At 34.4% G+C, this 72,089-nt stretch overlaps 5 protein-coding genes and 1 non-coding gene across 6 annotated transcripts in view; 2 read left to right on the plus strand and 4 right to left on the minus strand.

Moving 5' to 3' along the window:
- Positions 1-5,721: 5,721 nt before the first annotated feature.
- LOC124832069 (Lactoylglutathione lyase / glyoxalase I family protein) lies at positions 5,722-6,986 on the minus strand. The gene is made up of 2 exons (XM_047306189.2): positions 6,618-6,986; positions 5,722-6,187 (listed from the first exon to the last, which is right to left on the minus strand). The coding sequence occupies exons 1-2, from the start codon at positions 6,887-6,889 to the stop codon at positions 5,968-5,970; spliced, it is 492 nt and encodes a 163-aa protein (XP_047162145.1). The 5' UTR covers positions 6,890-6,986; the 3' UTR covers positions 5,722-5,967.
- Positions 6,987-28,076: 21,090 nt separating this feature from the next.
- Positions 28,077-28,149, plus strand: TRNAK-UUU (transfer RNA lysine (anticodon UUU)). The gene has a single exon. It is a non-coding gene; the product is annotated as a tRNA-Lys (tRNA).
- Positions 28,150-28,234: 85 nt separating this feature from the next.
- Positions 28,235-35,121, minus strand: LOC124833345 (Actin binding Calponin homology (CH) domain-containing protein). Its single transcript, XM_047307806.2, has 14 exons — positions 34,748-35,121; positions 34,417-34,587; positions 33,549-33,790; positions 33,291-33,462; positions 32,816-32,854; positions 32,549-32,617; positions 32,354-32,470; positions 31,715-31,926; positions 30,854-31,009; positions 30,368-30,567; positions 30,042-30,199; positions 29,471-29,567; positions 28,828-28,919; positions 28,235-28,522 (listed from the first exon to the last, which is right to left on the minus strand). Exons 1-14 carry the CDS (start codon positions 34,832-34,834, stop codon positions 28,334-28,336), a joined length of 2,001 nt encoding a protein of 666 aa, XP_047163762.2. The 5' UTR covers positions 34,835-35,121; the 3' UTR covers positions 28,235-28,333.
- A 16,719-nt stretch (positions 35,122-51,840) lies between these two features.
- Positions 51,841-52,992, minus strand: LOC148197530 (uncharacterized). Its single transcript, XM_088115971.1, has one exon. It carries the CDS (start codon positions 52,990-52,992, stop codon positions 51,841-51,843), a length of 1,152 nt encoding a protein of 383 aa, XP_087972097.1.
- A 233-nt stretch (positions 52,993-53,225) lies between these two features.
- On the minus strand, positions 53,226-55,910 carry LOC148197531 (uncharacterized). The gene is made up of 5 exons (XM_088114961.1): positions 55,326-55,910; positions 55,009-55,234; positions 54,487-54,934; positions 54,013-54,370; positions 53,226-53,930 (listed from the first exon to the last, which is right to left on the minus strand). The coding sequence occupies exons 1-5, from the start codon at positions 55,908-55,910 to the stop codon at positions 53,226-53,228; spliced, it is 2,322 nt and encodes a 773-aa protein (XP_087971087.1).
- Positions 55,911-68,996: 13,086 nt separating this feature from the next.
- LOC124833347 (Sodium Bile acid symporter family) overlaps positions 68,997-72,089 on the plus strand; it is a 3,503-nt gene continuing 410 nt past the window's right edge. Inside the window, exons 1-5 of the mRNA XM_047307807.2 lie at positions 68,997-69,519; positions 70,573-70,668; positions 70,770-71,076; positions 71,159-71,406; positions 72,023-72,089. The exon at positions 72,023-72,089 is cut by the window's right edge and continues 410 nt beyond it. Coding sequence (XP_047163763.1) covers positions 69,182-69,519; positions 70,573-70,668; positions 70,770-71,076; positions 71,159-71,406; positions 72,023-72,089 — 1,056 coding nt within the window. The 5' untranslated portion in view covers positions 68,997-69,181. The remainder of the gene's footprint in view (positions 69,520-70,572; positions 70,669-70,769; positions 71,077-71,158; positions 71,407-72,022) is intronic.

Here is a 72,089-nt window from a genome sequence, read left to right on the forward strand (position 1 = left end):
ATTTATAAACTAATCTATTATATATTTATAATGGAATAACAATAACAACGTAATAGTAATTTAATATATATTTCGTAAACAAATGTAATTATTATAAAAAATATAATATTAATAAGTTTTTTCAAAATAATAAAACAATAAAAATAATACAAATCTGAATTAGAATAAGAAGAAACAATTAAAATCAAATAGTATAGCTGAAATAATAATAATAAAATAGAATTTACAAGGTTTTAATAAATATAATTTATACTTGTACTTATTTTAAGTTTTACACTTTCGAATATTAAAAAAATTAGGTTAAACCCATTCGGAGGTCCGGGTTTTTCCAGTTTGATTCCCGTCTTATAGGTTTTGCCAATTTGGTCCTTGATATTGAAAAATTGATTGAAAACGGCCCCTGCCGTTAAATCCAGATAACGGGGTTTAGTTTTGGATGCCCTGCGCGGTTGACGTGGCCTTTTTTGAGACGTGGCTTGAACTGTATACATGTTATTTAATTCCAGGGACCCTATGATGTGGCTTATTTTAAAACAAACATTTTTAAAATTGGGGTTTTTCTGAAACATTTAAAAATTAGGGTTCATTGAAATTTGAATTGGGATAAAAATTGGGAAGAGGAAATCTGAAGTGGAGTGTATTGAAAGCACACGCGAAGTCCTTAGTGGAGAGGGAATTTGGTAAATTAGGGCATTGAAGGTTGCTATCTAGAGGTTGGACGTGAATCGCGAAGTCCTTCAATGTGTATTGGCAGCGGTTGGTGTGGATTTTCGTGGAAGGTTAGTCTCTATACTATATATAGATATGACTTTAATATTCGGTGCTTTTTGTTGATATCTAACCATGCTTTTTTTTTGAATGTGGGGTTGGGGTTGCCCGAAAATAGATTGTATGCATATTGCGGTTGTGGTCCCGCATGTCCCCATAGTTAAAGTTGCTTGTCTGCTGTCATTATCAATTGATGAATGTTTTAATATTTGGTGTTTCTTGTCGTTTTACATTTATTTATAGTGTAGAATATTCTTTATTGTGTTGTCTGTGATGGAGGATGATATAGAGGTTGTTAGTCACCATGGGGGGAAGTTGGTGAACGAAGGGTGCCTCGAGTATGAAAGGGAAAGTGATACTATGTATTTTGACCCTGACTTGTGGAGTTACTTTGTTGTAGTGAGTGTAGTAAAAGGGCTTGGGTATGATGGATTTAAAGATTTGTGGTTTTCTGTTGGATGTGGTCCTATATTAGATGATAAGCTAGAACCCTTGTGTGATGACGTAGGAACCATGTATATGGTCAATTTAGCTAGGTTAAATGGTCAGGTTCATTTATATGTTGTCCACACTGTGTCTGAACCTGAAGTCATTGACATGATTGAATATAATGTTGATGAAGGAGGTGAGGAAGTTGCACCTGAGATGCATTAGGGTGGTGAGTGTGCAGTATTGGATGAAAGGACAGAAGAAGATGATGGTGGTGTAACTTCACAGTTTGGTGAGGCCACATATGATGGGGTAGATGGTCATGGTGAGAGAATAGAAGTTGATGTTGGTGAGGGTCAGAGAATAGAAGAATAGAAGTTGATGCTGATGAGGTTGACATAATACAAGATGATGTTGGTGAGGGTGAGAGAATACAAGTTCATGTTGGTGAGGTTGACAGAATGGAAGTTCATGTTGGTGAGGGTGACAGAATACAAATTGATGTTGGTGAGGGTGACAGAATACAAATTGATGTTGGTGAGGGTGAGAGAATAGAAGTCGATGAAGGACATGATGTTGAGGGTAAGAGAATAGAAGATGATGAATCACATGATGATAAGACACAAGCAAATGATGTTGAGGAGACAATAGAAGTTCATGAAACACATCATCAGAGTACAGAAGCAAATGACGTTGAGGAGATAATAGTAGTTGATGAAGCACATGATGAGAGGACATAAGTGAATGATCTTGAGGGTGAGACAGTGGAAGTTGATGAAGCACATGATGAGAGGACAGTGGTAAATGATGGTGAGGGTAATAGAACAGAAGTAGAAGAGTTGGAGGACATAGAAGTAGAAGTCCGTGAATGGAGTACATCAGATGATAATGGTGAGGTAAATAGTATGGATGGGTTAGTAGACATAAATATCCAGTGTGACCTCAGAGAAAGTGACAATTATGGTAATGTGGAGGTTTCTGGCAGTGGTCTTCCTCAGTCAGATTTGGAAGAAGATGATATTAGTGATACAAGTTTATTCAATGATGAATGGGAATATGAGGAGTTAACTTCTCCTGACATCAGTGTTGAAGAAAGTGATGTTCAAGAGGGATATGGGAATTTTATTACATTCACTATGCCAAAAAATATGGTTGATTTCAACTAGGAGGTGGGAACATATTTTGGGCACATAAAAGACATCTTGGATGCAATAATAACAATGTTGGAGGAAATCAGACTTTACATCATGAAAAGATGGACCACTAATAGGTCAAGGGTAAAGTCATTTAAGTCATCAATTTGTCCAAAAATACTCAGTAGACTACAACAGGAGGCACTACTAACAAAGTACTGGATTCTCAGGTATAATATTCTTTATTTCTTTCTTTATTTGTAAAGTAGTTGTATGAACATTGTAATTACTAATGCTGTCTAATGTTGACAGTTGGTCTGCACAAAAGCTATTTGAAGTCAGACATGTGTCTCAAAGTGGGGATAAGTATGTGGTCAACATAGATGAATATTCATGCTCCTGAAGAAAATGGAGCATTAGTGGAATACCTTATGTTCATGCATTGGCAGCAATGAGGTTTCTCAACCTAGATGGAGAGGATTACATACCTGTATGCTTTCTCACTTCAACGTATGAAGAAATGTACTCTTCTATTATCTATCCTATTAATGGAAACAACCTGTGGGAGGTAACCGAATATCCAAATGTCATGCCTCCATCAAGCAGAAAGTTGCATGGTCGTCCTAAGAAGAAAATGAGGTTAGAGCAGTGGGAGTTGAAGAAAAACAGCACCAGCATGAGCAAAGGTGGATTGGTAAAGAGATGTAGCAAGTGTAGGGAAGTAGGTCACAACAGAACAAGCTGTCCCAAGACAAACCAAGAACCTGTTGTGCAGGCACAAAGAGAAGAACCCACTTCACTAGCAGAGGCTGAAGCACATGGAGAACAACCACATGGAGAAGAACCACACCAGAGTTGAACAATGTTTTAAGTTTATTAAAGCAAATGTAATAGATAGATTTTAGTTTGATGTAATACATTACAACACTCTTTTATGAACAATGTTTTATCTTTCAGTATTCTATATATTGGTATTTGTATCAACAGTTAATGTTATAATTGTATTACAGAGTTATTATGGGATATGTGATATGTTCTGGTTGTTATTATGGGATATCAATGGCAAGTGATGTGCACATTTTATGCAGAATTGATTGGAAAATTTTATTTCTTACAAATGAGATATGTCAAACCTCAATAAACTACATCAGATATGTTACATTGGTTCATTATAGGCTTATGTGACATGTGATTTCATTAATCATTACAAATTAAATTAATCATTAATCATTACAAATTTGGCTGAAGAATAATGTTCACTGCAAATCTTCATTTCATTAATCATTGATCTGCAACCAATACGTCTTCATTACAGTAACAAAAAGAACCACATTGCAACTAATACATCTTCATTACATTGAACAAAAATACATTAAACTGACCTTCATTACACCTACAACAACAAACAGATTAGGATGCCCTTCCCATCAACATTGCAAGTACAATCATGTTCATTACACATATAATACTAACAAGGCCAACCAAAAATTTTGTCCACCTTTCAAGACCCATCACGGCTTTCTACACAACAACTATCTTCTTATCACTTTCAGTTTCAAAACTCTTCAGCAACCTCTCATCATTTGCTTCCAACACCTCACAGCTAACACTTTCGTCAATTCCCAATCATTGCACCATCTGAAGTAGTTGCATCCAACATTTTCACTTCCAACCTTATACCTAGGGCAACCCCAGAATTGTTTGCCTCGATTCTTATTGGTTTTCACAGTCCTCAACACAGACTTATCTCCGCAATGGCAAATCAGTGATGCATCCTTCCTGTTCCAACCTCCATCTCCACGCGAGCTGACGGAGCTGAGTTGCTTTCGACAGTCGCTGCAACTGCAAGATGAAAACGAATGCCCCGTAGACATTCTTGCGTCTTGTGTTTTCTCACTTCCCTCTTTCGAACCTTGATCTGCTTTCCAAACTTCAACAGCAACCAACCCTAATTAACAACAATGTTTTAGAAAATGAGTGATGTCAGCTTTTAAAAGAGAAAAACCCCAATTTTAAAAATGTTTGTTTTAAAAAAAACCACGTCATAGGGTCCCTAGAATTAAATAACCACGTATAATACTCAGTTCAAGCCACGTCTCAAAAAAAGGTCACGTCAACCGCATAGGGCATCCAAAACTAAACCCCGTTATATGAATTTAACGGTAGGAGTCGTTTTCAATCAATTTTTCAATATCAAAGACCAAATTGAAAAAACCTATAAGACGAGAATAAAACTGAAAAAACCCCACATAAATAGAACCTCCGAATGGGTTTAACAAAAAAAATTATAAAATTTCTTTATAGAAGTAAAAACCCATATCGATTTCTAGCTGGTAGAGTATACCGATACTAAATTATTTTATGTTGTGAATTTAGGATCCGACCCTAAATTATACAAATAGTAAAAATAAATACATTCATTGAGTCTACTATAAAATAATTTTACTTAGGTTTATTGTAAAAGAGAAAAATCTATTTCAACGAGCTTCTCCTCTCATATTTTATATTTAAAATTCTGGATATTTAGTTAGATTAACTTTTATTTTGCTAAACTAAAAACAAAGAAACTAACTAAGGATTCTATTTTGCTAAACTAAAAACAAAGAAACTAACTAACTTTTATTTTGCTAAACTAACAAAGAAACATATAAATAGTTTTGAAATTTTATCAAAAGAATTATTATCCTTTCACAAAATAGCAGTGACTCACAAAAATTTAAACATAAAGCCTTTAATGGAGAGTGGGACCATATAACAAAAAGAAATTTAAACTGATCTTATTAATCATTCTAGAAGACACTCATAATTAATCTTAACTTCTTACTATTTTGCCTATCAATTTCAAAACTAATCTTCAATAGAAAAGCTTGGACTGAATTCAAATATTGTTTAACTTCTTATCATTACTATAGTTTTGATTTAGTCCCAAAACAAAGGGAAGTTTCATGATAAAAACTCTGTTTCAAAGTATACCGTGTATAAAAATTACATCAAATCCAATTAAATATTAGATTATGCCCAATATAAGCATGAAAACAAAACAAAAATAAATTTAATATTTCTTAAACAAACAGAGGATTTAAAAGCATAATAAAATACATAAATAAAAGAAAATATATTGAAAAACTTCATCATTAACAATTACATCAATTCAGCCCGTTTCCCATTAAATAGAAAATCAAACTCAGTTACAAAATTGTTATTAAAATAAATTGCATAAAACATAAAATTAAGATGTGGCTGTAAAATCAAACGTTATGATATTCATATGTGAACCAACATGCAAAATTTTAATAGAGTTTAAGAGAATTAATGGCTATAGCTAGACAAAATATTTTAACATCATCATATTGACTATAGAAGAAATTAACTAAGAAAACACATCAACATATACTAAAGGAAACTGAAACAAGATCAATAAGCCAATTACTTTTTTATGGGTCAGCTTTGATCATTAACATTAACAAGAAATTACCAGAGTTTCAAAATACTCCTTATAGAGTCCCAACCATTAGATTAATAACTCACTCAAATCCTAAAGACATTCTCTAGACAAGCTGATCATTACCCTAATAACTGCTACAACTAAAACAAACTGAAAATCCCAACTGTCAGAAACAAACTGATCTAACACACATTAAGCTTCCACGTCAACACTTTTCTTCCCAGGAGAGCACAAGAGCCAGACAAAACCATAAGGGTCCTTAACCTTCCCCACGCGCCCACCGCAGCACGCGCCTTCAATTTCGGCCACTTCCTCCTCCACAACAGCCCCAGCACTCACCGCTTTAGCTACGGCCCCCTGAACGTCCTCGGTCTCCAAACACAAAACGACACCGTTTCCTCCCGCCTTCAAGCTGACAACGAAATCAAATGAAACTTCCTTCAGTCATTGAAATATATTATGAACTAACGAGTGAAGACCACGTTTGCAAAAGAAAACGAAAGTTACTGGAACTAATACCACAAAACAATAGATAAGACACTAGAGAACAAAACGCAAACAATGGATGAACAAAACAGACAAAAAGGAAATCACGATTCTCGAAAAATATAATTCCTATTAAATATAGATCGAGTGCATACAAGCCAAAAATTAATTTAAAATAGGGACCAATGCACGGACGAATAAAATACAAACACCAAACTTAAATTAACACAAATAAAAGTCATACGATCAAAAAACAGTACCAACAACTAGAACATCAGAAGCAAAAACACCAAAACATGTTCAATATTGATAGATCTATGAAATATAAGCTATGAACATAAACAGAGAAAACTAACGGGGAAGCAGAGTCATCGACGAGGTCAGCGACGATAATGGTGGAGCCAGCAATTTTGAGCTCAGCCGAGAGTATGAGAGGAAGCTCGTGGTCAGCTTTGCGCTTGGGGTTGAGCGCACGAGCAACTTCCTCTGCACCAAACGCAGCCTTGTAGAAGGAAACAGCGTCGTTTGCTTTAGGAGCTTCGACCAGAAGCTGCGGCTTCACGGCAAGGAAAGACACCGCAGCAGCGGCATTCTCCGTCACGCCATTCTGTGCGTCTTGCTGAGCCATTGGGACAAAGAATAAAGGGAGAAGAAGAGGGAAAACCCTAACCCTAAGAAAGAGAAAGAAGAGCTACTGCAGAAGAAAATGAGATGAGCGTGAAAGAAAAAGTTGGGGTGGGGCAGTCTTTATAAAGAAGCGGGGAGCCGAAACGTTTGGGGGCAAAATGGGAATTTGTGAAAACATGAGAGTTGGGTGCATTACTTTACCAATTTTTATTTTAAAAAAAGAAAGGGTTTAGTTTACGGATAAAGGAGAACCTGAGATTGCCCCTAGTTGTGGGTTTAATTTACGAAGCGACGGCATTATGAGGCCAACGGTCTTTTCAACTACATGTAGGTGAGTCCAACGCGCTTTCTTCACGCGCCATTTTGATGATGTGTAAGAAAATGTGAAAAAAGCGTATTTGATATTTTAAAAGAGCAGTAACTCACCTCCTTCTCCCTACACCTTTCATTTTACACTTTTATTCTCCGTTTACTTGATGATTTTTCAACCATCACCAATCTTTCTAACATTTAGCAACCTTAACTGATATAAATCCTAAATATTATTATAATTATACATACATCCCTGACTTTCATTTTTCACTCCTTCAGTTCTTCCGTGAGTGCATTGTTATATTATTTTCTTCAATTCTTCATTTAACATTAAAATCTAACAAAAAAAATCAAATTTTACAAACAAAACAAAAAATTCTCAAAATAAAATATACTTAATAACAAAATAACACAATTCAGGACCCGTAGAGACCCACACAATCCAGGACCCCGTAGAGACCCTAAATCAAAAAATATAGCCGCAAATCAAACTATGGTTGGCCTTAGCCGCAGTTCGAACTGCGAAAAACCCAGATCCGGACTTCCAAGTGCGTTGGCGGCCATGCACCTCCAAAAACTAACCGCAAATCCATCTGCGGTTACTGTCTCACGCAGATCCAACTGCGGCACAACCATATTCACACTTCTAAGTGCGGCGGCCATTAACCACAGTTTCATATGCGATTTGGCCTACAAACTAACCACGACACCAACGATTGAAGAAACGAGGGACGAGAGCTAAGGCACCAACACGAAAAACAGTGAGTAAAAAACTGAACAGAGGGGAAGGAAGAGCACTCACAGAAAGAACCAGGGGTATAAAGTGAGATGCCGCTAAGGAAAAGTTTCAATTTTATGAGTGGATGAGTCAACATTTTTAGAAAATAAATGCTCACTGACACAATAGTAGAGTTATGGGTAGGAGTACAGTTGGAATTAAAACAAAATTAGGAGATGCAGGATGAACTTAGTGAGGTGCAGGAAAAATTACTCTTTTAAAAGTTTAAAATTACTTATTTGAATAATGAATTCAGGACCATGCCTATACCTAGAAGAATGGAATATCACAAAATACAAAATAAAATAACAAGATATGAAAAAGTTCTCCACTAAAATTTCTAAAACAGAAAAATAAAAAAGCATTTATAAATTAAGATTGTATTTACCTAAATTATATATGTATAAACATGTGTTTTTATAAAAAAAGATGTTAAACTATAAAATAAATTTAACTCAAACTCAAATCTGAAATAATTGAATATATTAACATCACCTGTGTAAAAGTAAAAGTATTCCTCCGAATTCAATTACTGTGTGGTAATAGTATAATTATAGAAAAAAATTAATTATAGAAAAAAAATTATATATGTATATATATTAAAAAAATTATTCAACGCTTAATTTATACATAAATATAATAAAATTGATAAATTTATAATATATATTATAATATGATAAAGGCTTAATACCTTTTTTTGTCTCTAAAAAAAGAGGAAGAATGTTCAGAATCATCCTACCATTTTTAAAATGTTCAAAACGGTTCTAAATTTTGAAAAAACTGGTCAACTTAATCCTTTTTGGTTACGGCGTCAAATTTTTAACGATGTAGCTGTCACCCTAGACAAAAGTTAATGACATGTATAGCCTATCTAACTGCGTGGCAACCCTAATTCCTAAACCCTAGCCTCCTTGTGCCGCTAGCACCATGGGCAACCGTAGGCCGCTGTCAGCCACCCTGCCGTCTTGCCGCAACCTCGCTGTCAGTAATCATGCAATTGAATGAGTTAAACAAAGCATGCATAGAGCGTAGAGGAAAAACCCTAACAATTAATGAAGTAAAGCATTTATAATATAAATCAATTCAATACATGAGAGTTTCAAAGGATTACATAGTTTCCCCAACAACAATGGAGGTTTAGTTCACCATAGACATGGTGAAACTAGATGAAAATATGGAAAAGAATGAAAGATAAAACCCTAAAAGTTGAAGATCGGAGCTTCCGCATCCAAAATTCGTCTCCAAGGGGTGAAAGGAGTGTTTCTGCGTCTCTTTCTGTCAAAAGATACAGTCTCTAGGTCGTCCAAAACCTTAAATAGTTTATAAAAAAAATAGAAAACAGGTCCAAGCCCACGTTGTCGGCGCTCAGCGCCCCAAAAGGGCGCCCAACAGTAGTTGCAGTACTCAAATGACGCTCAGAGGTGGCGCTCAAGCGTGAGACAGTGGTTGTAGTACCAAACTGACGCTCAATGGTGGCGCTCAAGCGTTAAATAGTGGTTGCAGCACCAAATTGACGCTCAGCGGTGGCGCTCAGGCGTGAAATAGTGGTTGCAGCACCAGCTTGTCCATTTTGACCTTGACCCATGCTTGGGTGAGGTTTCCACCCTTGCTTAAAGTTTCCTTGGCGGTATTGGAATTGATTGGCCACATAATTGACATCTTCTTGGGCCTCCACTAGAAAAGCACATTGACCATTGATATGATCACCACCACATAATTCACAGAGTTGTTGCTGATCCTGTGAAACATTCTTCAGCTCCTTTGGCAACTGAGCGAGTGTCTTTGTCAAATTCCCCAACTATTGAGTTATAATTTTATTTTGTGCAAGCAAGCCATCTTGAGATTATAATTGTAGAACTCCCTTCTTTTGAGGTGGAACTCCTCTTTCACTATGCATCTCGTTATCACTAGTAGCCATGTTGTCAATCAATTCAAAAGCTTCCTCTAGAGTCTTACACTTAATATTACCTCCAGTTGAGGCATCTAGCATCAATTTGGTTTGTGAACCAAGACCTCCAAGGAAAAGAATGACTACTGTTGCTTCATCAAAGCCATGTGTGGGCGTCTTCCTCAGCAAACTCTTGTATCTATCCCACGCTTGACCTAACATCTCCTCCATGCCTTGTTTGAAAGAAGAAATTTCTTGCTTACCCTTGTTGATTTTTTACTGTGGGAAGTACTTGTTCAAAAACTTTGAAACCACAACTTCCCATTCAGTAAAGCTATCCTCCGGGAAAGAATTCAACCATAGTTTAGCATTGCCTCCCAATGAGAAAGGAAACAAACTAAGCTTTATAGCATCATCCAACACACCATTGATCTTCACAGTGTTGCAAATCTCGTTGAATGTGGTCAGATGTTCATATGGAAATTTATGAGACAATCCATTAAATTGGTTGGGCTTCACCAACTGTATCAACGCCGGTTTCACCTCCATGCTTGTATCATTGACCCTCTGCCTAGCAATGTTGTTAAAGTGATGAGGGCCAACAACAGTGGTGTAATCCGCCAGAGTGCGTCTGCCATTATTTTCTTCAGCCATCCCTTCAGTACTCTGGTCAGATCTTTGTGGTGAGGGTTGTAAAAGTGTCTCCAGAGAAGGAAATAATTCTCTAGATGTTCGGACTCTCCTTCTCCGTCTACTCTCGTCCGATCCTTCAAGAAGAGGTTCCGATGTTTTCTTGCTTCTAGTTCAAATTATACCCTGCATACACATGAAAACAAAACCCTTAAAAGCACTTTTAAAACAAAACAAAACAAAAATACACTAAAAATAAAAATCAAGTCAAAGTTAATTAATAATCACATGAATAGAATAGTTAAACCACGAGTCCCAGCAATAGCGTCAAAAACTTGTTAACACTCCGACGAGTGTACCGAATCGAATCAAGTAATAATAAATGGTAAGACCAAGTATCGTTTCCCAAGAGACTCACGGCCTAGACATTCATGTGGGTTCTTGATTAATTAAGACTTGTAAACAAGATCATGGTGTTTATAATGCAAAAAATAAATATGAATGCAAATGTTGATCAATTGACTTGAAGAATGCACACGTGATTGGTGTATAAAATATTGAATGATTATGTTGTTGGGGTTTCCGATTTATCCTATCCAGTCACATCTATTTATGAATTCATCTTCTTCATTAATGTTAATGCCACTTTCTAATTTACCTTAAACTCGATGTCTCGGTGAAGAAAGCCTACTCTTAATTACTAGATCACAATGTATTGTATCCCCAACAATTAATTATGCATTACATTCGCACAGAAGCTTAAAGGCAACCAACCCTCCTATCCCTATGTCTAGGTAATATTGCTTTTGGGAGAATTTCCCCAGTTCTAGATTTTCCCATATGTTTCCATATCGACAACATCAGTAATCATGCAATTGAATGAGTTAAACAAAGCATGCATAGAGCGTAGAGGAAAAACCCTAACAATTAATGAAGTAAAGCATTTATAATATAAATCAATTCAATACATGAGAGTTTCAAAGGATTACATCGTTTTCCCAACAACAATGGAGGTTTAGTTCACCATAGACATGGTGAAACTAGATGAAAATATGGAAAAGAATGAAAGATAAAACCCTAAAAGTTGAAGATCGGAGCTTCCACATCCAAAATCCGCCTCCGAGAGATAAAAGGAGTGTTTCTACGCCTCTTTATATCAAAAGATACAGTCTCTAGGTCGTCCAAAACCTTAAATAGTTCATAAAAATAACAGAAAACATGTCCAAGCCCACGTCGTCGGCGCTCAGCGCCCAAAAGGGTGCCCAGCGGTGGTTGCGGCACTAAACTGACGCTCAGCGGTGGCGCTCAGCCGTGAGACAGAAGAACTTGGCACTCAACGGTGGCACTCGATGTGAGACAGAAGAAATGGGCGCTTAACGCCCCAAAATGACGCGCAGCGCTATCTGCGATTCTTCTATGTGCTACTTTTCTAGCCTTTCCTGACTCCAACTCCTTGCTAATTCAACTTCTTCATCCAATTATCTTAATTATTGTCAAAACAAGGAAAACCAAGCATAAAACCAATAATACGACCTTCAACTCTCTTATTCTCACAACTTTAGCAAAAGCATAATTTCAAGCTAGTTTCTAAGTCATAAAGGGTGTTTGTAATATCAAAATTAAGTATAAAAATAACGGTATTTACACCGTTATGACTTGGGCACCCCTTAGGGGGGCTTGAGTGCCAGAAGTGCACCGCACACCGCTTGGGCGCCCCTTTTGGGCGCTTAAGCACCAGAAAGTATCGTTCGACGCCCAGGCACCTCACTTAGGGCACTTGAGCGCCAACAACATGGGCCAAACCTTATTTCTGTTTTGATTTGACTCTATTTAAAGGACCCAGACGCCCTAATTTTTGTATCTTTGGCAGAGGGAGCACAACAACACACTTTTTCACCCTCTAGAGGCAGATTTGGATGCGGGAGCTTCCATCTTCTACTTTTAGGGTTTTTCTATCACATTCTTCTCCATTGTTCATCTAGTTTCACCATGTCTATGGTGAACTAAACTCTATTTGTTGTTGCGGAATGATGTAACCTTGTGAACTGTCATGTATTTGAATTGATTATTAATAATATATGCTTTTTCATTAATTGTTAGAGTAATTGATCTGTGATTATTGCATGCTTTGTTTAACTTATTCATAGCGTGGTGTATGAATTGCATGAGTGCTGGGAGGTTCCTTACAATTCAGGTTCTTGTTGAATTACTCCCAAGAGTAATATTTCTCAGGGATGGGGGTATGAGTCTTGGTCGTCTTAAGCTCTTGATATTCATAATTAATTACTAGGAATGCTAGGAATTGTATGAACTGGTAATTAAGGACATGCTTATTTCGCCGAGGGATCGGGTTTATGTGATTTAGTGAGTGACGTTAACATTAATGCATGAAGAAGAATTCTTATATACATGAGAGTGAACTTGGTGAAATCTAACCCCAACAACATACTCATCTCATATTAAAAACAACATCCGTTCATCACTGTGCTATTCTGTTGTTGATCAAACTACATTCATATTTAATTTTATGTCTTTGCATCTGAAACCAATGATCTCATTTTCTTTAAGTCTTAATTAATCGAGTTATCACACGACTGTCTAGTGCCGAGAGTCTCTTGGAACATGATACTTGGTCTTACCATTTTATATTACTTGTGCGATTTGGTACACTTGTCGATCCATCAACAGTATGCATGTATGGTATAGGAGAATGGTTCAAGTTTGGGGTTGTTGGGTTGTTAAAAGTAAAAAAAAAAAAGCATTGAGCAAAGTAAATAAAGCAAGAGAAAACAAAAGAAGAGAAGGGTAAGTTTAATGCATAAAAGTTGGGATTAAGTTGAGAAAGTGGTTTCTCAAGTGAAAAGTGGAAAGAAAGATTAATGCTAAATTATGAAGTAATTGTTCACTCTCTTAACTCAAGGTGCTTGGTTGTATCCAGAAAAACCAGTTTTCTTCTTAGTCTAGCCACAATACAAGCCTTAAAAAATCCTTATGATGATAACTTGCTTGTAAATGTGTTTCATGTGTTTTAATGAAAGGCAAAGTTGAATTGTGTGACATTATGATGGTAGAGTGAAAGAAACACCTCACTATACACCTTTGAGCTTGAGTGAAACACTTTCTTTGGTGAGGAATGGTTCCATGCACTATAGGATAATATTTTGCTTAGTTGTTGATCACTCATAAGGCTTTTGCATCTGTTGTGTATTCTGTGTTATGTGAGCACCATAGTTGAAGCTTGATTGACTAAGACTTCATTATATCTTGAGTGATCTTTCTATGATGGGCAGACATGAGTGATTTACTTATCCTAAAAGAGAATGTTCTTGGTGTGCTAAACCATTGTATCATGACTATGTTGTTTAGGCTAAGTTACATATTGCTTGAGGACAAGCAAAGTTTCAAGTTTGGAGTTGTGATAACGGTTGAATTTACAGTTATTTGTGATGCTATTTTGATACTAAATTAACCCTTTTTTACTTTGAAGCTTGCTCAAACTCTTGTTTTTAGTTGCATTTGATGAATAAGAGAATAGAGGTTATACTTAATGATTTTTATCACTAATTCCCTCAATTTTCTAGGATATTGGTATATTTTGGAAGAAGAGCAAAAGTATCAAGGAAGTGGAACTCAAGAGGGACATTAAAGACACTAGAGAAGAAAAGCCAGTTGCACCGTAGAATGCCTGGTTGGCCTTTTCTAGGCCCTCAACGCTTGGTTGCCCTCTTCAGGGGCGTTGGGGGCAGGAACCTCTTAGTCACGCCTGGGCGCCCTTCTAGGGGCGCTGATCAGCGCCAGTACTCTCGCATGGGCGCCTGGTTGCCCCCATTTGGGGCGCTGGGCGCCACTCCTCTCGCAAGAACACCTACTTGCCCCTATCCAAGACGCTCAACGCTAGCTACATTTCATACAGCTCACCTGGGTTCCCCTACTTAGGGCGCTGAGCGCCAGCGACGTAGGCTCATTATCAATATTTGCTCTATTTAAAGGTTTCTACACATTGGGGTTCACATCTTTGGATGGCTGAAGCAAGGGAACACTATTTTCGACCCTTTAGAGGGAAATATGGCATGTGAGAGCTTTCCTTCTCACTTTTTAGGGTTTCCATTCATTCATTCTTCCATTGTAAGCCAAGGTTCTCCATGACAATGGAGAACTAAACTCATTTATTGTTGAGGATGATGTAACCTCTAAACTTTCATGTATTTGAATATGATTTAAACATTTTATGCTTCTTTCATTGAATGTTAGTGATTTTCTCCTATTATTAATGCTTGTTATGTTTTGGTCATTCATGACTTGATGTTTGATTTATTTGAGTATTGCAAAATATCTTATGAATCATGATCTGGAGGATTTCACCCAAAGGGAATATTCTCTAGGGATAGGGATAGGACGTTTGGTTATCTTAAGCTTCTTTTCTTAATGTGGAATTGATTATTAGAGATTCAAGGAATTGAGGTCTAATAATTAAGACTAGGCTTTTTACGCCGAGGGATCGGGTTCTAACTAATTTCGTAAGTGACGTTAACATTCCAATAAAAAAGATGAATTCTAATATGCATGAAAGTGAAGTAGATGAAATCTAACCCAACAACATCATCATCTCATATTATCAACTTCATCCATTCATTTTTGTGTCAAGACTCAATGGATCAATTTGCATTCTGATGGACAAATTTATGAACACCAAATTATGATGTCACAAACTTGTTTTTCAATCGGCAAGTGTGACCGAATCGTTCAAGTAATAAACTTGGTAAGACCAAGTATCGTTCTTCCCAAAGGACTCATGGCCTAGTTTAGTTGTGTGGGTTACTGATTAGTTAAGACTTAAAAGACGAAATATTTGGAGTTTAATATGCAAGACAGAAAATAAACATGTATGCATGAAGTTTTTGATCAATGGCAAAAAGCAAAAGATAAACACTTTCAATGAAATTTATGTATGAATATGTTGTTGGGGGTCAATTTCATCTTATCCACTCTCATATATTTTAGGAATTCAACATTCAAATCATCATTGTTAATGCCACTCTCTAAAGTACCTTTCTAGAAGGCTTCTCCTTAATCACGAGTTCATACAATTCCTAGCATTCCTAATGATCAGTTCATAAGTGCAGGAGCTTAACGACAACCAATATCATATTGGGAGAAATTCCCCGGATCTAGACTTCCCCGTACGTGCCCGTATCGACAAAACCAATAATCATGCATCGAATGAGTTAAACAATGCAAGCATTAAGCAAAGAGGAAAAACCCTAACTAATGATGAAAGAAAGCATAAGTCTTAATTAAAAGATGTAAAAACAGATTCCATATATGAGAGTTTCACAAGATTACATTGATTCCCCAACAACCATACAGAGTTTAGTTCACCATATTCATGGTGAACCTAGATGAATTACAATGAAAGAATGAAAGAATAAACCCTAAAAAGGTGAAGAGGAAGCCTCAGCATCCAAGATCCTCCTTCAAAGGGGTGGAAGAGAGAGTGTTTGCTTCGTTCCAGCCAGAGATGCCTAACCCTAGGAAACCCTAAAGCTTATATATCATTCGTAAATTACAAAAAGTCAAATCCAAGCCCATTAAAGTGCCGCTCAGCGGTAAAATACCGCTCAGCGGTGAGTACGTGACTTGTTTTCTCCCCTCAGCGGCCATTTTGCCCCTCAGCGGACCTCCCGCAAGCTCCTGAGTGCCGCTCAGCGGTAAACTGCCGCTGAGCGGTGACTTCGGCTTCTCCTTTTTGCACTTTTTGTTGTCTTTTCTGATTTCAATTCTCTCCTTCTTCACTTCTTTCACCAAATTCACCTTAAAACCTGCACAAAAACACTGAAATCAAGCATAAACCTGTCCAGCTCTCTTATTTCCAAAAATATAAAGAAAAATATGATTTCAAGCTAGTTTCTAAGTGTAAAGGTTGCTTTTAGTGTCAATTTTAATCATAAAAATAACAGTTTTTCAACTGTTATCACAACCCCAAACTTAAAACTTTGCTTGTCCTCAAGCAAATAAGATGTAACTCAATCTTCAACCAATTCATATGATGGTTTACTCATTCAAAAATCCTCTTTTTCAAGATAAGTAACAACTTCACTCAAACTTATGACCAAGAGTTTAATCAAGATGTGCACATGCTTTAGTGTTCACAAAGTCATTTAAATTCCAACAAATGCTATTATCATAAATGATCAATCAATTAAGCATGGATGTTCATGTGTTCATGTAATATTTCCTCACTAAGTCAAGTGTTTCACTCACACTCAAGTGTATAAGAGATGATCACTCATTCACTCTACTATCACAATGTCACATGAATCAAATTTGCCTTTCATTTTACCACAATAAAAAACATTCACAAGCATGCATCATCACAAGGACTTTTCTATGGCTTATAATGTGGCTGGGCTAACAAGAAAATTGGTTTTTCTGGATCACAAAATCCTTGAGTTAAGAGAATCATACAACACAATCATCTTATTCTTTCCCAACTTTCTTTTGCCTTTGCATTGAGCTTTGCTTCTTTTTCTTTTCTTTTCTTTTTCTATGCATATTCTTACTTTTTAGCTCTTAGCTCAATGCTTTTCATGTTTTCCCAACAACCCCAAACTTGAACATTTAACAATACCACACAAGATCTTCTACTTAACTCAAGGTAAAGATTTTCAATCAAGGGTTTTCAGTGTATATTCAAGGCTAAGGGTTCAAAAGGATTGAACACAAAGTGTTCTCTTTTAGTGGGCTAATTTTTACAAATTTGGCCAATAAAAAGGTTTCCAACAAACGGCCTTGATCATATGATGCAAAACAAGCAATTGATTCAATCATAGAAAACCTGGGCAAAATCATTCATGCTTTCAAAGTAATAACATTCAACAATAACAACTCTGGAGCTCAAAATCTCACATATAAGCTCATTCACATTTGACATACACATCCTGCTTAATTTCACAATCACAATCATGATATCATGCATTTGTTCACAAAGCTTGTGAATCACCTGTATAAGCATTTTAATGTGCACATCATCTCAACATCAATTAATCATAAGCATCATTCAGTATTACTTATCACACAATCACAGTTAATAGCAAACCATCACAAGAAACCAGGTTTCAAATAGAGTACATCAAACCCTAATCTAAAAACAGAAACAAATAAGTTCAGAAAACTTAAACCACAAAACATAAGCACATGATAGCATTCATCAGTAAATGCTATCTCAGCTCCTCATCAATCTGAGCTGTCCTCTGTATCTTCCTCTTCCTCCTCATCTTCATCATCTTCAAATGCATCATCCTCATCAGCTTCATCTTCTTCCATATCTCTAGCTGAAGCTTCAGCTGCTTCAGCTCCTCCTCCATGCACTGGTTCCTCTGGCCATGCTACCACATTATGGAATTCATCCATAGTCCACCTGTGGGCTGGAGGTGTATCATACATCCCCACAATCATCTCAGCAGTGGCCACCTGCCCTCTGTGAATGGACTGCAACTGAGCCCCTATAAGAGACATATACATGTCCCTCATCTGGAATGGCTCTGCTTCATGTGTCTCAGCAGATGTCTGGCTCTGTGCTGGCCCTCTCTCTCTACGAGCACGGCGTGGTGGAACTGGCTGAGCTGTATCATCACCTCCACAGTACTGTCTATAGTAGGCCTCATCAATAGCTTTTCTTGGCCTCTCAAAAGGTGGAGCAGAAGTGTCCACCCCAGCTATCTTGCAAAGGTGCGTGATCAAAGAAGGATGTCCTAGTGGTGCTTTGTTGTTTGAAGTATTGGCGCACACACTAATCTCATCAGCTATCACCTGCCCAATATTAACATTCAAGTTTCTGATAGCACAGTAGATGAAGAATGCCCTGCTGAGAGTAATATCTGACACATGTGAACATGGCTGAATGTTGGCATGAGAAAACGCCATCCAATACTTTGCAAGAGGAGTCAAATCTGTCCTCCTAATGTTAACCACTGAGCCAGATCGATTCCTTTGGAAGTGTCCTCCAGGTATACACAGTACTCTCTCCACATCCTCATAATCAGCACCTTCCTCCATGCAAAGAGCAAACTGGCACTGCTCACCAGCCCATACAGTGTCCAGAAAGTTATTAATTGAATCAGGATCATACCTGATAGCATGTCCTCTGACATAGCCCAAATAATTCTCAGCTGGATAATCACCAATCTTCTTTGCATTGGTGTAAAATTCCTTAACCACAGCTATGTTGGCAGGTGCAGGATAAGTGGCTAGCTTTCCCCAGTCATTCCCTAAAACTTGCTCTCCAAATTGAGGAGCAAGGTTAGGTATCATTCCAACCTTTCTCTCCATCAGCAGTCTCCTGTCCTGAACCACTTTAAAGTGCTTCTCATGTTTCCTAGAGAGGAACCTGCTAGATTGGGGTTGCTCTGGTTCCTTTTCCTTTCTCTTGGTTGCCATGGTTTTCAATCTTTTTCCTGATGAGGATGCCATTCCTACATTCAAAACACAAACAAAACCACAGAACATGATGTTAATCATTAGTAAAACACAAAACACAACTCCTTTCGAAGCTAAACCACCGCTGAGGGCCAGAATTCCCCCTCAGCGCCACCAGTACCACATTCCAGATCACACAAAACCAAAAAAATCAAATCTGGCAGAGTGCCGCTCAGCGGCAGTTTACCCCTCAGCGGTAACTCTGCAGATTTTTGAAAAACCTGTTTTAAAGCTTTCCTAACTCCACCCAAATGCAATTTTCAGTTTTCCAGTTCATAATCATGCAGTTTAATCGGTTCAAACATCAAATATATCATCAAATCATGCCAAGAAATCAAAACCCCTAAATCTTCATGCTTTAACCATCATATTCAAAATCAAAACCCTAGGATGAACAAAATGCATTTTACTTACTTGGGTGGAGATACTAGATGCAATGAGAATGCTTCCAAGCTAGAATGCTCTCTTCCAACCCCAAACTTTGATGGCACACTAGTGAAAAAGTGAGTGGAAGAGAAATTTTCTTAAGAGGGAAGAGTGAAAAGATGTGGAAAACCTTGGAGAAGGTATGTGGGTGTGTTTGTGCAAAGAAAAGTCTGAAAGTGTGAAAGAATGCGCAGCTTAGGGTTTAAAAATACCCTAATGGGCTCGGGTCCCGCTAAGGGGAACTAAAACCCTATTCTGCGAGAGTACCGCTCAGCGGTAAAGTACCGCTCAGCGGCACTTTTGTGATGTTTTCTTCTCCTTCTTTTCTTAACCTACGTGCCTCCTAGACATGCCCCTCACTGGCTCCCTGCAATTTAATGTTCAAAATGCTTATGCAAACCCTAACTAAAACAAACAAACAGAAATATTCAATCAACTGGGTTGCCTCCCAGGTAGCGCTTGTTTAACGTCACGAGCCTGACCCAAAATCCACCAACACCCATCAGTAGGTGTTACAGCCATTGTATCCTTCAGTAGATACTTAACCACCTAGCATCCTTCAGTAGATGCTATATCCAACAAAATAAATACAAAAATAATGTTCACAAATTAAAAATTACAAAACCAAATCAAAAGTTTTTAAATTCACTGGGTTGCCTCCCAGCAAGCACTCTTTTAATGTCATTAGCTTGACCCAATAAAGTTCAAGTTCCATCTTCTTTGTAGTTGATGTTGTCATTCCACCAACTCCTCAGCTGTTTCCTTTGAACTGTTTTGGTTCTTCTAGAATATGGAGACTCTATCTCTATCATCTCCTTCTCTTTAAAGCCCTTCACAACCCACAACTTGTTCTTGATTCTAACAGGTGTGCCAAGTTGGAGTCTTCTTTTCTTCCAGTCTCTAGGAATTTCTTCTCCTCTTCCAATCTCTTCTTCCTGGGGTACCTGAAACAACAAACAATGGTTACCTGAAACCTCAAGATTTTCTTCTTTACGGCTAGTCATGGGTGCATCTCGAAATGCAGCTTTATAACTAGCTTCTTCCTCCTTTGCTTGCATCTCATCTTTGAAGACATCTACCACCACTCTCTCCTCTCTATCCTGGAGCACCACTATCCCTTCATTTACATCTATGATAGCCCTGGCCGTTTTCATAAACGGTCTTCCAAGTATGATAGGTATCTTCTCGGTCTCCATCTTCATCACCACAAAGTCTGCCAAGAACTGAAGTTTGCCAACACAAACTATAATGTCCTCTACAATCCCACATGGCTCCTTTGAAGATCCATCGGCCATTACTATCTTAATCTTTGCAGGTTTCATTTTAACATTGCCGATTTGCTCCAGTAAAGAATAAGGTATCAAGTTAACACTTGAACCTAAATCAAGAAGAGCTTTCTTTACCTTTTTCTTCCCTATAGTACAAGGGATAGAAAAACTGCCTGGATCTGATGCTTTAGGAGGGAATGACTCTGTTTTAACAGTTATACACTCTTTTACCTCCTCATCTCTACGTCTCTTCTTTGTAGAGATTTCTTCATCAGATTTTGTGTAAACTGCAATTTTCTGTAAAATCTGTTCCCAAGGTGCTTTATTATCCACCATTCTGAATAATTCTGTGAAGTCCATTTGTTTCTCTTGATTTATTGGAAAAGGAAAATTGTTTTTGCTCTCTATTTCTCTTCTTTCTTCTGTTTCTCCTTCTTCTAACTCAATTATCTCTTCATTCACACTCTTTACCACTTTGCACTCTTCTCTAGGGTTAACCTCAGTATTAGCCCCAAAATTTCTATTTGGCCTTTCTTCCAATTGCTTGGTAATCTGACCCATTTGAATCTCCAAATTCTTTATAGCAGCTTCAGTGCTCTTTTGAGAAGATTCGGTTTTCTGTATGAATTTCTGAAGAGTTTCTTCCAACCTTGTTGATTTTTCATTAAGCATAGATAACTGTTGCCAAAAGGTTGGTTGCTGCTGCTGCTTATTATATTGATTTGCTTGCCCAGTTTGTCCTTGACCAATGCTTGGATGTGGTTTCCACCCTTGATTGTAATTCCCTTGACGGTATGGAAATTGATTAGCCATGAAATTAACATCCTCCAAGGCTTCCACTGGAAAAGCACATTGACCATTGATATGATCACCTCCACATAATTCGCACAACTGGGTTTGTACCTGTGCAGCAGTTTTCAACTCTTTAGGTAATTGTGCAAGAGTTTTAGTCAGAGTCTCCAGCTGTTGAGTTAGAATTTTATTTTGAGCTAGCAAGGCATCATGTGTCTGTAATTGGAGAACCCCTTTTTGTTGCATAGGAGCTCCTCTTTCACTGTTGAGCTCATTATCACTAGTAGCCATGTTGTCAATGATTTCTATAGCTTCCTCTGGAGTTTTCCATTTAATATTGCCTCCTGCTGAGGCATCAAGCATCATCTTGGTTTGTGAACCAAGCCCTCCAAGGAAAGTTAAGACTACTTCCTGTTCTTCAAAGCCATGCGTGGGTGTTTTTGTTAGCAGACTTTTGTATCTATCCCATGCATGCCCCAGTGATTCTTCCATGCCCTGCTTAAATGAAGATATCTCTTGCTTGCCTTTTGTCACCTTTGATTGTGGAAAGTACTTGTTCAAAAACTTTGTTACCACTGCTTCCCACTCTGTGAAACTTCCTTCTGGAAAAGAGTTCAATCAAAGCTTAGCATTGCCTCCCAATGAGAAAGGAAACAAACTAAGTTTGATTGCTTCGTCTGGCACCCCATTGATTTTCACTGTGTTGCAAATTTCATTAAATGTAGTAAGGTGCTCATATGGGCTTTCATGAGATAACCCATTAAATTGATTACTCTTCACCAGTTGGATCAGTGCTGGTTTGACCTCCATATTGGCTGCATTGACTCTAGGTCTAGCTATGCTGTTAAAGTGTTGAGGTCCAGCTATATTGGTGTAATCAGCAAGAGTTCTTCTGATATTATTATTCTCCATATTTTCTGTGCTATTGTCAGAACCTTGTGGTGATGGTTGCAACAGAGTTTCCGGAGGAGGGAAAAGTTCTCTAGATGTTCTGATTCTTCTCCTCCGTCTACTGTCTTCTAATCCTTCAAGCAGAGGTTCTGTTGTTTTCTTGCTCCTAGTTCGAATTGCCTCCTGCATACACAAGAACACAAAACCCTAGAAAAGATTTGGTTAGCACAAAAAAATATAAAAGAAGATATAAGATTCAGAAAATAAAGACAGAAAACAGAAAAACAGAAAACAGAAAAATAAAATAAAATAAAATAAATTCAAAATTTAAAAATAAAATAAAAAAAAATAAGTCAAAGATAATCAATAATCACACAAATTAACCAGTTAAACCACGAGTCCCCGGCAACGGCGCCAAAAACTTGATGGACAAATTTATGAACACCAAATTATGATGTCACAAACTTGTTTTTCAATCGGCAAGTGTGACTGAATCGTTCAAGTAATAAACTTGGTAAGACCAAGTATCGTTCTTCCCAAAGGACTCACGGCCTAGTTTAGTTGTGTGGGTTACTGATTAGTTAAGACTTAAAAGACGAAATATTTGGAGTTTAATATGCAAGACAGAAAATAAACATGTATGCATGAAGTTTTTGATCAATGGCAAAAAGCAAAAGATAAACACTTTCAATGAAATTTATGTATGAATATGTTGTTGGGGGTCAATTTCATCTTATCCACTCTCATATATTTTAGGAATTCAACATTCAAATCATCATTGTTAATGTCACTCTCTAAAGTACCTTTCTAGAAGGCTTCTCCCTAATCACGAGTTCATACAATTCCTAGCATTCCTAATGATCAGTTCATAAGTGCAGGAGCTTAACGACAACCAATATCATATTGGGAGAAATTCCCCGGATCTAGACTTCCCCGTACGTGCCCGTATCGACAAAACCAATAATCATGCATCGAATGAGTTAAACAATGCAAGCATTAAGCAAAGAGGAAAAACCCTAACTAATGATGAAAGAAAGCATAAGTCTTAATTAAAAGATGTAAAAACAGATTCCATATATGAGAGTTTCACAAGATTACATTGATTCCCCAACAACCATACAGAGTTTAGTTCACCATATTCATGGTGAACCTAGATGAATTACAATGAAAGAATGAAAGAATAAACCCTAAAAAGGTGAAGAGGAAGCCTCAGCATCCAAGATCCTCCTTCAAAGGGGTGGAAGAGAGAGTGTTTGCTTCGTTCCAGCCAGAGATGCCTAACCCTAGGAAACCCTAAAGCTTATATATCATTCGTAAATTACAAAAAGTCAAATCCAAGCCCATTAAAGTGTCGCTCAGCGGTAAAATACCGCTCAGCGGTGAGTACGTGACTTGTTTTCTCCCCTCAGCGGCCATTTTGCCCCTCAGCGGACCTCCCGCAAGCTCCTGAGTGCCGCTCAGCGGTAAACTGCCGCTGAGCGGTGACTTCGGCTTCTCCTTTTTGCACTTTTTGTTGTCTTTTCTGATTTCAATTCTCTCCTTCTTCACTTCTTTCACCAAATTCACCTTAAAACCTGCACAAAAACACTGAAATCAAGCATAAACCTGTCCAGCTCTCTTATTTCCAAAAATATAAAGAAAAGTATGATTTCAAGCTAGTTTCTAAGTGTAAAGGTTGCTTTTAGTGTCAATTTTAATCATAAAAATAACAGTTTTTCAACTGTTATCACATTCATATTTAATTTTGTTGCATTTGTATTTAAACACCAACAAAATATCTTTTAAGTCTTAATTAATTAAGGTATTACACAATTGTTAAGTAACATGAGTCTCTTGAGAAACGATATTTGGTCTTACCATTTTATATTACTTGATACGATTTGGTACACTTGCCAATCAGTTAACATGTGCAAAAACCCCAACCAGAACCACGAAGGAGAATAGGAAAGAAGTCCTTGCCAAACCGCGAAACCCTAGGTCTGCTATTTCCCTCCACGATGATGCCATCAACAGGGTTTCTTGCACGATGGAGATTTCTGAGGTTAAAACCTCGCGAAGGCGTCGCCGCTACAATAATCACCGCACCACGAGAAAGGTGTTGGTTCCTTACCTGTAAAACCCCTAACCAGAACCACGAAGGAGAAGAGGAAAGAAGTCCTTGCCAGACCGCGAAACCCTAGGCCTGCTATTTCCCTCCACGACGATGCCATCAACAGGGTTTCTCACACGGCGGAGATTTCTGAGGTCGAAACCTCGCGGAGGCGCCACCGCTATAACAATCACGCACCGCGAGAAAGGTGTTGGCTCCTTACCTGCAAAACCCCCCAACCAGAACCACGAAGGAGAAGAGGAAATAAGTCCTTGCCACGCGGTAAAACGAAAGGGAAGAAAGCTTCCCTTTTGCGTGAGCTCCACAAAGGCATCCCAAAGTTGGTCTACCCAAAGAGAAAGACCAAAAATTGGGAAAGAGGTGTGGGCTTTGAGAGAGAGTTGCCAGATATGAAGTCTAATTAGGGTTCTTCAATCTGAATTTCAATTTGGGGAAATTAATTAGGGAGAAACTAATTAGAGTTTTAATTAGGATTTAAAAAAATATTTAATAAAAAGAAAACCTAACCTAATCAAATTATAATTAGAGCTGACGTGGCAAGGACGTATATATTTCGTTTTCTAATGAAAGCACATTTTCATATCTGTCTTTGCTAAAAAAAATTGCTTTTGCCACGTTGGATAAGTAATTTGCCATATCAATTAACATTTAACGTCGTTCCTACCAACTTAACGGATAAGACTGAAGTCAAACAATTTTGATAACATAGGGATCCAATGTCTACACTTTTAAAACCGGGTACTAAACTAAAAATAGCAACTTAACATAGGGACCAAGTAAGCATTTAAGCCTTTTATATTCACTATTTTTTTTTTCAGATCATGATTCTTAGTAACATCATTCTTTTATTTGCAGTGATTGCACATTTGATTCTTGTGTTTGTGACCACATGTTTAACATCACTAGCCATCATCATTGTATGGAATCAAAGTCTTATAAGCTATGCGTTTGCTTTATCCTTTGGTTCAATAAAGATTCTCTTTCTATCATCATATAGAAAACAGAAAATCTAGGGAAAGCAAAGTTGCGAACCTCCATTCACCATTCACAAGCTTCTTCTTCTTCGCACCTGTAGCAAAACAAAAACATACAGAATCGCCACTCAAATTCGCGAAGCTCTTTGCGCGTCCTTCATCTTCATTGCCTTCATCATGAACCCTAACTCCATGGCTGCCTATCAAACATAGATCCAGAAACAAAAATCAAAATTGTCGTCGTTGTACATCAATTATTTTCGCGACTCAAACCCTAGCCATAAGCGTCACCATTTCCAACCATCGTGTCACCTATCATGAATCTCTATGGCACATGAATTTGAAAAACCCTATGTTTGTCAAAATGAATGTGCAATTGAATTAGAAAACCTTCACAATCAAAAACCCTACTGTAGGAAAACCCTAAATTGCATTTGAATATGAAAAACCCTTTTTTGTGATCTAATTAGAGATAGAATTAGACTCAGGCACCCTATTTTGAGTTTCATAGAAAAATAGAAATGTGGCACACAGTTACCATTAAAGTTGGCATCATACGTGACACACCGTTAGCCACCTTATGATAGATTTATATAAATCAAGATTTAGATGTATTATTATTGTAACTATAATACTTAAAGACATACATTATACTGTTGCACACATTTTGGGATGTAGGTGAAACAATGAAATAAAATTTAATACTACAAGGAAACATTACAAAAGAGAACCGAAAAACATATACCACATAGCTTTTAATGACAATAATGTAATAAAACAATATGGTTGTGATGTGATGAATTGGGCCCAAGCCTAATTACAAAGGGTGTTGCTCCCTCCACCACCACACCTTTCTCCCTCCACCTCCCCACATTATTTTAAATACAATTATATCCTTAAGTTAAAAAGATTTTTACTTTTACCCTATTTTAAATAATTTGAAACCCTAATTTTACTTTCCTAGCACCCACCCACGGAACTCTCTTCCCCTTTCCCCATTTTCGTTTCACCTCCCGCACTTTCATTCCTTTTTCTTCCCAGTTTTTTTTTTGGTTTGAAAGCTTCCATTGCCGGTGTGAAGGAGCGTCGCCGCCGTGGTGTGGAGGAGCGTCTAGAGCATCAACCAGCGTAAGAAAGTATACATCAACGGAGGTGACATCTTCAACGGATGTCAACATCCGTTTAAGGTAAAACGGATGTCGACATCCGTTTTTCCTTAAACAGATGTTGACATCCGTTTTTTCTTAAACAGATGTTGACATCCGTTGAAGGATGTTGACATCCGTTGAAGGATGTTGACATCTGTTGAAGGATGTTGTGTTTATTCGAATACGAGGAAGCACGACACACACTGCACCACTCCACGGCACCACGAGAACGATACTGCACCACGAGAGGGAGACTGCTTGATAATTCTTTCCACCACCACCAACCTTTGCAACTTGTAGTATCTCACAACGAAAGAAAGAGAGGAAGAAATATAATGTTAAAATGAAAGAAAAGGATTTTACTCATGTACGGGACTATAATAGGTTATTAGTGAAATATATTGTGAATGGGTAAAATTAAAAAATAATAACTCTAAAAATAAAATTTTACTGAGGGACAAAATAGTAAAGGAGAGGTGGAGGGAGAAAGGTGTGGTGGTGGAGGGAGCAACACCCAATTACAAACCAAGGTCCCATTACTCAAGATTTAACAAGACCTTGAAGATACTTATAAAGAAGTCTAAGCCTTTTATGTTCATTTTTAGTGGCAACTCATGGATCAGTAAGGAGGCCCACTATGCACAATTTCAGCCCATGGATAAGGATAGTCCAAGAGAAGTCAAGAAGGCCCACAAAGTATAAATGTTAACTTTTGATCTAGTAGTAAATGTTTAATTTTATAATTGGTATCAGAGTTAAATTCACAAGTTTAATTCTTAATTGAATAATTGTTTTGAGTTGTACAATTATCCATAAACCAAGTAAATGGAACCACAGCAAAAAGTTTAACATATAGTAGGCCTTCTTTCAAAAATCTCCAAAGCAGTTTTATAATTCTATACAAACCCCATTTTCTGAAACTGAGTCTCTTTTCCAAATAACACCATGAAAGGTAGAAGTTTTGATTTTAAAAGGTAGTAATACTCAGTGCAAACATATGATAATATAAAAGGTTCAAAAGCAACTTGGAGAATGTGAGAAATAATATTGTGAAAATTGGACGAAATTTAAGAAAAAATGTCCTTTGCAGTTATTACTTTTTATTTTTTCTTTATGGAAAATCTTAACAGAAATAAAATATAGGTTAAAGTTTTTCACCGAACCAATATAAATGTTTCACGATGTATCCTTCCTAGAATATGTATATTCGTAAGAACCCCATAAAGCTCGTAATTCGCTACAAAACACATATATTATAGGTTTAGGATGTTGGTCAAACCATAAAATCAAAAACTAAAAGTATCATTTTTAACGTGTAAAATTATCTAATGAATTGGATGAATTCTTAAAACTTATTTTTTACATAAATCTAAAATACTCATTTTTATTTTTCACTTGCCACAATCTTAAAAAGATATCAATTTTGTCGGAATCATGTTGTCAGTGAAATTTATGTATATTTTATTCTAAGTATAAAATAATGTAAATATTGTCCAGCCGTCTTAGCTCAGCTGGTAGAGCGCATGGCTTTTAACCATGTGGTCGTGGGTTCGATTCCCACAGACGGCGGATTTTCTTTTTGCTTTTCTGATCCTTTAATCTCTGTTTTGTGGTGATTATTATCAGCATCTAAAACTCTTATATGGAAAAAAGGTTGATGAAATTTGCCATATTTGATATTTTGATCATCACTAGAAAGAGTGGGTTCAATTATTTATATATTGATCATAACAAAAACTTTCACAAGTCATATTTACATGCTTCCATTCTCTTCTGCTGACGATGAATCAGAAGCAGAATCATCCAGTGTTGAATTTGATGTAGTCTCCAATTGGCTCCCACTCTCACTGTCTGAACTTGCTACTGTTCTTTCTTCAAGAGGGTGTTTCAAGAACCAATACATTATGCTAGCTGTTAGAGTAAGGATCATCTTTTGATTAACCTGCAATAAGCAAAATACCATTCAAAAGTTGTTACAAAAAACACCAATACAATTGCAGCCACATTAGTCACATTCATAATATCCATTGTGTCAAAATCTTGCAGTTTAAAACTTTTTGAGGATTGTTTACCTTAAATAAGTATTTTTCCAAACAAGCAGTAAAACTGATGTTTCAGTAATTGAGTAGAAAGTGAATGTTTGCTAAATGTTTTGAAGTCAATGACAAAAATCTCAACATGAATGTTTGCTAAATGTTTTGAAGTCAATGACAAAAACCTCAACATGAATGTTTGCTAAATGTTTACCTCAGTGATGTCTTCAGGAAGCAAGAATATTGAACAACCAAGCTTTCTTGCAATACTGATAATGTAGGTGGCATTCATCATTTTCTCCTGATCTGCACGATTTATAAACCAGATCAGCACAAATCTTCTCCTGGTTCCAAATTTATGTCCATTTCATGCAACACCATTATGCAAGTGAAGAACATAATTTTTGTAGTTCACTTCATGTAGAAGGAGTGAGATAACTTCAGCTTGAGAGAATTTCATGATAGTTGGAATTTAAATCATATAAAATATATAAAGACATAATCAATGCAATTGCAATAAAATGGATTATTGAATCTGCCTGTTGTCAGATGTTAATGAAAAATGGATTATAAATGGCCCAAGACATGATTTTCTTACACACTACAACCAAAGTAGGACAGGATTACATGAAAAATGAAAAGCTATGTTTGCTTTAATGATGTAATTAGAATAGAAAAATCCAATGAAATGAGTGATGTTACAGTTTTCAAGCAAAGTCATTAATGACCATAACGAATCCAAAACTCTGGTTGGAACATAATTATTGGAGTCCACATCACATCTGATTCATCACAGAAGGATATTCAGAAAACATGCATGCAAGCCAAAAACATTAAAGAGTAGAAAGAAAACATACCAGTTATTCCTTTTGTTACAAGACCCCAATTTACAGCTCTAGGTTGCACAGAACTAAGAAGCTCAAGGAAAAAAATTCCATCTGATACACTCTTGTCCTGCAATTTGAATAATTATAACAATCAACCAACCTAATTTGGTAATAGTTTATTCTCTGAATAAATAATACAAACTATTTGTCCAAAAGCACCATGCATCACTAACCAAATACACCTAAAAGATGTATCAAGAAAAGAGATAAACTAGCTCAGGAAAATTACTATACTTTTTCATGTTCCATATAACAAAAATCATCTTTAGAAGCAAACATAACTGCATAGCCAATCTAGCTTTTGATTACTGATATATCCCAGTAAATATAGTTGGGATCTTTTCTTGAGTAGAAGTATAATGCATGTATATCAGAAGGGTACTACAAAATGAACTGTTTGTCATGCAAGAGTACAGTATCTCTTTATTTGGCAAGCACCAGAGGAAAACCAATAAAACTATCAAATATTACAAAGAACACGAGAGTCAGTCATTTGTACTAGAATGAATCATATATATGTGTGTGTGTGTGTTCAAAATACCTTGAAACTATCTATTCGGCTTTGACTTTCTGAACTACTGACTCTGCTGTTTGCCCATCGGAGAATATCAGCATCAGTTATTTCCTTCCCATGAGAGTGAAATCTCAAGTTTTTTAGAAGTTGTAGGATGTTGTATCGCATCAACTGCCACAAATATGCTGAAGATAAAATCAACCATGTTTGGTTAAATAGTGTTAGCATCCTCTAATATCAGATAAAAAGTTTTATAGAAGGGACAAAGGAACAATGAATTGATGGTTGGCATATTTTCAGTGGATAAATTGACTCAAACCAAGCAACAGAACATAGTTTTAAGGCCAACATACCTAGTATTAATTTTTTATAACCCTGCACAATGTCATTCCCAGCAATATTTACCAGGGAAAATTTAAGCTGTTTCCCTATTTTCACCACTTGATTGCAATTCTCTACTTTTTTAAATGGCAACTTAATAGGTGGCTTATTAGCAATCTTCCAATTCACAATCCCTGGTGACACTTTGTCTAGAGTCTCCAAGAGTACCCACCTGTAAACAAGTACAACACATTCAGAAGATGTAAATCTCATATGAAAACAATGTAAACTGTTGTCAAATCAAAAGAGAATCATGTCACACAATTCCTAAATGTCAGAATTATTTAAATATACATTGTCATTATTTGAATGATTATAACATTCTTATCCGGTGAGAAATTTGTAAAGTGAAATTATTGAACCAATCTCACAGTTTTCAATTACATAGAAAAGATTAACAAGACCAGTTCATATTCCTCATCATCTGTAAGAAATATAGTGAAAATAAGATACTCCACCCGTTTCTAACATCCTCAAAGACATTGTTGATGTATGTTGAATTTCCAAGGCTATTGATCCAGAGGCGAAATGCTCTCTCTTCTCTAGAGTCTTGGGTGTCATCTAACAAGTTTTCAAGGAGAGAACTTTGTTTTGCTTGGGTTGATAGTCCATTCCTGTAAGAGGGAAATTAAGTTTGCTTACATATATTTCTTAAACCCCAAATATAAATTTGCAAACTTTTTATTGGAGATATAATGGAATCATATATAGGTTAATCAAATCACATTCAAAGTCAATAAAAGGGACAGCCAAATGAAGATTTAGGTGTTCAAAATTGCACATCTATTTACACCTATTCTAATAACTTGAATAAGTAAATTTCAAAATCTGGCTAATGGGGTGACACATAATTAAAATGAACACATTAACATTTAGAGTATCAACTGAATGTTCAAATGACCGTTGTTTAGTCAGGCACAAATCATCATACACTGGAGAATAACCAATCTGGCAATTTCTTGCAGGAAGAGCCTCTAATTAAATGATAACAGAAGAACACAAAAGTGTGACACTGAGAAATATGGTGAAAGTGAGATTCAATAGAGAAGGATTCATTGGGAACATACTCAGTCACAGAGAATAAGATAGGTTGTTAATTTTACTCAAGGCTGAAAGCTGTTTCTGAAGTCTACCGTTAGGGTCTCACAAAAGTCAAGAATGAAAAAGTACCTCAGATATATAAGGAAACCACTTCAATAATACAATCCTTAATCAAATCCTAAAATAGATTTCCATCTTAGGTCTTATATATAGCCAACAACTCAAAAATGGAACAATTTAAACTCATAATGTGTGCTCAATAGAAAGATCATTATCACCTGTGTTGGAAAATATGTGCAACAAAAGCAAGGTTAAGATTTGGGGAACCTTCCACTATATCTCTCGCCGTTATGTATCGCTTGCAACCCATCTTATCAGCATGTTCAAGAACTAATTTTGCTCTTTCGTAAGGATTTTTGACAGCCAATGTGGATGGATTAGTGTATTCAGGTGCAAGAACATTTAGAAGGTGAGCATAAGCTTCTGCATCCTGCAGTGTCAGAACCATATATTTTAAGAAAAGGCTATTTGCCTGAACTTTGCTCAAAAAGGTTTTGCTATAACTAATAGTTCATAATACTGACTAATGATTTCCTGTATTTCCCAGCATGAAAAGTAGAAAAAGTGTACAATGAATCTTTCAAGAAATATGTTTTACTCAAAAAAAATCCTCATGGGATAATTCACTTTATTAATCCTCAATATTAAAGTTACTTATCTCCTGTTTTACATCAGATGAAAAAGATTTCAAACCCCTACAGCTCATTCTAATACTAAAAGTTCCAACTTCCAACTTCCAATAGTAAATCTAATCAACAAATTATTATTCAAGAGGCTGCTCATTTGAACAAAACACATATTAACATCATATATAACATAGCATAGCTACATTTATGTTTAAAAATATACTCCATTACCCTAACATCAGAGGAGAAGTTCGTGACTATCTTCTTGTAACCTGATTTCTTCAAATGGAAATTCATCCACCTTAACAAAATCTTTTCTGGTGCCAGACTCATCAACTCTTCCATACCCTGTTATTTCAGAAAGTTGAAGGTAACAAACATAACAATGATGAGAAGTATGAAAAGATGATGAAAACAAGTATTTACCTCATTATCACTGACCAACTCCACAAGCTGTGGTGTTTTCTTTAGGTTCAGATCCGCCAATAGTTGTATCTAATTTACCACCATTAGGAATGTCAAAAGTTTTTCCTTGTAAAATTTAATATGCAGCATGCAGTCTCTACCAATTTCATTGATACCAAAACAAGAATGCATAATTAGATAAAAAAAATGAAGATCTATTCATATAAGGTAATAAATTTTAGCAATCTAGACAAAACAATTCTGAACTTAACATTAATGACCATTTACCTTAATAATCTGTGAAATTAATCCAAGCACCAGATGACGCTGAAATTAAAACAAAACAAATAAGACACCAACCCACAAATTGAAAAAAAAAAAAAGAAAAAGCAGAAAGGTGGAGAGGTAATTTCTACATTATCAAAAACTGAATTCAAAGAAAGATATTCTGATAACATGGGCTAACAAGTCCTATAAAAATGTTGAGAGAATTCATTTAAAAGATCTAACTCTAATAAAAAAATTATAATCCACCTTAGAGCTCGTGATGTGGACAGAAAGGCATAACATGGATCTACAGTTTCTTAGATTATGACAGTGAAATAAAATATCTTAAATATGACGAAACTTAGCAACACTACCTTGCAAGAGGCACATCCTAAGTCTAATATAATAATTAATTCTGAGATTCATTATCACAGTGATCCAGTTGCTGAGAAATAGAAAGGCTTTAATGTAGAGACCACATAGCACTCAAACATACCCTTCCTTCAATGAGGTCTTGAGTTCCAATGTTGACTACTGTACATCCAATTGCTTTAGCAGAGTTCAGGCAAAGCGTGTGGTTTTCATTCCTTTCCCATGGATTAAGTAATCTTTTTGTATTGATTGCCCTTTCATCAATGGTCCGTGGAACAGCCACATTAATCAGCTTACTGCAACAAACGTAATTCTTATTAAAGGATGAAAAAACTGAGTTATATTGAGCAACATAAGAAGATAAACAATAAAAGTATAGTACCAAAGAAGAACACCATCTTTTGCTATCTCAAATAGGTCATTGGTTGAAGAATCAATAGGAAGGCATTTCTTGAGAAATTCATCTCCTGCAAGATAGTTATTTATATGTGCAACATATGATGCCTTCTCAGATTCACTTATTGTATGAAGCAATGTGGTTGTTGCAGCCTTGAGGAACGCTGATGAGTTTTTTGCATTACTCCCCGTCCTAGAACTTTCAAAACTTTGCAGTTTTAAGTAAACCTGTCATCATTATAGCACCATTATTAAAATCACTCAAATTAACTTTGATTTGGACACAACTACTGAAACTGTTTCACTTTTTAAAAGGTGAACCAGTTCCAAGTTTAATCCCCCGTATGATGTTTACTTACTAAAGCAACAGAAATTTTTCCAAAATACGGCTGCACTTCAAAATATGCAAGGCAAATTGAAAATAATTCTCCAAGTTTCTGGGAAATGCTGATTAAATTTGATTTCTAATTACATTTACAACTCTTTTTCTTTCTGTACGAAAAACTTTATATAGATCTTTTGGATCAAAGGTTCAAACAATAGGGAAAATGGAAATATTACTTTTTCTCTCTTTCTTTTCTTTGTTTCCTCTTGAATTAAATACAAAGAAAAGCCTCATTCAATCAACCACTTCAGCTGTTATCATGTTACCTTTTTTAGTACCAGAGCAAAGAAAAATACCAGATAACACTAATTTCATTTCTCATATTGAAATTGAGTAGATGAGAAGATCAGAATAGATCAGGATAATAAATCACTACTAGGAAGGAAAAAAAGGGTGATATGTGAAAAAGTACAAGGATCCAGTATCCTTAAAAAGTTGATGCTTGAAAGGATCAGATGATAAAGCTCACCTTGAGAAACAATTCAAAATCAACCTCTTCACTTGTGTTCTGATACAAATCCTGAATATAAGAAGCTCTCTCTTCTTCACTGAGATTCTCTCCCACAACCTTCAACCTTGACATCTTGGAAGCCAAGTCCCCAACCGCAAGCCTTCCACTCTCCCTCCTCATGCTCACGAACTGCACCAACCATTAAAAAAAAAACACAACCCACCACCCCAATTGCACTGACAACATCAAATTCCAGTTTTTCAAGGAAAACAACATCAAATACTCAAAAAACATCCTTAAAAAACACGATGAACCTCCTTGCGAACAAAACCAACCATGATGAACTTACTTGAGATTTCAAGCTGCGAAGCTCCACCTGGGTGAACTGGTTCTGAAGCCATGGATCTGAAACAAGAATACCCCAGTGACCAGACATATCTGTAGCTATAAATTATGATTGAAGTCTGTTTCTTGCACCAAATGCAGAATGAAGAGAGAGAGGAAAGAAACACAAAGCTTGTGTTTCTGGTTTTCTCTAACAAGTTGCTTTCTAACACACAACACTCTCTCTCTGGAGTTTATAAAAAGTAGAAAAGGGTTGGAGAGTGTCACAGAAGGAGAAGTTGGAAGAAGACCAACACTTTGGGACAGAGAGGAGCTGTCACAGTTCAAAGTTGCTCTGGTGGGAGAGAGAGAAAAAGAAAGAGAATTCAAATTATTACACACAAAAATGAATGTCACATTATCTAAGTCCCTAGTTCCTTAAAAACTTTTGATGGGGACCCTTATGTTGCCGTTAAAAGAAATTTTTTTCAAAAACTTTTATCAGAATCCTTTATAGTATTCTAAGATTTAGTACGATAGAGTTATTATCCTAGACATGTAATTAACTTGGGTTCAGATAAAGTTTTCCTTCCAAGCTATATCTTTATGTGGGTTAATATATTATAATCTTTAACGAGGGTTTTTCAAACCCAAGTGGACTTACTTCATTATGCCAACGGTTTCTTTTAAACTATAGTTTAAATAAGTTTTAAACTTTTCTCAAATTTCAAATTTTATGTTTATTTTAATCTCTGGACTGTTTTCATTGTTCATAATTAATAAGAACAAATTTTGGACAACAAGATCCAGAAAAACCACTCAAAATCTGAAATTTTATATAAAAAAACTTATTTAATTCTAAATTTTATATTGATAATTGAAATAACAGTTGATAAAGCAAAGTGGTATCGAATGCAATTAAGTTCGGATTTAAGTTTTAAACAGTAAAGTTTTAGATGTAATAATATATTACTGAATTTTTTTATGAACTTTTTATTTTAACCGGACAAGCATTTTAACCGAACAAAAAAAATTAACGATTTTTAGTATTAAAAGGTAATCATTTATCACTAAATTTATTTAATAAAAAAAACATTTTGAGATAATAAATTTTCAACAATGACTATAATTATAGTGACAATATATACTACATACATTGATAATGATAGTAGAGTAGAATATTTTCATAATGGTAGTAGAATATTTGGACGGTATATTAAGTTTTACACTTAATATTAAATTGATTGTTTTAAGAGTTATAATTAGGGATGACAATGGGTCGGATCGGGTACGAATAGTGTTTACCCGCAACCTGACCTGTAAAAAAAAATCCGATTCACAACTCACTTGCTACCCGTATGGGTATTCATTTAGAAAATATTTGCGAGTATTTTAAAACTGCGGATACCTGAAAAAAATTTCAAAAATATATTTTATACATTTTTTAAATAAAATTACAATATATATATATATATATATATAATGTAATATAAATTAAATTAAATATAAATTAAAATTTAATTTTAATTAAATTTAACCTAATAAAATAAAAATTAATTTTACTTTTATGGTTTTGTCATCAATTTTGATGAGATTCAGTTATGAAAAGTGATCATCTCAATTTAGTTAACTTCACGTTAAAATTTGAATATGTTTAGATATTTTATTGTAGGTTTTTAAATTTTGAATATGTTGAGGTGAAACTTTCTTTGGAGTAAGGGTTTTTACTAAGGAAAGTTATTTATGTAGTGTAGAACCTAGGATAAATTATTTGGATGTGAAGGTGACTATGTCACAAGATTTTTGTTTCTACGGTGTTTTGTTTAGAAAACTAAAACTATTTGAATGTTGAGAAGTGAATGTTATTTGAGTTTTGTTAAATAGATGGTTGTTTAAAAAAACAATTGAATTGAACATTCTCAAGAAGAAGTTGGTTTAGTGGTTGCGTTATGCATATTAAGGTACATAGTTTGTCAAAATGGGTTGTGAATATGATTATTGATTAAATATAGTTAGTTTCCTATAGTTTTCCCTTATATTGGTTTACTAATTGAAAGATTAACTCTCAAATCATAATGTTAAGAAAGATTAATAATTCTCAATTTAGTTGTAGATGGTTTTACCTGCAAACGAAGATCATAAACATATTATCATTTATTTGTTAGAGCATTTGAAAAATTAATAAACCATGATTCATTACCTTTATCAAGTCATTTCATACTTTGTTCTAATCTTCAAACCATTATGTGGTTTCATTCCATATAAATCTACTTAGCCTAATGAATAAATTGTGGACATCACACTATCTATCCTTCAAACTTTTTTTATCTATTTTTGAGGTTATTTTTTATGATATAGTGATTATACTTAAATATGTATATGTTTGTATAGAGTGAATTAGTATAAAAATTTGTTGTCTTGATATTTCACTCTCTTTATTTCTTGATTTGTTACATTCATAATTGTATGTGTTAATTCAAAGCAACCATATTTTGAAATTCAAATATTTAATATGATTCTCATTATAACTATATGTAAAAATTTGTGATAGTTCAACTCACATTCTCTTGAACTTAGTTTATAAAACTAACAAGAGATTGTGTAGTTCCCAAGTTGTATTTGTCGAGGCATACAACCTATTAACAACTATTCATATTAACGTAAAATCATTACGCGTAAATGTATAATGACATTGTTTAACGTATCCAAAAATACTTAGAGTATGACTATGTCAAAAAGTTTGAACTTAAAATATGCAAAAATGATTGATAAAATATTATAAGTACTAGATTTTGAACTCCAAATATATAGAGATGATTAATAAAAGATTGAGAATTGTAAGTTTCAAATTTTGAATAAAAATATACATATATGATTCATAAAATATTGATAGTTGTAAGTGTCAAATTTTGAATCCAAAATATATATAAAAATTATTTATGAAAGATTGATAATTATAAGTGTTTAATTTTGAACTCAAAATATTCATATATGATAGAAAAATTTATGTAATTTTGAAGTAAATTACTTTTGTGATCAACTTTTGTTTTGGCATGATTGGTATGTAACGATTCACGATTACAGTATAACCTAAAATTTTGAAAAGTTATTTTATTCAATATTAAATTTATTTGAATGATTTTGTTGTACGATGTTATCGTAATTTTAGAGTTAAGAGAATGACTCATCTTACTCTAACTTTTCGCATAGAGTATAACATTTGCTTTCGTTATATGAGAATCTCTAATTGATATGACTTAACTTATTTTGTAATGTATTTTAAATTAAGTCCTATCTTATAAGAAAACATTTTCCTAACACACGCACATGCATGCATGTCAAACTAAATTATGAGTTTGCATTTGTTTGACCAGGAAAAGTTATAAACTTGTGTTAAATTAGTTGGACAAAGTTATGACTTGTGTTTGTTGAGCTAAACAAAGTTAAGCTTGTACCTATTTATGAATTTGCATTTAATCATCCGACAAAGCTATGACAACATATGCTTTCGTTTTCGTTTGTTAGGATAAATAATGAATGTACTTGCATCTAAACAACCCAATGAAGAAAAGAAAATATTTTAAAGGGTGAATAAACTATGGCATTAAACTCTTCAAAATATAAAAATTCTTATAAAAATTAGGACTATCACGATAAAAACATATTTTATATTATGATAATCAAGATACAATTCATCTCAAGAAAAACTTCATTTTCATCCGAGACTAAAACATATTAAGGTTTAACATCATCAAATACAAAATGTATTTTAGAGATAAAATAATTCTCATTAAAAAAATTCATACAGATAAAAATGACTTAAAAATGATGACAAATATGTTACCTTTGAAAAATTTATCTTTAAGAATAAAATAAGTTTGGTTAATTACAATCCCAATTAATGGGTGAGGAGAAAATCTATCAAGTGTATTACCGATGGAGTACATTTTTTTGTCTTTTTATTTCCTTGAAAAATGATGCAAAAAATACCCTCTTTTGAAATGTAAGAAGGACCTATAACTCATTGCGAGATGATTTTGTTTTTACTTAAGTAAAGAAGTCCTTGAGAGAGAGGAAAATAAAACATAATAGTAACTAGTATATCAAGTATAAAAAAGTTCAAAAGAATTACCTTCAAGAAGAATTTTATACCAATTTTTCATGTATCTAGTTATCTATATTGTTTGGCTAGATACTTATTAATTTTTTCTAGTACTGTTATTTACTCTACTTATAAAAATAAAGCTATATATTAATACTATGAGACTAAAAAAGAAGTTGTGTTATACTAAATAATTATTATCAATGAAAGTTTTTATTGGATTACGTTACTTGGATTTTTATTAATATTAAAGTTTCTTTAGTTAAAAGTTTTGTTTTTCTTCATTTGGTGCATCTGGCATTTTTTGCTGATTGAGTTTAACTTAATTTTACATTATTGTTAACTTATGTAATAGTGATATTTAATTTTAAAGTTTTAGCCGATGAAGCATTCTCACGGAATATTGAATGCGATTAAGGGCGAGTTGAAGTTTTTTTTTTTTCTGGTAATAGCAGTGATGTTTTGTTTGGCAGAAAAATAAACGAGAAAGATAAAGCAGGATAAGTTAGACAAAACTAAAAACTAAAAAATAAATAGATAAAAGAAATAAAATTATATGATTGTTTAATTTGAAATGAAAAGAGGACAAATACTTTTTATGTAAAAATATGATTTAACCGTTTGTCTTATTTATTACTTCAATTATGCATAATGTTCGATTATAGTGTATTTGGAATAAAAAGAATTTGAAGTGAAGATCTTGCACTTTTAAGCTGAACATGTGATTGTACACATGAACACAATGAATTCCATAAAAGTTGGAAGAGAAAGTGCCAACTACAAGCTACATAGATCCATAATTGCAAAGGGATAACTACCCACTTGATAATGATGGTAATAAAATAATAGTAATAATAATTCCAGAATGTGACAAAAGCATTAATTAAAATTATGCATAATTAATTACATACACACTTTGGGTGTTTTCAAAAGTATTACAAAATTAAATTAAATTGTTGTTTTCTATAAATAGCAAAGAAGACTTTCAAATTGTTTAGGAGGGGTTAATGACTTTTAGACTTTAGCTTAGCGTGGTGGTTAGAGTTATATTTAATTGTGATAACCTTTTTTATTTGCCAATAAGGACTGAACAATAGACATGTTACCTCTAAAGAAGAGACTTGATAGATACAACAAATCGCATTCTTTCACAATTAACATCATGCTTTTAAGGAGAGGATTGAAATTTCTAGTTAAGATTTTAGTCTTTTTACATTCTTTTATATTTCTTTTTCTTATTCTCTTGGGCCATTATTTAATACACTTTTTTATTATTTGATACCAAAGCTGAAAAATATATTTCTCTTTTTATATCAAATTAAGATGGAACACTAAAAATAATAATTTACATAAACGGCGTGTGAGTATGTCTATACATATATATCAAAATTTAAAAAAGAATGTATTGTTAGAAAATGATTTTTTTTTTCTTTTTTGAATATAAGTGAATATACCATTCTCTTTATTTCTCCCCTTTCGACAATTTTTTTCTTTAAATATGCATAAACGAAATTAAAGAAAACCTATAAAATTATTATCTTTGTTTTTTTTTAATTATTTCTATAAAATCACTTTTAACTCTTTGATGTCTTGGTCTTCATATTACTCCAATTTCTAGTATGTCTAATGTATAGAATGTTTAAATCATTCTTGAATCATTCAGGTGATATATGTAAAAGGTACTCTAATACTCAATCGTGTTTTAATACAAATATTTAGTTGATTTGTGCTAAGTTGCTTTTAGACTGGTTAATTGCACTGGATATCCACTGATAAGTCATGTTCGATGTCAAAGATTGACATGACCAATCAACTTATAGGTTGGTTTACTACTCTTAGATGTTTGACCGATCGATTTGTACTATACATTGGCCCCCAAGTTTGAGCATCGTCATAGACTATATGCAAAGAGGTTTGTATTACAAAGTATTATTCGAAAGTTACTTGTTGTACTTGTTTGAATATACCGTTTATATTGTTGAGTCATGTTTAAAAAGTGACCCTTGCAGCTCAAAAACTCCAAAATGTTCCAAGTTATAATTTCAAAATCCCCCACAGATTTTCAGCTCTTCTCGTCACTTTAACTCACTTCAATGTCATCTGCAACTATATCTGCTCCCGTATAACAACACGAGTTATATGAACATTGCACAAACACACACAAAGCAAGATTGAGTTAACCAAAACAAAACACAAACACACTCGTATAGACCAAGAACTCCTCCAAAGCCATGAAATAACAACATTCATGAAACTCCAAAACATATCACCACCTAGTAATATCCAAACAATATGTCATTCTCCTGTAACCTAGTGTCACACCACTTGCTTACCAAAGTATTAGAAAGTGAGTTTTTAAGCCTAACTCAACCCCACAAAACCGGCTTGTAAGGTGAGGTTTGCACCTCACTTATATATTATAATTTGGCCTTATCTCTAGTCGATGTGGAACTTCCAACACACCCCCTTCACGCCGAGGTATAGACATCTCGTGCGTGATAGTAGAAATTGGGTGGTCCAATAGAAGAATAGAATGCCCACTTAGAACTCGCTAGGATAGGCACTAACCATGGCTCTGATACCATATTAGAAAGTGGGTTTAAAGCCTAACTCAACCCCACAAAACCGGCTTGTAGGGTGAGGTTTGCACCTCACTTATATATTATAATTTGGCCTTATCTCTAGTCGATGTGGAACTTCCAACACAAAGAGGGATGGTTTGAGTTGTCTCGCCCTCACAACACAAACTTGTTTCCCCTGCTTCCCAAAGAAGAATGATTTAAGTCATCTTGCCAACACAAGCGAAAAGGTACAACACTCGAACCTCTCCTTTTTCACTACCTCACTTAGGTAAAAAAGATCCATTTCCCTACCTTCCACAGGTGAAATGAATAAAACTCGGCTTTACAGGTTACATAAAGAAGACATAGCTACCAAACACGTCTTCCAGCTTCACACTAAACAAACAATCACCACACCACAAGAACAATTCAACCACGACCAAAAGCAACTCAATTATACTCAAATGCGATTCATCCATCAAATTTATGCACTTACAAAATAACCATGTGTCATTCTCAAGCCACATATACAACTTGCACAACATTCATGGTTTCCAACAACAAGTATGGTTTGACAAAACACATAAAAAATTTAATCAAAGACACTAACAAGTCTCGTTTAAAAAACGAAAAAATAACACATAAAATTTAATCAACAAAGCCACAACTCTTAATAGCCAATTTTTATAAAGACAAAACAAGAACTTATTTCATGAATCATATACCTAGCAACATGAAAACAACTTAATCAAAATTTTGAAACAACATGCACACTTAAAGCTTAAATAAATAAATAAATAAAAAACAGAACTGACAAATTATCTACATGTAACATAAATATTCTAGCAGCTTGCTTAACCATTTATCAACACCAGCAAGTCTATACTGCACCAAAAATTTCAGTAGCATTCATTCAATTTTGCATCACACCAAGTCATCCTTAACTGATAATTCACACATAAACACCATGTCACGCTATTTTCAAGCTTAATTAAAATTCTAAGACAACTTCAGTCTTTCATCACTGTATCTGTCTGCACAACGCACCAAGACTTATACCAACAACTTTTGCTCCATTATGCACTGCACCACTTCTAAACTTAAAGTCTGATTCATGCATACCCATAACCTTCTTTCATTTTTTATCCTTAACTAAAATTTTTCATACCAAGTCTTAAGTCAATCACTGCACTACATCAATCCATATGCTTAAAAAAATATCTTAAAAAAATGCACATTCAAGCCTTAACATAAAATAATTTCTTAACCAATAGAAAATATCGTTGCATCTAATCAGTTCTTTTTTAAACCAACAGTTTTCCCTAAACTAAACTAATCCATAGGTCAGCTTTACAAACCAATTTTCAGTGGCCTAGAGATTATTTTTAAGACAATATCGTCTATAGAATAAACCGTATAAGCAACTCAGGTTTTAAAGTTTAAAAATAAGCATTAAAGGAAATATTATTGTTTATGGAAAGCTATCTAAAATAAATAGCATCTAGAGAAGAAATTGTCTAATGAACTAAAATCAGAAACAATGTCTAAAAGAAAGTATCTCTCCTTTAAATCATCTAATAAACTATATGAGCAAAACAAGCTAGCGTCTCATACAAACGAAAGTCTATCTCTTACACTAAGACTAAAATAAGTTTCTATTCAATATAGTGTTATCTCAAACAAAGCTTTTTAAAGAATATATCGTCTGATGAATAATCGTTAAACGCCAGTCTTTGAATGCCTTTAATGTTCATACCATCTGATTATACATGTTGTATGTTTTACAAAGCAATGCATTTATGAATGACATGACAAATGATAAAATGTTTTGAACACACAATACATCCTAACATTTATCAACGTTCAAAACATTTAATGCATGAACAATAAAGTACTTTGATACTTGTATACTTTGTTTCTTGATATTTATGCAGATCACTAAAGTAAAAAGATATGATCAAAATACTACACCCAATAAAAAGGCATTGTGAGAGAAGAAGAACATTATAGGAATGCTTCCCTTGAAGCCTTCTGCTCTATCACCACATTTGTAAGATGTATTGGCCTCCACTAGGAGGTATCTATCCTTGATTTCTCTATTGTCCTTTCCTTGACAAAAATGGGTTCTAAGGTCCAAATACTTGCATGTATTTACACACTCCCTTGAAAATTCTACTATTTACTCGTTATACGGAATAATGAGGTCCCAAAGATTTCCATTTTAAGGAAGATCTTCAATAAAAAATGTTAATGGAGATACCCTGGTCAATGAGTATTATGTTAATGTCATAGTCTTCCAGCTCGATGGATATGACCATCGGATTGTCCTGATCAGGATCGAGTGCCAGAAAATCCTCATAAGAGAACATGATGGGTGACATGGTTTTTGGTATATTCTCCACCAGGTTCATTATTTGAGAGATCTTAGGTGTCTTTTGTGAGTAGAGGCTATGTTTCCCCCTTTGGCAAAGCCTCCTAATATTATATTAATGATACCCTTTTCAAAGGTTGATCTCTATTTCTATTTCTACTTCTACTCATTTCTCACCTTGGCTTGGCTCGCTCATCCCATTTATATCGACCCAAATCAATTCATTGGGAATCTCTATTGTTCTGGATGAACCTCTTCGAATGTCTTGCTTGGATTAACTTTTCAATTTTTTACTTAAGTGTGATGTAATCATTTATATTGTGGCCAAGGTTGTAGTGATATTGACAGTATTTGTTGGTGTCTTGCTTGATGGGGTTGATGTCTTTCTAGGATGCAACATCACGTCCGCACTTAATGCTTTGTCCATGATTTTGGATCAAGGGGTGTATTTATTAAAATGTGCCCTCCTAGTAGATTCTCTCGTGTGCTTCACGCATTGTTTTCTTCTGAACAATTTCTTCTCTTGGGCTTTCTTATCTCCAACCTCTTCCACTTGGACCTTTTTGTGGAAGTCTCTTAACTCGTCCAACTATATAAATCACCTTTCTTTGCCTTAACTTATTTAGGTCGATGGAAGGTTTCATGCACAAACTGTTAGCGAAAGGTCTAGGTCTTAGGATAGTGACCATATGGTGCATGGCCACCTTAGGACTTAGGTTCCTTATTTGAAAATCTATTTTTGTGAATTTGTCCATAAACACACAAATTGACTTTTGTTTAACGTTCACGAGTGTTATGCATATCAGGTGGTGCAGTTGGCTAGTGAAAAATTAGACACCAAACTTCATCTAGATCATGGCAAAATAATCTATAGAGTTAGAGGACAAAAGTTTGAACCACTCGAGTGTTTATCCCTTTAGTGAGGTTTTTTTCCCTTGCACCATACAACATCATTGGTTGTGAACAATGCCATCTGTGTCATAAAGAAGATGATGTGCTTGGGGTCAGTAGACCCATTATACTTATTAAATAATGGCCTTTTCCAATTGTCTAATAGTGGGGTCTTATTAATTCCATTGGTGAAGGAATGCATCCTAGACGTGTCTACCATGATAATAAAAGACAAAGCATTGTACTTACTAGCTCCAACACTATTCTCTTGGATCAATTAGTCTTGGTCAATTCTCGGTGGTTTTACTAGTCCCACCTAGGTCGGAGTGAAGGGTACAAGCTCCCTCATTCCTATATTCTACTTCATAAGCGCATTATTAGAGTGTAGAGATTTCAACTCTTCCTCATGCTTATTTTTCATTGTATCTATTTCCCTCCTTATTTCTCGCATCATATCTGCATGTTGTTCTTCTAATGCATCTTCCATTATTATGTTGCTCATCATATGTCATGTTGTCACCATAGGAATAAAAGAGAGATCGCTCAGCCACATGGTCGCCGAAAAAATGTTTCTACAGGATCGTTTGTTCTTCTAATGCATCTTCCTTGATGTGTTAATCTTCAGGTCACGCCAATCTCCTATTTGTCCAATGTAAAAAATCTTTCAATCATCCTTGAACCTTAAGTGGTATCTACAGAAACCACTTTGATGCTTAAGTCGATGGGTGTCTGAGTGCAAGTGTATTAAATATAGTATTCAATATAATCAACTACCTTACCTGAACTTTCTATTCATACTATTTGTAATGTGTTTTTACTTACCACTAGCTTAATTATAACCTAATAGTGTCTTAATACAATTATTTAACTGATTTGCGTTAAGCTACTTTTAAAATAATTAATTATGCTAAATGTCTACTGATCAATCACGTTTGATATTAATGATCGACATAACTTATTGACTTATGAGTCAGTTTATGACTCTTAGAAAGTTTGACATATTGATCAATACTATAAAATAATTTTTTTTATTGTTGTAATTGAATATTGCCTATTTATTTATTGAATTTATAAAACTTGATAATTTTGAAATTAACTATAAGAAACTCACTCAAACATACATCATGTATCCATTTAATAGAGAGAAAAGAAAAGGAGTAGAAGAGACTTAAAAACAAATAATACGATATATGAATGAAAAGTTATTAGATTATTTTAACAGAAAAAGTTAGTAAAAGAAATATAAAAGATAATTTAAATAATACCTTAGAAAATGAGATAAAAGTGATATTTTATTTATTATGATTATAAAATAAACTATAATATATATATATATATATATATATATATATTTATATTGATCCATATTTTTTCTAAGTGAAAAAAGTCTTCTTCCTCTCTTATTCTCTTTTATTTCCCCACTTTCTTAATTTTAGTCTTCTTGATCGATTCTATCAATCATGATAAAAGGATTCTTGATAAATGAATGCCTTAGTGCATATGTGTGAAAAAATAAGTAAAAATAAAGAAGAAGAATTAGGAAATAAAAGGTCACATTTATAAAATTATTTACACTATAAGAAAAAATGAAAATAAAAAATGATTTATTTGTTTGGTTAGACAGAAGAAAAGAAAAAGTAATATATGTCATAGAAAAGTTCTTTAAAAAAAAGATGAAATTAAGATAGTTTAAACTTTTGTGGCTCCCATCTATTTGTGAAGATTGTCTATAATTATTGTTTGTTTACTGAAAATAAGTCATTAACCACACATGCACAGTTGTGAAGCACTAGTTTGGAAGGACTTGCTCACGTGGGTTACTCAACTTTTTATAATTGAGATCTAGCAATCACACACTTATATAACCAAGCAAAAGCCAAAGGTGGTCTCATCGTAATACAACAAAACTTATAAAACAACTACCTTCAAGTAACTTAATTTCATACTTAATTACTCATTTATCTTTGTAATTTTACATCATTTATCTTTTCATTTGTATAGTTAGAAATTATCTATCTTAGTCTTATATTATTTGTTACAAGCTTAATTAAGTTGTATTACATCATAAATTTAGGTTTTTTTATTACTTTTATATATATATATATTGAATACCCAAATTATATATTTTTTTAATTGAGTTTTTGATATTTATTTATTTTATTAATTTTTCTTATTAAATTAGTTACTTGTCTCCACTATTAAGAAATGTAAAATCTTATAGTAAAAAATGATATAGTGATTAGTGTAAAATAAGTGACTTTTATTTGTTTTAATCAAAATGTATCGGATAACAAATTACTATCTTTGCTACCTAAAATATTTTGGTTATTGTAAGTGAAATACGAACATCATTAACCTCATTATTCAACATATTTTAATGAAATCAATAAAATTCACTTGTGACGTTTTATGTTAATGATATAACATTAATCTATATTACTAATAAAACTTCATATTATTTTAACACGTGAAAATAAATAAATAAAATAACTTGGTTAAAAAAAGTTACATAAAAAAATATTCAATTGAAAAATATAAAAATTGTAAGTAGTCCATAATTTTTTTTGAAAAAAAACACTTAATTGAAAGTAACAAAATTTATAAGAGACGTGAAGCTTAATTAACATTTAATAAATATTAAAAATAAGATAAATGAAAAAATATATGTTCTATAAATTGTTCTATCTGATATCTCTATTACACATTTGATTATCTAGTTATTTTAAAATTTAATCATTTTTAATTCACCGTTGATATTTTATTCAATTGTGAACATTAAAAAATCACTAATTGTTAACACAATATTATAATAATGTGTATTAACATTAATTGTTAGACTTATTGGTAATATTTAACGGATAATTCACATTATTATCATTTACAGAAATGTAATATTTTAATAAAACAATTAAATAACATTATTAACCATGATCTAAAATTTCTTAATTTGAAACAAAAATAAAAAAAAAATCTGAATTTACAGTTAAAATTTTATGGCAACTAAAATTGCACATTATAAAGAAAAAAAATAGTGAATTTGAGCCTAATATATTTAATATTTATTGTAAGAACCTAATAAAGTATTATAATAGATAGGTGTATTAAAATAATGAGACGAACAATTTTATTTTAAAATAATCTTATAATATAAATAGAAATTTCTAAAGTTTGGTTCATTATCTACATATATTCTATCTCTCTGAAACATTGTTTCCTTTTTCATTTCCTTTCTCTCATATTTCTCTAGATTTTCTCACGTTTGGGTTATCTGTTCGACGATCAGGGAGTGCCTCAATGATCCTGGTGTCGAGGGCTACAATTCATACCGATCAATTTTCTGTTTTGAACTGGTAAGTTGTTTCCCTCTTTTTTCGTACGTTCTTGAACCATGATCATGCGACCAATCTCTGTTTGCATGTATCTAGTAGCTTTTCTCTTTAATTCCTAACTCAATTTAGGTTCTAAGAGTCGTTTCCTATCACCGATTGGTGAGTTGTAGGTTTTTGTAGAGTTTCCTTGTGACGCAAGCTTCAATTGGGGTTCTTTGAGCTATGCTAGTTGATTGAGGTAAGGGAAGTTATATTATTGTTTTAATTAGTTGGTTGACATGTAAGTGTGATGAATTCTATGTTTATTGAAAATGTTTGAACTAAATTTGAGTTTTGTGAATGACTTATATTATGGGCAATGTGACTGTTTAATTTCAATTGATGAATTGTAATGATGGACTGGTTTTGGATGATAATTAACGTGTTATGAGATGTATGGAAAGTTAGAAATAGATTAAAAGGTTGACAGGTTGTCAAGAAAGTCTAAAATGTCAAGTTGGAGCAGCTTTAGTAAGTTAAAATGATAGGTTGACAAGTTGTCAAGAAAGTCTAAAAAGTCTAAAATGACAGGTTGACAGGTTGTCAAGAAAGTCTAAAATGTCAAGAAAGTCTAAAGTGGGGTAGCGAAAATGAGAATTATAGGTTAGATGCTCAATTGGTCTGTTGGAGCAACTTTAGTAAGTTAAATGTGACTTGCTTGAGCCCTTAAATTGGTCAAAAATGTGTCAAAAGTGGTAGATTGGAATTTGGGTCTATAAGTTGCGATTTTAGAATTTTTGAAGTAGGAATTGGTCCATAAATGTGACACCCGGGCATTGACGAGGACAGAGAGTGATCGTCGGTGCAAGAGGCACGAAGTGCAAGAGGCACAAACAAAGAGCGGCTCCTGGCAGGCTTCCGGTGGAAGGGACACATGAATGAATCAAACATACACCAGAATGAGAGGGATCTAGAGACTGTATAGGTATGGGACTATATAGTTGAAGGTTAGCTTAAAGGGATTGATTTGGCTACTCATATCACCAAAATGCATTTGTTTTTCGGTAGCCTAACCCATAAGAACTTCATGGTTAAGCGTGCGTTACAAGTGGTATCAGAGCCTAGCCTCTCCCAGTACGTAAACACTTTGGATTGATGGTAAGAAGGTTTTGATGATCGGCATAGCGAATCAATGCGCTGAGCGCCTGGAGGTGGTCTGGGGTCACTACTAAATTAATTCGAATAGCGAAAGGTGTAGCGAGTGTTTGGGGGGTCTGGGCCACTGTCTAGATTTTCGCATAGCGATTTGGGCGTCAAGCGAGGGGGTTGAGGTCTAGTGTCACTGGAAGTTTATTCGCACAGCGAGTTTGGGTCCACTCTTTTCTTCTTTGTGTAAATTTAATCTAAATGAAGTGTTGAGTATATTATGAAGTATGTTTGAGTGTGTTTTACAATATATGATTGATTACTATCATGAGTATGTTTTCAAGAGAAGTTGTGTGAACTTTTAAGTGATGGATGTAAGTTTCAATGTAGAATCTCTTGGTGAGATTCAAGTTTGTTTAGAATGAACGCAGGAGCTCGGTCTTGGGGGTTATCCTGAAACTCCAATGGTCTTTCATTCTCAAGTAGAGAGGATTGAACCATGTCGTGAGGAGTAGCAAGAGGTCTTAGTCTTGGGGGCTTCTAGTATGCCTCAAGGCGTGGTACAGACTAACCTCGTGAGTGTGGTAGGGTGAAACTCATTGGCAATGGCTTTGCAAAGCAGTAGAGGCCACCGCGAGTGCACAACCCGCCATAGCTCGGCAATCATTCTAAGTCCGGACGGTCAAGTCTAAGTTTTAACATGTTAGGATGTTTGAACTGGTTTATCTTGCTTGTTAAATCTTGAGTATGTTATATGTTGTGCAGTTGTATGAATTCTTTTATATCTAGCTTACTCTTCTACTTGTGATTGTGTTTTGTATGTTTGGTGTTCTTCCTTTGCAATGATCATCCTGTGGGTGTAAGTAGAGGGAGATGATGTGTCTCTGGAGCAGACTCTAGAGGGTGAGGATGCAACCGCTTAGTGTAATTAGAATGTTTATTCTAGTGTATAGTTTTGATAACTTCTTGTATATATAAAGTTTTAAATTTTATGGTTATTTTGGATGACTGCAAAGTTAATACTTTATTTACTAGTCTACAATTGTTCTATCATATTATTTTGTGACTATTATAATATGGTTGTTGGCTATATTTTGGGATGTTATATTTATAGTTATTTTTGTTCAGCTTGTTTTATTATTTGGACGTCAGTTTTTTTTTTTTTTTCATTCCAAGAATCTCAAAATGATCTATGAATTTTGTCATAGGGATAATATATTGGGACCTAAAGGTATATAACATTCTTCTTTTCCTCCTAGTGCAATTTTAACGTGTTCAAAAACATTATATTGTTTAGTTTTTCTGGTCTGGACCCATAAAAACATAATTAAACATATGTATAAAAATAAAAGTATGGACTGAAAAAGATAACATTGTACAGCTAAGTATCTAAAAGAAATTAAACATTTTAATATATATATATATATATATATATATATATATATATATATATATGATTAATATTAATTTAAATAATATTTAGTAACACAGAATAACAAATAGAGAAAATCTTTATATATACATATACAGAGAAGATTATCTTTTCTTATGTCTTTTTTTTTTCATTTTTACCTTTGAAATTATCATTTTATTTAAATTTAATTATTTATTTAAATTGAATAAATAAAAATCATCTATAAAATAAATAAAAATTATATATATATATATATATATATATATATATATATATATATATTTCCCTGCGTATCAGAATGGAGCCTTCCCACACGTGGACAGTGCAAGCTTCATCATTGTTTCTTGATTTGAAGACTATTTCGTTTCTCATAAATAATATTTTGAATTTCGAAATTATAAATAGGTAAATATTATTTAAAAATATATTCACGCAAAAAAAAAAAAGACAAATTTATCTATCGAAATTAATTATTACTAAGCTTAATAACATTTCACACGGAAAAATAACCCACAAAAGTGGAAGCTTTTTTGTTACTATTCCTCTTAGTCTTTAGGCGTAAAGTGTTATGGTGCTATGATCAGACTTCGATTCTTTCTTCGAAAGATGATGGCCAAAATCAGAATTTTGTGGGGGCAATTGCTTGGAATAAAAGACTTGAAATTTAAGCAATTATAAATGAAATGGATTTTCTTTTTCTGTGGTTATATTATAGTTATTAAAATGGAGTGGTCCATTAATTCAAGATTCCCCATTTGAATAAAATTAAAGCAAATATACTTTTCATCTCTTTAAAACTTTTAGGGTGTGTTCATTTGGAGGTATTTGAGGGAGATGATTTGGGGGAGATGATTTGAATGGATTTGAGTGGATTTGAGGGTAATTTTTTTGTTGCTTTTTGAGTGGATTTGTGGTTAATTGAGAGTGGATTTGAAAGTAAAGTTTGTGAGAATTAGTGTATGATTTGATTGATGTGATAGATTTTAAAAATTTGTTTAATTGATAGAAAATAAAGATTACGAAATTGCCCCTACTTATAAAAGTATTATAAAATGTTATTTTGTAATGTTGTATTTAATTGTAAAAATGTTTATAAAGAGAAAAAAATTATGAAAAATTGTTAAAATTAATGTTTAAAAATTATGAAAAATAAATTGTAGTAAAATGAAAATATTTTAAATTGTAGAATTAAATTGTAATATAATTTAGTACGAAGTGATATCAATTTATTTGTCACACATGTGAGAAATATTAACATTAATCAAACAACCATAATTAAGTACCAAGTTATAATATCACACGACATAATGGGAAATATAATGAACTTAATCATCTAAATGGTGAAGAATCGAGTTCACATTTTGATTGAGGTGAGCAAATTGGCGGTTCATGTCTAGGGAAAGGTTTGCCAAGTTATCTTCAATACGTTGAACTCGTACCTGCATTTGTTCCATACCCTGCATTCTGTTTCTCAAGTCTTGTACTCCTTCCCACATTTGAGTGATCATGTTAGCATTTGATAGAGGTGGAGGAGGCTGAATAGGGTTTTGATGAGGGTGTGGTTGGTCTTCTTCTTCATCATCATCCAGATCGTGTTGCCAAACACCGTTGACACATACAATTTTCATCCTCTTCAAAGAATTCATAGAAAAGTGATGTCGGGACCCAATTTGAGTGCTGACATCGGCTGAGACGTCAACTCCACAATATTGCATGATCTGTGTGATAAGGACACCGTATGGGAGGGGCGTGTCACTGGCCTTGCATTTAAGCATATGCTGCATGATGTGATGAGGCCAATTGATTGCTATATTATTTTTAAGCACCCATATCATAAAAATATCTTCGTGCAATAACCTAGCAAAATTCCCTGGTCGTGGAGTCAACATATGCACAATAATGTAATGGAGAAGCCTATCATTGATATTCAAACAACCAACCGTTAAAACACCTTGACCACCCTGCAAATCTGGTATAATCATAGTAGCCAATGCCATGTTGCGGTCATATGGAAATTCGTCTGGGATATTTGAATAACACAATTTCTGACCGTCGTACTTCAAGTTAGCTACATTCAACCAATCAGCAGGTTTGAATCTAATTTTTATCTTGTTGACCTCACTGAGCAAATATCCATTTCCAGATATCTTTAGGTTTGAATAAAATACTTTGATTAAATCCGGATAGTAGGGTCCCTGTAATGTCAAAAATTGGCTCAACCGTTGAAATAGAAGTAGCTGTTGGAAAAATAACCCTGAACTGGTGAATGAATCAAAATTCATTATCTTGGGAGGAACTACACTCCTTGTATAGAAATCAGCTGCATAGTTTTCCATTTGATGACTGTGAGTGAAAAAACGCCGCTGATCTAATTGTTCCTCTACAGATGGTCTTACATGGGGTGCATCTTCTGCCTCAGTGACAGTTTCTTTTCCCTTACGGCTTCTCCTTGACCTTTTTGTTGATGATGAGGCCATCTAACAATTTCTTCAACAAATCATTTTATTAAAACAACAACAAAGGATAACATAAGATATTACTTATATTTGATATGTACAACAAATAAGAACACATAAGAACAAATCATTACATCGGAAACATAATAAAACTAAATAATTACATGCAGTCCAGAAATATAATAATTCATGATTACATCACTAATACAGAATTTCATATAATACTAATACAAGTAAGTCAGGTATGGAAATTCCTAACAGTCACCGCCCGATATCATTTTACATAATTTGTTCCACCACTTATGTGGTGGTAGTCCCATCAACCTCTTCGTACATGTGGGGTTTCGACATAAGAAATCATAACATTGCTCCAGCAAATTTTCATCACTAATGTTCATGGCACTCAACATTTCATAAATGTCCACCTCAATATATGTGTAATTGGGGTTGCGACGAAGGATCTCGGTTTGGGAACGTAGTATTTGATTTTTGTCCTCCATCACAGATACTTGACGCACGACTGCATCGGAAATTACACCAAAATGTACATTTGATAAGCTTAAGACATTTGCGAAACCATCCAGACTAGTCGTCAACTTATTAAATTGAGAATCAATAGAATCGACCATAAGTGCCTTCCTTTTGGAGCCTCGTGAGGATGAAGTCCCACCAGATGGGACGGAAGGCACAGATTGAGTCTGTCCCGGACTATATTCATCGACAGATGGAGGAGGTGATGGTGGAGTTGGGTCTCTATACCCTGTCCACTGAGACTGTTCTGGAATGTACTCAATATTTTGATTCAAATCAACACTGACATGAGGACCAACCCGCTGTCTTCGAGCTTGACAAGCAGTCCGAACACCACTCCCAGTAGCTCGATCAGCTGCCCATAACTCGACCATTAAATCGTAGTGTTTTATACTATTAACTCTCCACTTTGCCGCAGTTGGCCGCGACTGCAACAACAAACAAAATTAACACAGTGCTTCATATTATGTATAATAAGGATCCACAAAAAGTAAGTATTTTTTTAAATACCTGAATCAGGTCAAGCCAGACTTCGTCCTCAGCATGAAATGTCATAGTTACTGGATTCCACGCAAATCCACTCAATCCAGAAAACAAGTCATGTACCTCACGCCATTTATCTTTCAAGACTTTCTGACGATTTTTAACATTATTTTTTGTAACTGCGACATACCCAACGCTATGAAGATGATCAACTATGTTACTATATGCTTGGGTTGTCCAGCTTCCGTCAATCCTATTACCGATTCGTGATTCCTCAATCATACAGTGTAGTAGACGTGCGTCCATGTCCTCTGTCCACTTCATGAACTCTCTAGTAGGACCAGATGACGGAATGACGGCTACCTTACCTCTATTCATTTTATACCTAATGAGTCAAGAAATATGTAACAAGTTAACATTAAACATCCTTAATATTATGTTGTTCTCATACACATCACAAAAAAAAAATGAAAATACAATAGAATAAAATACAATAACTACGATGCTTGGTAATCTCGCCACATATGATCGGCTATACAATCCCTAATACTACTACCAATCCTATGGTCCTCTTCTCTAACTTGAGATGATGAAACATCATGTTCTTCCCTTTCATTCAACTCGTTATCAACTTCTTCAAGTAATGAGTCATCGTTATCCACGCCACGAAGGAAGTTGTGTAAGATACAACATGCTAGTATGATGTTTGTCATTGTATCCAATCCATAGTGTGGTTCAGTGCCACTTGCAATGATAGGGAATCGTTTTTTCAATACACCAAAGGTTCTTTCAATAACATTTCTCAACGATGAATGACGATGATTAAACAGCTCACGTGCATTTTGTGGTCCTCTGCGTGTATATTCTTTAAGGTGATATCTGACGCCTCTATATGGAGTCAAAACTGTGCTTTTCAACATGAATCCTACATCACCGAGGTAGTATTTTCCTACAAATTTGCGCATATAAATGTAATTAGTCAATACACAATTAAATCTTCAACATCTCAATGTAGACACTAACCTTGGGGAATAACCAACAGATCATCACGATCTAGAGCATTTTTTAAAATTCTAGAATCAGATGCAGTTCCTTCCCACCCAGCAAGAATGTAAGTGAATTTCATGTCAAAATCACACGCCGCAAGCACATTTTGTGTTGGCCAGTCTTTTCTTCCTCGAAATCTTTGAGCATTACTTCTTGGGACCTTTACACGAACATGAGTTCCGTCTATGGCCCCTAAACAATCCTAAACATACAAATAACTAATCATCATAAAACTGAATAATTGTTAGCATCCTTTGATCACAAAACATCTACACATATGATGAAGTGAGTACCTTAAAGTACGGGTAGAAGCGATTGTTGTTCAACACATATGGATGAACCTCATTTCCTGAGGGTTGAATTAGAAATTCAGATTCCAAAGTTAAGATAGCATCCAACACATTGTGAAAGTGTTTGCTAACCGTGGAACCGGATCGATGAAAGAAAAATGCGACACTGCGATTCTTAACATTATGGCCAATTATATGAAGAAATTGAGCTACTTGTTGCTCCATAGTAGACCGAATCGCATCCTTAACTAACCCAGTTGATCTTAGTTTCTCACAAAGTGTAAGAAATGCCTCTGGATCCATTCTAATAATGTTGCGACACCGATTAGTATGCACAAGATATGACATTAATTGCTCCCTGCGACGGTCTCTGTCCGGTAGGTAATTGCTTACACTACTCGAATCAGTCGAGTACATATGCAAGATACTCAACGCGTGTGCAACAATGCATAACATTGTTAGTGCAGCCAATGAAGTGGTTATTTGTAATTGTTGACGTATCATTGCGATAATATTGAAGTTTACACCAACCACATCATCATCAATATCTTCACCGTCCAAATATGATAAATCTAATTCTCCTTCCATCTATATTTACTTAACCAAAAATATAACATTTAACAACCATATAAAGACAACTAAAATTAACAATCAAATTCATTTCATATATTTATATTTTATTAACAAAATCAACATTCATACGAGCAATAAAAAAAATTAGATTCATATATATATATATATATATATATATATATATATATATATTTATATATAATTATATATATTGAGTAAAGTATTATCAATGTTCATGCACATAAATTTAATACAATAATATAAAACATACCTATTTCACTGTCAAACTTATCAAGATTTCTTCAACAGATTTCAACGAAGATAGAAAGAATGCTACCACCTAGTAAGATATAAGATCGATATTTTTTTTCTAGAGATTCAAATATAACATTAGCAATTCCACACGAAACCTGTTCAGAAAATACATGAATATGGTTATATTATATACTGCTTTAAAAAAATGAAAAAAATAAAACTTGGTTAAATATGTACCTTTTCTCAGCATGCGTCTTCAATGAACTTCAAATAATGCCTCACCACAACCATTTATGAATGTGAACACAAGGTAATGCAACATCGTTGCTCGCATATAGCCACCAACCTTTTTCCAACCTCAAAACATGCTCTACTCATGGTATAAGACAAAGTTCAGTATCTGTGTTTCAATCGTCTTCTGTAACCAACAAATCAAATTCCAAATTCCAAGCAGAACGTTGTCTTTAACAATATTTTTCAAAAACGAAATGGACACAACACATGTGTCTAACCTGGTCAGAGTAGTTATCCCTCATATGAAGTTATTAGCTTCCCAACTGCACGTTAATGTTTCCAAAAACCTGCAACACATACAAAGGGTTAGCCTCGTGCAATTAAAAAACTTATTCTTGAACATGTACAGGTTCAGGGAACCCATTTCCGCCGACGCCCACGACGTCGTGGGGCTGCTGCTGCATGTAGGGCTTCATGGATTCCTTTTCTGGCGAAGCACACGGTTCATGATGATGGACAGAGTTTGCCTTTACCTTACACAGAAACGTCTTCCTCCTCCTCTCCACCTCCCTCTCCATCTCCATCAACCTCTACTTAGATTTCCAATCGTCCATGGCCACCACCACCACATGTCCTCCAACAAACAAACCTTCATCCTGCACAAATCTCCCTCATCTCCCTCTTCTCCATCCTCCCTTTCACGCTGGACCCATCCATAGCCTCAGTAATGACGACGGGAATGCACGATTGGAACTGTATTGTGCATGATTTCGTCAACCATAACAGCAAGCTGTAACCAGTTACGTTCACGTGTAACCGATTACACCAGGGCGTGGAAATCTTCGAAAACGTGTAACCGGTTACGATCTTTGTAACCGAATACAGATCCCACTTTCGGACTCCGTCTTCATCGTCAACCACGTGCTTCGTCGGCGATTAACCACTGTCTTCTTCTTCATCACCATGACCAACTTCAACCTGAAACAACCACACCAAAATTCAAAAATAATTATTACCTCTACTCTGTCCTCACTGCCAACACAAAACTCCAGCACACACACACACTTCTCAGTCGCCACACTTCTCAGTCGCCCTCAGCTGCTCGAACGAAACCTCTTCACCCTTAGCTGTGTACATTCAAACACGCATCAACACACACCAAAGACATCTATCAAGCAACTACTTATTAATTCGGTCTTGTGTGTATGGTCACACCTTTGTTTTCACATTCAAACTCCTCTGTAGTGCATTGTTTAGTCAAACAGAGAATCTCCCCACAATGCTATGCCTGCAAAAGAACGCTGCAAGCGCCAGAAATGCATTGGCCAGGGCACTGGAAAGTGGTATATCACATGGCCAAGAACAGTCTTCCCTACTCGTGAAAGCACAATAACTTTTTTATATTATCTTTACTATGCATGGGAATAACGTTTTCATGGATATGCATTTTTTATTATAACCCTGGCTGAATACGTGTTTGGAAATTTCCAATTCGTTCAGGGCAAACCAGTCTTTTGCTTCAAAATCATCGTAAATCTTCTCAAATTTGCGGGATGGTGATAACGTATCAATCTCGCAAATCCTCGCTTTTCCCTCCGCGCAAATCGTCCCAACCGAACATCAGTTTCTTCACAAATCAGTCTTCGCAATTCACCGTGAATAGTACTATCCACGCATACGAACACAGTGTTAAAGTCAAATTTATATATATATATATATATATATATATATATATATATATATATATATATATTAACAAAACTAATTACTTTCGTATCTTTTGTAATATCCCAATTTAGTAATATAAAATTTACTAAAATGAAACACTACATTGATAAAGAAAGAACAAAACTATAATTTTACGAAGAATTAAATTCTTCACCTGAAGACCGAAATACTCCTATATCGCTGCTATACTAACAACCTTCCGATGAGCCAACTGAAAAAGTTGTATCCCTAAGCTCACGCTATTCAGGTGATCATTTCAAAAGAGAAACAAACACACAAAGACATGCCACATAAAAACAAGGGTAAGCTGGAATAATTTAATTGATTACACTAATCATGCAAATTAAACAAATACATAAGCATGTGTCAACCGAACATTTCAAGCATACAATGACTGACCATACATTACAGGCAATGACCGAATACTTGACTTGACCATCCAGATTGTATGAATATGTAGCTTGAGGCCGTTCGTGCACCAGGATGATGTAGTAACTGGATACCCTCAGCTGCCACCCGGGGTTAGTCTGTTATAACTCACCTACGATACCCTATAGGCTAGGACCTCCTGTTATTCTCACGACATGACTTACCCATCTCTATTTGAGACTTGGTAATCATTAGAATTTCAGGATGAACGCCGTGGATTTCGCTGTCCATATTCATACTTTACCACCACATTGATAACCAATCACTGAGACATTCCTCCTTGGAATTCTCTTTCATACTAGTTGGAACATCATACCATACTTTCAATTTGACACCCTTATGATAATGCATACATCAGCCATCAAGAATTGGAACCATTAATTAAAATAACACACTGGAATAAATATAAATATGGACCAAACAGAAATCACCAAACATATATGAACAATACTGAACCCCCTGTGGATGTTGGAGACTGATCGTTCTCTCATTACCTAAAGAATAGGACCGAACGGTCAATAACAGATACAGCTGAAGAGAAGGTCGAGCACTATTACTGACTGACAAATAGAGGATTCTGAGTACCACACCATGACCTAATACTACCACCATACCAAGTATTAAGTTTAGACCGAACGCTTATGGCTTATGCCGAACACCTATAGCTTAGGCCGAACACTTAAAGTTAATACTGATTACTAAAATATCACCGAACGGTCACAAACAGGTAAGGCCCATGAGAGGCCGAACGCATTTAAGACCAATACAAGTACGAGATCGAGCACTAGTACAAGACCGAGCGCTACTAATAGGACACATACCCCTCTAAGATCGATCGCTACAAAGATACCACACACCCCACTAAGACCGATCGCTACTAAGAGACCACACAACCCACTAAGACCGATCGCTACTAAGAGACCACACACCCCACTAAGACCGATCGTTATTATTCAATTAAATACTAGCACAAGACCGATCAGTCATTAACTGAAAAGCTTTACAAAAGTAGAACTCAATTAAGATCGAACACAAGAAGAAAGCCGAAAGGTCAATGAATGACACTCGGCGATCTGCATAATTCTGCAGAATAATTGTAGAATTATGATCAACAACTATCTTCACCAATTTACTACAACTTCCCAACTTTTATTCCTCCAAACATGATTCATATACCAATTTATGCCTATCCAAAGGTACCTAAAACTGTTCTAACATCATCCCAAAGAGTCCCACACCAGATTTCACTCCCAACCCCAAACTCTCATTCTCGCATACCCACTTCCTTAAGATCATAATCGACCAAACACTTATGCAGAGAAACTCCAACCAGTTCACAGGTTCCAACATTCACAAATTCAACACAATTCAACACAATTCAATCAAACATTCAAGTCACACACATGCAACCATCCAAACAGTAATTTCATACATAGAAAATCACAATTAAATTAACTAGCTTCCCTTTCCTCTTAACCGAACGTGAATCTTCTACCCTTCCAGAAATTTGCTCACACTTCCAGAAAATCCCAAGAACACCTATAGCTCATTGATTGATGATGATAGACCACCAAAAGACCAGAAATGTGATCAGGAATGGGAAGAGGAAGCTGATGAACACATGCAACCAGAAACTTGGCTTGCATGTGTCAAAAAGTTTTGGAATCTCACAAGAGCTCAAGAAATCGAGACTTACCAGCTCTAAACAAGACTTTGATCGGTGGAAAAGGATGTTTTTGACTCCAAGATTACTTAAGTTCGGTCTGATTGAAAATAAGATGAAGTAAGATGAGATATTTTTAGAGAGAAGGAGGAAAAAAGAAGAGAGAAGAAGATTTGGAGAGAAATGATTGTATCAGAAAATGAGACGAACATTTGAAATTTTCCTTTATATAGTAATATTATTTTAATATAAATTATTCGGTCTCATTATTTCCACACACCTGTCCACTCCAAAATCTTTAAAATTCTTTGGTTCTTACATCTTTAATTTTAAAATGTGTTGCTTTTTAGTTTTACAGTTTGGACAATGGTTTATATAGATGAAATAAAAATAGTTTAGATAATGCTTGACGAATTAAAAGCAATGTAGTTCAAAGTTAGAAATTCAGAATAAACAAAAAATTAAAGAAATAAAAATAGAAATTGGAATTATACCTACTTAATTTGGAAAATCTGAACAAAAGATAAATAGTAGAACTTGTCTGGGTGATATTGGATTCAATTCCTTTAGCCAAGTGATCTTCATCTCCTTAATTATAGATCTTGAATTGAAGTTTATTAGATGAAAAAAATTGATTGGAAGATGAGCTTTTACTAAAAGTAGTAAGGCGAAATAATAAAAATTTAACTATCAACTGTATTATAATATTTATTAAAGGACTTTTACAAGACTTATATTAATATAAAATGTAAATCTAAAATTGCTTAACTATGAATAAAAATAAAAATTTACAAGACATAGTAAAAATAAAAAGTAAAAAAAAAAACTTTCTATATCCTTTTTTAAAGTTTTTTTTTTCATATACACTTATATATCTATTGGTGTTTCATTACATACATGTCACATCACAACAATATATTATATTGAAAGATAAATTATTGAAAACTTTTTATCTTAAGAAAATACATATAAAAGATATATTTTAATTAATAAGTAACACTAATTTATTTTTATTTAAAATTAAACATACAATAATTACATATACCACATATAGATATATTATTAAAAAAAAGAATATCACACATACAACTAGATACTAATATCTGATCCAATTCAGGACTTAGATTTAAAAGTGAACCCACAAATCATGAAACCAATTCATTACAACTTATGTTGTACATATACTAATGTTGCATTGCCTAGGAACTTCTCCCTCAACTTTTAACCATCTACTATTATAGTTATAGATATGTATATTTGTTTAATCTATTGTATGTCTAATGCATACCACACAATATGTATTTATACTAATTTTCATAATCAATTATAATAAATTCTACCTAATAAGATTCTTACTGAATACACTCGTGTTATAAATTGCTAAGCAATGCTCAAGCAAACTCTTAATATGTGATAAAATTTTAAAAGATGTTTTTGGAAAGTAAGATAAAAGCTTTAAACGATTATCCAAAAATTTATGTTGAAAGACAACTTAATTAAACACGCTTTTGTATAAACAAAGATAACTTGAAAAAGCGTTTTCAGCAAAAGCCTTACATAGGCTAGACCATACCTTATGCCAAACTATTTCTTTCATCCAACAATGAAATCTTCATAACCTATTTGGTATCTTAGTTAAATGCTCAATCGGTCAAATCGAACCTGAACGACAGAAAATGTGAAAATACTTTGATTGTCACAATATTTTCCCATTTCACCATTAAGCGTATTTTGGGTTATAACCTCTAGAAAGTTGTGGAGGATTGTTTCTTCTAAATTAAGCTAAGCCTTATGACTTATGGGCTCTTTCAAGTCTTTAATTCTATAATAGAGCAGTGACCCTGCCTTTGATAACGTACATTGCTTCAGTCAATTCATTGTTCCTCCTATTGTTTGCCATTTTGAATTGTATAATTTAACATTTGTAATATTGTACAATGCATTTACTATTTTAGGGATAATTATATTATACTTGAAATTTGATAAAACAAAACAAAAATATAACCTTGAAGATATGTTTTTACATATTTATATACATTTTAGATATTTATATACATTACAATTTTTACATAATATTTTACACACTAGATTTTTACTTCATATATATTACATCCTATATCTTTCTAATATATTAGGAGAAGGAGAATGGATGTTATATATATATATATATATATATATATATATATAATGCTAATTTTTACCATTATCTAGACATCATTTTAATAGCAAAATCAACTCTTTTTTAGCTTATAACTTGTTTAATCCTCTTCTTTTGTCTTGTTTTCTAAATAAATGTGTTTTGGGCTACTTTAATGTAATTTCATCTATAATCCCTTTATTTTGTAGCTAATAATGTGCTTGGAAGAATCTCCAACAATGTAAAGAACTGAACTAGCCACAGAAAAAGATGCAGTGCAGCAGAGTTAGGCTGAGGGCCCTAGGTCAGGGGCACTGAGCGACACCTACACAAACTACACAGAAGCTGATTTATGGTGTGCTCATGCTGAGCGCCCCTTAGTAGAGGGCGATGAACGCCATTACGCTATCAGAATTTCTCGCTTGGGCACCCCCTCTCTAGAGGAGCTGAGCGCCATCTTTGCTGATGTGGCAGTTTGAGCTTATTTAAACCTAAAATGCGAAGGGGTTTGGGTCTTTGGTGGTTTGGAGGCGTGATTTCACTTAGAGGAGAGCTTGAAGGGCTTCTAGGGTTTGTGGGAACACTCCCTTCTTCCTCTTTGGGTTCTTCTTCTTCTTGCATGGTCATTTTGTAAGCTCTAAGGCTCTCCATGGAAATGGAGAGTCAAACCCATCTTGTTGGGGATAGATGTAACCTTTGAACTGTTGTGTATTTGTTGAATGATTCGAATATATATGCCTTTTCTATCAATTGCTAGTATTCTTGTTTTCAATCTTAAAGCTTTCATGTAATAGAGATGTTCGTGGCTTGATCTTTGATTCATGGGTATGGGAATGTATCTTGTGTAATCTAAAATTGAAATAAGAGTCCTAGTGGTTCATTGATTCTAGGAATGGAAGATGATTCACTTGTTGTCTTAGATCCTAGTTCATAATCTGAGTTTTGCTTGTTAGATTTTCCAAGAAATTGGAGTTTAATAGGGAAAAGCTAGGCTCTTTCACCTAAGGAATTAGGGCTAGAGTAATTTTGTGGATTGACTTTAGTAATTTGATGGAGAGGAGATGAAACTGTGTATGCACAACAGTGAATAGGTGAAAACTAACATTAACAATGTCATTTCATACCATTTCTAGTCTAATCCATGTCTAAGTGTCTTCAAACACCAAAGTCCAAACTTGTATAGTTGAAATTTTATCTTCTTTGCAATTGTTTTTTAATTGATATATTGTTCTTGAGTCTATATAAGTTGTTAATAGTGCAATTATCTAATATTACGTGAGTCTCTTAGGAAACGATACTTGGTCTTACCATTTTATATTATTTGAACGATTTGGTACGCTTGTCAATGAGTTATATATTATTTCTTCTTTATCTAAAATACTTTTATTAATTTTCAAACTACATGAGAAAATAAGTTAATAAGAAAATTCACTTGTAATGTAAGGACGTTGAGGGTGTCGAAATTGAGAAATCAAAAGAAAGTTTCGAGATAAATACATCAAAATACAAAGATATCGAGGGCAAGAGTAAAAAAGATATGATTATGTAGGGAATCGAAAGAAGAAAATCAAAATGAAAAGACAATCAAGGTAAAGCCAACGAGTGAAAATTGAAGAATGATCGAAAATTCAAAAACTGTGTCGAGAAAAGAATTTACTAGATAGAATCAAAAGATGAACTACATGAGATAAAAAAAAAGAAAGTTAAGACATATGATAATCGTTGCAAAGCGTGGGCTCAATGGACATAATTGACACAAAGGGGTAATTTTAGACTGTTCTTTCAAATTATATATTTTCTTCTTATTTTATTTTTGCTTAATTATTAGAGAAATAAAAAAAATATAAATATAAAAAAAGTGTGATAAATTGTGATTACAATTCAAACACTTTCTAAACGCCATGAACAACAAAAATAACAAATCCAATGATGATTGTTATAAGAGGGTTACTCCCTACACCATCACACATTGCTCCCTGCACCACCACACTTTTTTTAAATTCCAAAACTATCCTTTATATTTTAAAATATCCTTTATATTTTAAAATATCCTACACCTCCTCCTTTTCTCTTGAACGAATGTCGACATCCGTTGAAGAAAAAATTCTTCAACGGATGTGCACATCCGCTAACGGATGTCCCACATCCGTTTAGGTTTTTTTTTTCTTTTTTAAATTTTTAGTTTTTTTAAGTTTTTAAATTAATATATAAATATTATTTAATTTTTTTAAAATTATTACTTAATTATTTATAAATTAATTTTATTTTATTTAATAAAATAATTATTATTAATTTAATTTATGTATTATTATTTTAAATAATAATTAAAATAGTTTTTAAAAATTTATTAAAACGGATACGGATGTGTAACATCCGTGAAGTTTTTTTCTTTTTAAAGTTTTTAGTTTTTTATTTTATTATATTTTAAATTAATATATATATATATATATATATATTATTTAATTTGTTTAAAATTATTATTTAATTAATTATAAATTAATTTTATTTTATTTAATAAAATAATTATTATTAATTTAATTTATTATTATTTAAATAATAAAATAGTTTTTAAAAATTTATTAAAATGGATGTGGTAACATCCATGAAGTTTTTTCTTTTTAAATTTTTAGTTTTTAGTTTCTTATATTTTAAATTAATATATAAATATTATTTAATTAATTTAAAATTATTACTTAATTATTTATGAATTAATTTTATTTTATTTAATAAAATAATTATTATTAATTTAATTTATATATTATTATTTAAATGATAATCAAAATAGTTTTACAAATTTTATTAAAACGGATGTGGCAATAACATTTTTGACAGGAAGGTTGGCTAGAGATTTCTTGTAAAAACACTAGCTCTGTTCAGTTGAGAATGAGAATACTGGAATATTTTTTGATTTTATGGATTTTTCTCATTACACACATAAGGGGGGAGCCGTATGAGATGAAAATCTCACGTACAGTTCTGGAGCGGAGATTCTTTGAACCAAATTATGCAGAAGGAAATTATGCAGAAGCTTTACAGAATTATTATGAGGCTATGCGATTGGAAATTGATCCCTATGATCGAAGTTATATACTTTATAACATAGGCCTTATTCACACAAGTAACGGAGAACATACTAAAGCTTTGGAATATTATTTTCGGGCGCTCGAACGAAACCCATTTTTGCCCCAAGCTTTTAATAATATGGCCGTGATCTGTCATTACGTGCGACTATCTCCACTATAGAAAGAAAAAAGAAAAGAACAAGCAAATCCACAAATTTTAATATAATAAATATATAAATAGAAATAATTATAAATAATAAAGGCTTTCTACATATATATATCGTTCAAAACAACGATTTTTATCAGCTGTAGCAAAGAAACTTCATAGAAGTAAAAATATGAAGAAATCGATATGTCTAGATACCCTCTTTTTCTATGGATAAAAGATCTAATTGATAAAGGAAGCATCGTAAGGATCAATTAACACGGTTTTCAATTGATGATGTCGCCAATCCGTTGAAGATTTTGTTTTCTTTTTAAATAAAAACAATAAATTAAAATATAAAATATGTGAACGGACGGATGTCAACATCCGTTTCATCTTCAACGGATGTTGACATCCGTTTTAGAGAAGGGCAAAATTGGTATGGAGTGATGTAGGGAGCATTCGGTGGTGGTGGAGGGAGCACCTGCCTTGTTATAATTGGATCATTACTTTCTTAGATTTTCTTTATGGATTTCTATTTTATCTTTGATAATTTAGTTTAATATAATTTATATTCTTGCACTTACATTTCTAATCTGACCACTTTAATTCCTCTTCGTCTTGTTCATATTCTTCTCTACATTTAATCTCCATATATCATTCCATTTTTAGATAAAAACATATTATTATTGAAAAGAAATACATAAATTTCTTATTGAAATTCACTGTGAAAAGAGAATTCAATAAATTAAACATATTTATGAAATTGATATACAATATAAATGACTTACATATTAATTTTATTTTAATTACAGAACCTTAAATCAATACACTCTGTTTCGACTGGATCGGTGGGGACCCTGTAAAAACACACAAACTTACTGTCGAAGACGAACGGGCGGGTGGCGAAGATACATGGACCGGGCGGACACTGCTGAATCCTACGAACCGAAGCGGGCGGCACCAAGATGGACGATCGCTGTTCCGAGCTCCAAACCGGGCGGACGTCGTCCAATCCAGACGCTCTCTCTTTGCTCCAAGCCGGGCGGACGTCCTCCAATCCGGACGCTCGCTCTCTACTCCAAGCCGGGCGGACGTCCTCCAATCCGGACGCTCGCTCCACGCTCCAAACCGGGCGGACGTCCTCCTCTCCTGGCGGGTGGTCCTTCGTTCTCTGCTCCAAGCTGGACGGGCGTCCTTCCGTACTTAGCGCTGCTCCACACTCCCAGTTGGGGAGGGGCCGGGTACCTGCTAAAGGCACTCCGACGCTCAAGTCAGTAATATGACAGAGCGATTGTGATGCGTGTATGCATCGTTATTCAAGTTAGTCTAGAGTTCATACCTGAGACCTTTATTTATAGCGAATTGTAATGGGCTTTTACCTTTTGGGGGCCTGGGGACGGCCCAATAATACCTTAATCTTCGTTAAGGACTTTAATGTGTCATTAGCATTTAACCGTGTAATCAGCAACGTGCGTCGGTTGGGAATGATGGTCGGTCAGAGATGTTACCCTAGGTGGGCGTCCTGCTCTCGGGCGGACGTCCAGCTCTTGGGCGGTCGTCCACTCCTTGGGCGGTCGTCCACTCCTTGGGCGGTCGTCCACTCCTTGGGCGGTCGTCCACTCCTTGGGCGGACATCCAGCTCTTTGGGCGGTCGTCCACTCCTTGGGCGGACATCCAGCTCTTGGGCGGTCGTCCACTCTTGGGCGGACGTCCACTCTTTGGGCGGACGTCCAGCTCTTGGGCGGTCGTCCACTCCTTGGGCGGACGCCCAGCTCGTGAACGCATATCAGATTATTGGGCGGACTGGCGGATGACGGACGTCCTTGAACGGACGTCCGGTTCCTAAGGACGCTCGGTCCAGACTGTTTGGCGGACGTCCGGTTTATTGGGCGGACAGGCCAACTAAGGCGGACGTCCACTTCTTGGGCGGTCGTCCACTCTTTGGGTGGACGCCCAGCTCTTGGGCGGACGTTCTACTTTGGGTAGACGTCCTCTATCGGTACATATGGCGCCGTCTATGTGGGCGTCCTTCCGTACGGCATCCGGCACCTCTGGTACACACTCTAATTTAAATAAATAATAATAATTTGTTAGTCCAATTACGAAAAAATTTACATCGAATTAATTTGGTTAATACATATTTAACCAAAATCCTAAAAAAGAAAAACAAGAGAACATAAAAAAGATAACTGTAATTTGTCCTTCTAAAACCAAAGATATATTTGGAATTGACACATGAGCAAGGTTAAAGAAATCAATCCCCTGAAAGATTATTAAATTATTCATAACTTTTGTTTGTCATGTGGTTTCATGTGGTTCCCTTGACAATGATAGATTGCCACAATCATATTTTTATAATATCATTTCACAAGAACGAATCATATTATTTTACTTTAAAATTTTGTTTACATTTTTTTTATTACTTAAATATAAATTGTATTATTAAATTCAGGTTATAAGATGAAAGTAAATTTAAAACGTAAACGTCAAATGGCAATTTTCCTTTTGTATTTGATACCTACAGCCTAATTAGAATTACACGAGACCAACTCATTTATAAAACAGTAATTATATTTTAGAAAAATAACAAAAGTGTTATAATATATATATATATATATATATATATATATATTAAAATTAATTTTATTAATATGATTTACATTTTAAAATTATCTAAAATTATTATTTATTTATTTTACTTTTTTGAAATATGCAAATATGGTTCATTGATTCGGTAGATGGTTGATTGAGTTTGGTTAAACTACCATAAATTTAGTGATCCATTTGACGAGGACAAAAAACCCCTTTGATACATCTAATATTGTATAACATAATCAATTTAAAGGATTAAAATATTTTTTTCTAGAAAAGACTAAAATAGAATGTGTGTAAAATGTAGGAAACAAAAAACTTTAACTAAATTTAATAAAATTCAAAAAGTAAAAAGTGCATAGCATATAAAATGATAAGAACTGAAAACAATTTTAAACAACCCTATTTGATAAATAAAATATTTCAACGTATACTTTTTTTTAGCTATGGTTAATAAAATCAAACAAGTTTGTTAATTAATTAAACCCATGGTTTTCATGATAGATCGGTTGGACTGAGACCGAATATTCTCCTATTAAATTAGACACTAATTAAAACTTGTCCAGAGATTGGATAACAGAATTAATAATTAATAATACAATACAATTTCAACACTTTTTCTTATTTTTCAATATTATTTGTCTGTTTGAAATAATTTTATTGAGCAGTAATATTTAGAAACATGAATAAAAATAATTACCATTTTGTTATTTTTGATGCATAAATTAGGATACTGACCTTCTGAAATTATTGACATTACTATGTTGTACTTAAAACAGTTGAATAACTCCTTAGACAGTTACTTATGTGCCCCTTAAAACAGTACCTATATAACCCTCACCCACCCGAACCCGATCAAACAAACTCAGCCAAGTATCATCTCATTCTGCACAATCACACAATTTTCTTCGTTTCACTTTCAGTTTCACGTAACTTCGCAATCATATCATATCTCCCGAACTCTCGCCATAACCTCATCTTCTCCCTCCGCTCTTTCTAGCCTCGCCGCCGCACCATCTCTGCCGGCGCCCGCCACCAATGGCCACAATTCCCATCGCCTGTTCCACAAACCTCCGCCTCTTGCCCTTCCAGCCTTCCTCGCGCTCCGTCACCTCCCTTTCGCCGCGGACCGTTCAGAGAGGTGGCGCTGCGTCGACCTTCGCGTGCTCCACCTCGCAGTTCCGCCACAGAATCGAGTTCCGCTTCCTCCGAAGACAACCGGGGAAGTTCCCGCTGCTCTCTCTCGGCACTGATGAGGGAAACGCCGTTGGGGAAGTGAGAAAAAGAGACTTGTCTCAGCTTCTGTCCGCATTGCTTCCCGTTGTTGTTGCTGCCACTGCCGTTGCCGCTCTCGCTCAACCTTCTACCTTCACTTGGTGAGCTTCTCTTCTTTTATAAAAATAAAAATAAAAATTATGCTCTCTAACACTTATTGAATAATTAAAATTAATTTGGAAATAACCTAATTTGCTTTCTCGTTATTTTTTAATTTATGGATGGGTTAATTTTAACTGAAAAAGTTTATACTATTTTATTTTTCTTATACTTGTAGAATATATCCTCAGTTATCTCAGTTTACGGATACTTTCTTAAGTAGTTTTTCCATATTTTAGTTTTTGGTCATCGATGAACTTAAGTTATCTTATGAAAAAAAGTTTATTTTCAATTGTAATCTAAATACAAATATATATCCATGGTTGATCTTGTTTAAGGCTGCATGTTTCTTCTTTTCCTGGTCTGTTTTTTGTTTGTAATTGAGTATATACGTAAGAGATTATTTATGGGAAAGGAAATTGATACTGGTTTTGTTATTTAATAAAGTATATTTTTTAATTAATGACTTGCTATCACTAACCTTCTGTTTGTTGTTATGGATTTTTGTGTGCTTCAAAGATTTTTTTTCGTTCTGATTGTGCCCTTCTTGATCTGATAGCTTATGGACAAAACTTAAATACTATTCTACAGATTGTTATTCATTTAGAGTTTGGCCTAGATATTCCATGCTGACTTTTAATTCGTTTTTAATTACGCTTAGATTTTCGAGATGAAATTACAATTATTTAACAGAGATTCATACTGAAAACACAAAAGAAACGAGTTTATTTATTGTGTACATGAGAAATTTTGTGCCCCTACATTTTGATTACTGGAGTCCAATTGGATTGAAATCATTAAGGATTAGTGACTCGTAAAATGAGAAACAGCTATGATGTGTTTGATTAATTGCTTGTAGGATAGTATTGGCAGTGGGGACCTTTGTAATGAGAAACAGCTATGATGTGTTAGTAAGTCGAAGTTATTTTATTTTTCCGTTATAGTTGTTCTTATCCCTATCCAGTTAGAATTTATAATTTTGTTATTCGGTGAGAGCGTGTATGGTGGAATAAATTGAAAATGAGGAACTGAGAGAGTGGTTTTAACTTGAGCAGGGTATCTAAAGAGTTATATGCACCTGCTCTTGGTGGGATTATGTTGTCTATTGGAATAAGACTATCAGTAGATGATTTTGCTCTTGCAATTAAGAGGTAAGAATTTCATTATTACTTTCTATGTTTGCTGCTTAAGATTGCAACACGTAAAGTCATGGAGCTTCTTCCAATGTTCATTATCTTCATTTTTGCTGCAGACCTTTGCCACTTACCGTTGGGTTAATTGCACAATATATGCTTAAGCCTGTTCTTGGGGTCTTCGTTGCGAAGGCTTTTGGTTTGTCTAGGATGTTTTATGCAGGTTTTGTCCTCACAGCTTGTGTTTCTGGGGCTCAGCTATCCAACTATGCAAACTTTTTAAGCAAAGGGGATGTAGCCCTGGGCATTCTTCTCACAAGCTATACCACAGTTGCATCAGTTGTTGTTACACCACTGTTAACTGGTCTTCTGATTGGTTCAGTGATGCCAGTTGATGCAGTTGCCATGTCAAAGTCAATTTTGCAGGTGTGTAGAGACTAGTGAGTGCTTCTGTGATATTATACTTGAATTTGGTTTAATGACTGGTTTACTTGTAAATATTTGAAAGGTTGTTATTGTTCCGGTGACCCTTGGTCTTCTCCTCAATGCATATGCAAAGCCAGTTGTATCTGTTCTTCAACCTGTGATGCCATTTGTTGCTATGTTTTGTACTTCGCTGTGCATTGGCGGCCCTCTTGCTTTAAATAGGAGTCAAATTTTGTCAGGCGAAGGTCTCCGATTGGTTTTTCCAGTATTAACATTCCATGTCGTTGCCTTCATTTTAGGGTATTGGTTCTCCAAGATTCCACCGTTGAGGTATGTGTCTCCATCTGGTGCCCTCATCTGTGACTAGTTGATTTTTTAGGACCTAGCTACCCGAGCTTCTTATTGACAAATAGATGTTGTGATGAAAATTGAAATTGAAATTGGCAAAACATTAAAACTGGTATTGTGAAATTGACATTTATGACATGTTTGGATAAGTGTTTTAAGAGCTTATTTACTAAAATATAGAATTTTTTGTGATAAAGAAGCTCTCAAAAGTTCATATAATTTTGTATCCAAACAAGCGTGTATATGTTTTAATGAAGTGCTTAAAGTTAAATTCCTTCAGAAAACATAATCTGCTTGGCTATATACATCTATTGCTGTCTTTAAATTGAACGGTGGTGTTTCAGCATCCTTCATTTGTTATCACAGATCTGAAATAAAGTAGTAATGACACATAAAAATAGACATTTCTCATATAAAAAACTATTATATTTGTGACTGAGATTTATTGATTTGACCTATCTTTGAAGTGTGTCGTCTAACATAATTTTCTTGAAATAACTTTTATTCTTAAGAAGATGAATGAGTAAAAACTTGTCAAGACCAAGAATATTTTACTCTGTGCCATATTTCAACTCTAATACAATAAATACTGTCACAGGCAAGAAGAACAGGTGAGCAGGACCATTTCACTGTGCACTGGAATGCAGAGTTCCACTCTTGCAGGC

This window comes from Vigna umbellata, chromosome 5 (genome assembly GCF_029865625.1).
Source record: "Vigna umbellata cultivar VRB3 chromosome 5, Vumbellata_1.0, whole genome shotgun sequence".
In the NCBI taxonomy this organism is placed as follows: Eukaryota; Viridiplantae; Streptophyta; class Magnoliopsida; order Fabales; family Fabaceae; genus Vigna; species Vigna umbellata.

What these genes read in the sequence shown, in the direction of transcription:
- LOC124832069 (XM_047306189.2), bottom strand. Translation starts at nt 6,889, where the DNA reads ATGGCTCAGCAAGACGCACAGAATGGCGTGACGGAGAATGCCGCTGCT. An exon ending in GTCGATGACTCTGCTTCCCC is followed by an intron (nt 6,188 to 6,617) that starts GTTAGTTTTCTC and finishes TTTCGTTGTCAG; the next exon opens with CTTGAAGGCGGGAGGAAACG.
- LOC148197530 (XM_088115971.1), bottom strand. Translation starts at nt 52,992, where the DNA reads ATGGCCTCATCATCAACAAAAAGGTCAAGGAGAAGCCGTAAGGGAAAA.
- LOC124833345 (XM_047307806.2), bottom strand. Translation starts at nt 34,834, where the DNA reads ATGTCTGGTCACTGGGGTATTCTTGTTTCAGATCCATGGCTTCAGAAC. An exon ending in TTATAAAAAATTAATACTAG is followed by an intron (nt 30,200 to 30,367) that starts GTATGTTGGCCT and finishes TTTTATCTTCAG; the next exon opens with CATATTTGTGGCAGTTGATG. An exon ending in TGTAACAAAAGGAATAACTG is followed by an intron (nt 28,920 to 29,470) that starts GTATGTTTTCTT and finishes TAAATCGTGCAG; the next exon opens with ATCAGGAGAAAATGATGAAT.
- LOC148197531 (XM_088114961.1), bottom strand. Translation starts at nt 55,910, where the DNA reads ATGGAAGGAGAATTAGATTTATCATATTTGGACGGTGAAGATATTGAT. An exon ending in TGGCGAGATTACCAAGCATC is followed by an intron (nt 54,371 to 54,486) that starts GTAGTTATTGTA and finishes TTGACTCATTAG; the next exon opens with GTATAAAATGAATAGAGGTA. An exon ending in TCTGGCTTGACCTGATTCAG is followed by an intron (nt 53,931 to 54,012) that starts GTATTTAAAAAA and finishes TTGTTGTTGCAG; the next exon opens with TCGCGGCCAACTGCGGCAAA.